Below are 72089 nucleotides of genomic sequence, written 5' to 3' on the forward strand. Positions count from 1 at the left end.
CATTGGTAAGATTAGCAGTTTGAGGAGGGGTCGAGTGGTCAAACCCCAACCCTCCCATTTTGATATATTATGGTTCTTACAAAACCAAAAACATTATTGTTCACGGTCGAGTCCGCATTGGTCGGTCCGCCCCCATAACCTCCGTAATGCTGACGTATTAATATTTCATTTGGTGTGTTTTTTGATATTATATAGTGCATTAAATGGGGTGTTGGATTAATGGTTTGGTTTGTTTGTCATGGGGCCGCTGCACGATGGTGGGCCAACCCACATAGCTAGCACAAGATTGATACCCGTCGGCCTCCATACCCCTCGCATTAAACATGGTGATGGTTGTTGGGTTTTGGGGGTGTTGGCTAGGTCCACCTTCGGTAGCTCGTGCCCTCCCCAATATTAGTTTCAATGTTAACACATAGGAGAAGGGTGTGGCGAGGTCATGGCTGCCAACCCAACATTTGAGATTTGAATGGTGTGTTGTGGTTAGGCGGATAGAGTTCATGGCCTGTTGGCGTTTAAATAATTTATTTTGTTATAGAATTTTGGGGATGGTGGGGGTGGTGGCTCGCCACCCTATTATATATTTTTTTATTTTATTAGAAATAGGGGTGGTTTTCCAAATCTTTAGAAAATAAGGGATATTGGTCAAACTAATGAGGCCACAATTTCGACTGCTTTCGAGAGCTAGGTTTCATGCCCCGGGGTCGGTCAAATTGCAGGACACTTAAACTTGGCCCACACGCCAACTTTGACCAAAACTTTGACTGGCTGGTTCTCCCTCATACGAGCTTGGATTAACAAAAATTTCACACTACCACGATCAGGACGACAAGATCTACGCTCTGGTCCTAGTTTGAAAGCATTCTGATCACTTTGATTTTCGAGCTTCCATAAGCCCTCTTTGTCCTGTGTGTGTCTCTGAAGCCACCTGGATCATAGATAACCTTTTAGGACCTTTTAGTTTATCATTAATAAAATACACTTCAGAAATTCAACCATAAAAGTAGTAGGATAGTAGAATTTCAATGCACTAATATAACACAAGATTTACCCTAAGAAAACCCACTTGTGGGAAAAACCCAACTACTTTTTCCCTAGATAAATTCTTTCGTTCAACAAGAGATACACCTAATTCTTCTAGTCAAATACAAAGGTCAAACTGACCACCAATACAACTCTGATCAAACTTGGTTAAGCTCCCCTCTTGTTAACTCTCCAATCTTCACAACAACCTTGGTCATGCCTGATATGCCTAGGCTGAAATTCAACCTCCCAGAAACTATCAAGAAACTTAGCCCTATTTTCTAGAAACTACTACCAAAAAATTTTGGACCTACTTCCCAGAAAATCACACGTGTGAAGTTGTATAAGGAGGGTTTCACACATGTGATATAGAGAGAAAAGGCTTGATGTAAATTCATCCCTTTTCATCCTTATTGTCTTGTTCTACTTCACTTGGATGCCTAGAAGATATCTTGTTGTTGTGTGACCTGTATTATGCCTTGTGGAGGAGAACGAGTGGAGTATATATAGCGTTTTGGCTAGCCTGAATGGATGACACTTCAATTGGGTCTAATTTGTCTTGAGGGAGAGCCGATTTAAGAACAACTTTGGACCCAAAAATTCAATTCAAAAATCTTAATTTTCTCTTTTTAAATGGACATGAAGAACATGTCTTTTTTTAATCATTACATATATTTCAAGGGCTAAAATATTAATTATGAAGACTGACCATAGCTACAAAATTCAACACTCCCTCTTAGCTAAGGAGGTATTCATAATGACTATCCAAATGTTATCTTGTCCACAAATTTCTATAATAAAAGGTTAACACAACATCATCGGAATTAGCATCGTCTTATTACCATAGTCTTGGTCAACAACTTTGACCCATGGTAAAATCTACAACATCAACTAGGTACCATAATTATGGTTAGCATCTCTAACCCAAGCTACATCATTACCATCAACTAGTCACCATGATTCTGGTCATTGCCTATAAACCATGTTATACATACCAGTCCTGGTTGCCCATCATCTTGGTCAATCTCATTGACCCATGGTGAAACCTTAGGGACACACTCAATCCATTTAAGTAATCTTGGTCCTAATCCAAAGGCTTACTCTACTTGAGTAATTCTAGGACATTATGCTAAATGGGCTCACTGAACCTATCTAGAGTGTAGTCTTAATCCTGATGCTAAAAGGAACCTACTCAACTCTATGGTTGAGTAATTCTAGGCCTCTAGGACCATTCTTACTAATTCTTGTCAACATTTTTGACCTAGTAAGAATGAATGTCCTCTATCGAACCATTCTTCTTAATCGTCGTCAACATATTTGACCCAGGGAGAATGTTTTTCATTAATTTTATCACATCAAAACTCCCTCTCATTGAGGGATGCCATTTCAACAAGTCCAAGCTTATCTCTAGAGTATACAAACTTCTCTTTGGACAAAGGCATTGTGAGGATTTCAACTATTTACTCATCTATAGAGATGTACTAGAGCCTCACTCTCTCTTCTGCATAATGTCATGAATATAGTGGTACTTGATCTCAATAAGATTTGACCTACCATAGAAAATGGATTATATGAGAGCTTCAACAAAAAAATTTGTCATAATATATCACGATCGGTTCCAACACCTGATCAAATAGTCGTACGAGTAGCTTTTGAAGTCACAGGTGTGTTCACAAATCACTAAAATCGATGCAATATACTTTTCCTCAGTAATGTTGAGTGCAATAGATGTCTATTTCCTTCTCATCCATGATTTCATAGTAGATATGAAACTGAAGCAACGATTGGATGTACTCTTTACGTCTTTTTCACTCCTTGCCCAATCAAAATCTATATATCCCTATAGTTATATATCAGTATTTGAAACATATCTGAAACCATAATTAACTTTACAATGTATATATCTTAATATATCCTTTGCTACAATATAATTATCATGTCTTGGTTCCATTTGGAACTCGCTCAGAGTGTTCACTGCAAAGAAAATATCCAGCCTTGTATTAACCAAATACATCAAGGAGCCAATCAACTTCTGGTACATGGATGGATCTACCAAATCTGACTCAAAGTCTTTCAACTCCCTTGGATTGGCCATCATGGGAGTTGTCATAGATTTATAGTCCATCATCCCAAATTTCTAGAGGATCTTGATAATATACTTGACTTGAACAAGGAAGATTTCACTAGGCTACTACCATACTTCTAGTCCCAAATATTAGGCATCAAGCAACCAAGATCCTTCATATAAAATTCAAAGGCCAACATCATCTTACATTGAATAATGAGAGCCTCTACACCTGTCATAAATATGTCATCAAAATACAACAATAAAATCATAGGTTCATTATTCTCAACCTTGATACATATGTTTAGATCAACATCACTTTTGGAGAAACCAAGTCTCGTCATGTAGCTATCAATTCAATAATACCAGGCTCTTGGTGTTTGCTTAAGTCCATGCAAGGATTTCTTCAATCTACAAACATGAGACTTCTTCCCATGAACCTCAAATACTTGAGGTTATTCTATGTACACCTCTTCCTCAATTGCACCATTAATGAAAGAATTATTTACATCCATTTGATGTAAATTCCAATCCATATAAGAAGAAATAGGAATAATATATCCGATAGTAGTGTACCTAGAAACTATAGAAAAAGTATCATCATAATGTTAGAAAAATTATATATTACAGAGCAATGGAACACATCAAATATTTTGCACAAATATAAAAAGATAAAAAAGATAAAACAATAGAGACACATATATACGTGGTTCACCCAATTTGGGCTACATCCATGGAGAAACCGCTAGTTCTTCCTTTTATATTATCCATCAAACTGAAGAGATACAACCTACAGCAGATCCAATGTAATTCCCTCTTCACTCTCACACAATCTCCCCTCTCTTTCTCACTTAGAATATAGATCTACATAGACGCAATACAATTCCCTCATATATAGCGAGGGGTTTCCTTCTAGGGAAAAAAAAAACATAAATTAAACATAACTTCTACCGTCAGATCTCTATCTGATGAACGGCCTAGATTGACTACGAAATTAAAACATTTTACAAGGAAATTTTACATCTATCTTTAGCTTCAAGGGCGCTACCCCTGATCCCCCACCAAGGCGGGGGCTCCGAAAGATCGCAGCGCCTCCCCCAAACCCCCCTTGAAACATACATTTTACAGGCGACGTTGTCGCAACATTACGAACTGGGGTCCAATGTGGCGATACCTCTAAATAAAGAAGATAATCAGGCTCCACACCCAACATGTAATCCTCTCCCTCATTTTGGGAGAATCTTCTAGCCACGAATATCACCTTATACTTGTCAATACCGCCATCCACTACATGTTTAATCTTGTATATCCATTTGGAGGTCACCAATGACTTCCCTTAAGTGCTTGAAATGATCTCCCATACATCATTCATCATAATAGATTAGTATTCTTCCATCATAACATCCTTCCAAACTTGTTGGCTAACTACCTCTTCATATTTGGAAGGTTTAGAATTAATGAGATTAGTCATCAATGTTTGTTATACATAATACTTCTTAGGTCTCTTGCTTTCCCTAAGTTTCCACGTGGAGTTACATGTCATTTTGCTTCCTATAAGGTAGATATAAGCTAGCCTGACCTCTTTTTGATTTCAAGGATAACAATTTGATCCAATGGTTCAATATGCCCTGTTGTATCTTATTGATGATCTACAAGATGTTCTGTAGAATTGGAAGGACCTGAACCCTCTTCCTTGGGAGCTTCATGTTCTTCATCATCATCAGAGTTCATGGCAATTTCTTTGGACTTCAAATAGGCAACATTCTCATGAAAGATAACATCCCTACTAACTTCAACCTTTCATTGTCTTGGAACATAAATTATATAGGCCTTTGATGACTCGCCATATCTGAAAAATATTCCTTTCTTTCCTAAGGCTCTAGTTTTTTCCTCTATTCTTTGGGTACATGTACGAAAAATAAGCAACCAAAGATTCTACAATGTCCAACCTTTGGTTTTTGTCTAGTGAACACTTCTTCAGAAGTTATATCTTCCAATATTTGATGAGGATTTCTATTTTGAATATAAACTTCCATCATGGATGCTTCACTCCATAAGAACATGGGAAAGTATTAATCATGCATCATTTCTTTGACATATTCATCAATGGACCCGTTCTTTCTTTCAGCAACTCCTTTTTATTGTGGATTGTGAGGGAGTATCCCAACTTCTTTATAGAAGGAAATGAGTTCCTTGGAAGTGTATTCTCCTCCATTATTTGATCTTAGAATCTTGATTTTCTTTATTGTCAAGTTCTTTAATTCAGCCCTGAGTTCTTGAAATTTGTTGAAGACTTCATCCTTGGTCTTCATGAAGTAGATTCATGTCTTGTGAGAAAAATCATCAATAAAAGTTACATATTACAAAGAGTCTCCTATTGATTTCACTAGCATTTGACCACACACATCAAAATGAACTAGATCCAATATTTCTTTAGATCTACTATCACTACTTGGAAAATACTTCTTGAGATTCTTCCCAAGTGCACAACCTTTACATACTCCTTCATGCTCCATATGAAATTGTCGAACACCTAAAACCATATGATTTAAAGTATGAAAAGCTTTGTAATTAAGGTGAGCATATCTTCTATGTCATAGTTCACATGGATTGATATCATTATGCACTAATGCTTGAGATGGTTGTTTCAAGAGTCTACACAATCTTCCCTCACAAACTCCAATTATTATAGAAAAATCTATACTTGAGCCCTTGGGCCATACAAGTACTTTACCATCAACAAATGCTACTGTAGATCCTTTATCATTCAAACGTGAAATAGAAACCCACTTCTTTTTTAAACCTAGTAAATTTAGTATGTTTTTAAGATCAATATTTTCACCTGATTCCAACATAATGGATGTTGACCCAGCATTTGACTGCATAATTGTTGTTATCTCCAAGATCTACCTTTTCTGACGATGTTCTTTCCATCAAACTTATGAGATTGTCACAATCTCCTGTCATATGTCTTGAGCTGCCACTATCTACCAAAAAAAAATCATTTTTATATGCAACAAAACCTATAAGAGTAGAGAAATAGAAGAAATATTTGTCACCTGGATTTTCATTCTTAGATTTCTTTGGATGCTCATTAATGTCTGCTATGGTAGCATGTTGCTTTCCATTTCTCTTTCTATCATTCAATCTATCAAGAAATTGGTTTATATAATGACCAATTTTGTTACAATATAGCATTTAATCCTCAACATAACTTTCTTTCCCTAAGGGGAAATTCTTCTACCTAGATTTCTTCTTTGGAATTCAAGCTTCTTTCTTCCCCCAACCTTCTTGGAACGTGTTGCAAATGCTTGAGAGTCACCTTCTTCATATATTTGTATCCTTCCTTTTGATATAGGTCTATATTATTCTTGAGTACACTGAGGCCCTTCTTCAAGCCATGGAATCTTTTCTCTGTAGAAAACACTACATGTAAATCCATCCTATGATTCAAGAAGACCATTAAGTGTTGTAATCACAAGTTCTTTTCACAACTAATTTCATCAATTTCTTGAATTTTATCTCTTAGTTGAGATATGCTCATGAAATACAAGGCCACAATATCATTTCTTGTCATTCTAACATCACGAGGCTCATTCTTCAAAGTGATTGCTTGACCAATGTTGTTGATGATATATAATCCAACCAAGGCATCATGCATATTCTTTGAAGTGTTAAGACTTGCGACATATGGAATCAAATTATCTATGATAGACTCTGAAATAATAATCATGCATGTGATTCCATCCTTCTTATATTTTTCTTTCCCTTCATTATCTAAAGGTTCAGTAACTTTACCCTTCATAATATCCAAAACATTATTCTTTGCAAAAATGAAATCAATCCTTGTTTTCTAGGGCCTAGAATTTGTAATTCCTTCCAACTTGTTCCCTAACTTCATAGAGGAGCCCATGATTATATATGAAAAATCAGATTAAAGATATAGATATCTTCAAGGGTGATCTCAATGCGCTTTACTTCACCAAATCTCTAATACATGTTGATTTTTCAAGTGCAATAGATACAAGAACTAATTTCTAAAAAGTGATAATTACTTCCAATGATGTGGATATTATTTTAGCACTTTTTAGTTTATCATTAAGAAATTACACTTCAAAAATTCAACCACAAAAGCAATAAAATAGTATAGATCACAATGCACAAAAATAACACAAGATTTATGGTCCCTAGGAAAACTCACTCGGGGGACAAAACCAACAACGTTTTCCTTGGAGAAATTCTTAAATTCAACAAAAGATACACCAAATTCTTCTAGTCAAGTACAAAGTTCAAACTAACCACCAATACACTCTAGTCGAACCTAGTCAAACTACTTTCTTGTCAAGTCTCCAATCTTCCTAACAAACTATGCTCTGCCTAATCTGCCTAAGCTGAAATTTGGCCTCCCATAAACTATCTAGAAACTCAGCCTTGTTACCCAGAAACTATTTCCCATAAAACACATGTGTGAATTCATAGAAGGAGGCTTTCACGCATGCAAGATAGAGGGAGAGAAAACTTGATGTAACTTTGTCCTTCTTCATCCTTCTTGTCTTCTTCTCCTTTTCTTGGATGCCTAAAATATATCTTCTTATTGTGTGATTTGAATTTTACCTTGTAAAAGAGGATGAGTGGAATATATATAGTGTTCTAGTTGGCTTGAATGGGTATCACTTCAACTGGGGTCAACTTGACAACTTTAGAGCCAAAAATTGAAAATTGAAGATTTTTTCTTTTGAAACCAACATAAAGAACATCTCTTTTATTAACCATTACATATATTTGAAGGGGAAAAATATTAACTATAAAAACTGACTGTAACAACAAAAATACAACAAAAATACAACACCTACAATTCTTTTTCAAATCATAATGTTATGTCATTTAAATTACATTTTTTAATATAAAAATGAATTTAAAACTAAAAAAAACCTTGAGCATTTGAATTACATAAACTAAACAACTTAAAACAACAATTTTCCTAATCACTAATTGAATTTCTAACAAACTTAATTGAAAGAGCAAAAAAAAATAATTATCAATAAACCTAAAACTTTATACAAATTTACTTGACACTATGAAATCATGATCGGCCCATTTACATAACAAAACTATAAACAATAATTAATTCGAATATTTTAAATGCAGTCACTAATTTGTTTACGATGAGCCTCTATTATTTTCACATTATATTAATGAATTTGTTTAACCTCGTAACTTTCAGGTATTATTCTTTCGTTTCTTACTTTTAAATATAGAAATAAAATTTGAAATGATGATAACTATTAATAAAATGTAGTGAAAATGTTTTGTAATATGATTCATGATATATTAATAATCATTTAAAAGATATTGATTAATTTTATTAATTTTTGTTATTTAATATTTAATTTATAAAATTTATAAAATATATATATTATTAAAAAGTTTAATATTATATTATAATATTGTTATTTTATTTTAACAAAATGGGTTAAGGATTTGTATTAAAATTTAGTCTAGTTACAAGACTATAATCATTACATGTTTATTAGTTACAAGACTATAATCATTACATGTTTATTTGTTTCATATGTTTCATATTTTTAACATATTAAAAAAAAACCTTGTTTCATATGTTTCATATTTTTAATATATTAAAAAAAAAAAACCTTTTTTTATTTGTATTTTTTATTAACTATAAAACTATAATCATATCTTCTAAAAACTTTCCAAAAAACACCTAGATACAAAACATATTTGCAATAGATAAATTTAGGGAGAACATTATGACTAGTTTAAGCTTGACAGATCGACTTTAGATGTATCTTTTGTTGACGTAGTTGTTTCACTCTACTCCAAATGTGATTAATTAGTTGTGGCATTTGTTCCTCCTTTGCCTCATTCTTGTTGAATTCCATCCCTGTAGAGGATTTTGTGGTTCCTTGGTTGACATCTAGTTCCAACCTTTTCAATATTATATCTAGGATTGCTAGTTACGCTTCCATTATTGGCTAGATCTTCTCAATCTTTCTTTGCAACATTTCACAATTTTGGTCTAGGATTAATGGATGTGGCTACTTCTCCTTTGCCTCTATTTCACTTCATCGATTAAGCAAGGTCAATGTAACCATCCCTGCCACATTTACCCGATTTCATCAACCTGCTGGGGCAAACATGAGAGTAAGAGATACTATGACATGACCCAACCTCCTATATCTAATTAAGGAAGTGGGGATGACTACTGAAGAAAAAATGACAACTATCAACATCCCAGAGGGGCTACAGGTCACTCAGAGGATGAAAAACCACCCCAGGTGGCCAAAACCTAAGATGGACCTCCTTTTCTCAGCCCTGGGTCGAAAAACTACACCCACAAGAAGACCTCCATATGGTTCGAAACCTCTAATTGCATGCACAACACTACATCCATGTGGTTGCAGCCTAATTTCTCTAGTTTAGACGGTGCAGTCCCAGATTCTAAGCCACCATTTCAAGCTAGCCTCTAGACCACTGCGTAAAACTTAGTGAGACTTTCCATAATGATAAATAACATCAAGACAAAGCCATTCATATAAAACTTGATCAAGGACTTGACCTATCCAGGCCTAACCATAACATTCTTTTCATCAAACATATGGTGAACATGTAATATATATGTCATGAATGCATATTATCTGAACATAGGGGTCTTTAACTTATTTGAGATTCACCAAGAAGCTCTAATGCCCTCATATAATAGTTGCAATAAAATTTGTTATTTCATGCATTCATTAACTATTCATCAACTAAAAAAAAAATATCAAGAGCCATAGCTAGAACCTGTTACAGAACCATATACTTATAACCAACATTTAACCATAATAATAACCATGATATAAAAACCATCAAAGCCACATAATAACAAGTACAAGTACTTATAGAATAAATATGAAAAAAACTCTTGTTATCATATGTAAAACCCACTAAGTTAGGGACTTCCACGTACCACCCGACCATAGATTGGACTGAACCAAATATTGTTTTTATCCAACCACCCTTGTGTCATATTCCAAGCATGAATGTGGTATCTTTTGGAATAAACCAAACAAAACCAAACCAGGGCTTTCAGAGGTAAAACCACCTCAACCCTCAACAGCGATTCGACCTCATGGTCGGACATCACTAACACCAACCAGATCAGTCTATCCCTGATCGAGGAAATTTTCGTGAGTTCTTTTAAACAAAAATCCACATCATAAAGGACCTTTTACTCATGCTTACATTTTCTTTATGAAATTGTGAGAAATGCATACTCTAACAATAGTTTAGAAAACCATTATCGTGAAACAAAAAACCAATAAAAATTCCTAATCATGAACAACCATAACTCAATGATATGATAATAGAGTTAATCTAATGTGGGCTATGTCTCTGAGCCTGGTGTCAAGAGTGGGGAGGCTGCTTCATTGGTTGTTGTGGGAAGATGACGAGTACATGATGTATTCTTTTGTCAATACAAGGATGAACCCCCTTATCTAGAGTGGCATGTCTCTCCATGAGACATTCTCCTACAAAGAACTATCCCTCACAAGATGTTCTCCTTTAGCATGATAAGGGATAATCTCACATAAAGCAACATATAATCATCCTCTCACAATGAAGTGGCATAAATGGATCTCATAATCAAATCATCATCTCAGCAAAAATCAAATGAACACATGGCAACAATGCATTTTATACCTCCAAGTTTGGGGACAACCTGAAAATTCGCTACTTAGGATGAAGAAATAGCATGCGTCATTGCATTCCTTGCAAAAAATCATTAAATATGACTATAAACTCAACCTCTTTTTTCCTCAGTCAAATATGGGCTCCCCAAGAATCTCAAAGATTCCTTAGAGATTCTCTTTTGCGGGTTGACTAAAATTCGGCTACTCAGATGATACAACTGATCACGTCATTGCATTCCTTGTGAAAAATTGATTCAAATGAGTATAAAGTTGGCCTAATTCTGAAACTATCAATTTTGGGCCTCCATGGAATCTTTCAAATTCCATGCAAATTCTTGTGTTAAGATTCCACTTTCATGGTTCTCTCCTCAACATTCTATTTCTGAAAAATTTGTTTCTTAGATCAGAAAAGAAATCACACCATCAAACTCCTGGCGAAATTATGGTTAATCTGAGTATAAACTTGGCATAATTCTAACTCAGTCAAAAATCAACTACAAAGAATCTAAAAGATTCCTCCAAGATTCCTTAACTCATGGTTCCAGTTTATGGTCAAGGTTCCATAGTTTGTGGTTCCACCTCTACATAGATACACTCACATTGTTTCGTCGTAGCGTTTTGTCACCGACCACGCCGGTCTAGTCCCACTGTCTAATGAAGAGGCTTCTTCATATGTTTGAGCACGGGTGGATAAATCAAGAGCCCACTGGCTGGCAGGTCCGTCAACAAATGGGATTAGAAATTATTTTTTGACGGTTTGGTCGAGCTTCATAACCCATCAAACCCATTTTTAACATGTAATTCCCATCACCTTAACCACAAATATATCATATAGCCAATGTTTGATTCCATTGTTGTTGGAATCATATGCACATGTGGTATATTATAACCAAACGTTTTGACAACCAATGAGGCTTTGCCATGTATAATGGTAGTTGGTCATACATTATAATGACCCAACTAAATTTTTAATTTTTTTGGTATAATATGGTTAATATATGGTATGACCATATGTAAGAAAATCATGTCATTTTAATATGACTTACCAACATTTCATAAAAGTATTTGTTGGTTTTCATTTGACACCCAAATTTTGGTTTAGGTGGTTATTATTATGATTAACATAATAACCATTATGTCTAATATAATAATCCTTTTTGTTTTATTATTTGATTTTTGGTTATTATATTATATATTTGTAATATTTTGTTTCTATTTGGTTTTGTCTTTTATGTAGGGCTAGGAGGCCAATGTTGCCATGCCATGTGTCAAAGGTTCATTGGTCATTTCGTCGCAACATGAGCAAAGCATGTCCCATATTCCCTTATGACTTGCAAACTTCTAGTGGCATAAAATGGTCATACGGACTCCAATTGAGGTGTCATTCACATCATGAGGTTGTCATGCCAAGCATTATAACCTGGTGCCAATATTTTTGGGATATTGACACTTTGAAAATTGAGCCTTTCCAGAGCCATGTGGATCACTACCTAAGTTTTCCAGGGCTTCGGGAACTAGTAACTCAACCCACAACCTTATAGGGCTCAAGAGCGTTTGTCCAACCTAGCTCTAGGGACTAATAACTCAACCCACCAAGGGCTCTAGAACATTTGTCCCAGCCTATGCTCCAAGACTAGTAACTCAACCCAAGTTATTCCAAGGATTCGAGAATGTTTTTTCCAACCCATAACCCTAAGGAATTATGAGCACCAACTAGAAAAAATCGAGTGGAAAAAACCACAACACCATGGTTATCTAGGAAATGGGAAGGCAAGGCTAAAATCACTGTTAATCCAGGCAATCCTCCATGCCAATGACAACACATAACCAAAAAACCACATGCATCCACCATGCATCAAGGAAATCATACATGCAAACTGTTACCTGCAGAGCAATCCAGTTGTAGTTGATGATCCACTTGTTCCCTTGTGTATTCCTACTTTCCTTTTCCTTCTTGCTCCAAATCTAAGGTATGCCAAAGTGCTCCAAAAGCACTCCAGTAAATCTCTAAGAGCACAAGAGTATGATAGAATGAGAGAATAGAGAGAGAGCTCCAAACTGAACTGGCAAACGTTACGAACTGATCCTTAGAAGCCTTTTTATCATTGAGGCCTCTATTTTCTTCATTTTCCTTTATTTTTCCTTCAATTTCCCTCACATGCAAATATGTGACCCTTCATCGCCGTTTTCCCCTATTTTCCTTTATTTCATAGATAAAATTCCAATTATTTCCATTTTGCCTTTTCTAATTTCCATAGTCATTAATTAATCATAAGTCATCCCGATCACTATTTTTTTACCAACATTCAACTTATAGAATACATGTCCCATGACCGTCATTATTATTATTTTTATTTACATATAAAATCAACCAGGGGCTGTTACAAACCCTCCCCCCTTGGAGGAACACCGTCCTTAGTGTTCAATGACACTTATAAACTAGAAAAATAAATTTTTCCTATGGCGCTTTATAACACAACTCGATACAAAATTTACATCATATCATACTACTGAGACCATCACCATCACACCATGAACACCACATCAGGTATTGGAGCTTTATAACATAGCTCAATGCAGTATTTACATACATATGCATATCTAGACATAACCAAAACACAATGTCAAAACATATATCAAAATATATCGACTCAACCAGTGAATAAAGAAGGATACATACCTTGCATTTGATCAGCCATCTCCCATGTAGCTCCATTGGGCCCAAAGTGCTTCCACTGCACTTTAACTTGCTTGATTTCTCAATTCCAAAGTATGAGCATATTTCACTCCAAAATGCACCAAGGTTCCGGTTTGAATTCTCCTTCTGGCTCCACTTGTAATACAAACCAATCAATCACATGATTAACATCTTTCACATACTTCCTAACCAATGACAATGGAAAACATCATGGAATTTCACTATCAGAGGCAATGCAAGTTTATAGGCCACTAGTCCAATCCTCTCAAGGATCTCAAAAGGCCTACAATATTGAGGTGCCAGCTTGGAACATGATCCAATCCTCAAGGTGTTCTTCTTGGGCTTGATGTGTAAGTACACATGTTCCCCAACCTAAAACTCCTTAAATACTTTGTATTGATATGCATAAATATTATTCTTGTCATGTCCTACCTTTATATTCTTCTTGATAACTTTCATTTCTTGTTCCATCTCAGTGAACATATATGGTCCAATCCATACCTTGTTCATAGGATCACTCCAACTGATGAGAGTATTACAACTCCACCCATAAAGTGCATCAAACAGACTCTTCTTTAGATATTCCTAATACCCATTGCTATAAGAAAAATCAACCAATGGAAGATACTCCTCTCGCCTCCTCTGTTGGTGCATAAAACACATCCTCAACATGTCTTGAAGAACCCTGTTGACCCTCTCTATCTGTCCATCTATCTGTGGATGATAAGTTCTACTAAAAGCTAACTTTGTACCCAAACCTGCAAATAAATCCTTTCAAAACCTGGAAATGAACTTGGCATGTATGTCTGACATAATCTTCCTAAGGATACCATGTAACCTCACTATCTCACTGATGAATACCTAAGCTACTTTAATAGTTGAATTCATTGACTTCACTGGAATGAAGTGAGATACCTTAGTAAACTTGTTAACCACAACCATAATAGAATCATGTTATCTAGATGTCCTCGAAAAACCTGTAATGAAAGCCACGACCTCCCATTTCCACTCTGGAATCGGAATTGGCTACAATAAACCACTTGGATTCTTACACTATCCTTTTACCTATTGACAATCCAAACACCTTGCAACAAACTCAACAACTTCTTTCTTCAAGTTCAGCCAATGGTAGAACTTATTCACAGTTGTCAATGCCTTTTGATATCCCAGGTGACATGAATACAAATTAAAATGAAATTCCCTCAAGATAAGCTTCTCGAGTTCATTCTGACACATAGATCATGTCTATAATTATTACCAAACCATTTTCTGTGAGATGATAATCCACATCCTATTCACTTGTACCATGATGTTATAACCTGTGCTTAAGTTGCTGGTACCTGCCATCATGTTTACCTTCCTGCAAGATACAATCTTGTAAATCTGTCCCATATGAACTCATAGCTACTATGTGATTTACCTGCATTCTTCAGCTAAGAGCATCTACAACTGTGTTCTCTTTACCCTTAATGTACTTGATCTTGAAGTCAAACTCACTGAGCATATCCAACAAGCTATCTTGCCTGACATTAAAATTAGGTTGGTCAAACAAATACCTCAACCCACTATGATCACTCATCAAGATGAACCTCCTACCAATAAGATAGTGTCTCCACATCTTTAATGCATGAATGATCATTGAGAACTTAAGCTCATGAGTCACATAGTTCTGCTCATGCTCATTCAGTTTCCTTGACTCGTAGTATACCACCTGTCCTTCCCGCATTAGGACTCCATCAAGTATTCTCTTTCAAGAATCTATACATAACAACAAATTCTTTGTATGTATCTGCAATCTTCAGGACTGAATAATTTGTAAGCAACAACTTCAATTACTCAAAACTAGATACACATTCCTCTGTCCATTCAAATTTCTTCCATTTCTTCTGCAAGGACATAATAAGATAGGAAATCCACGAGAAGTTCCTGATGAAGCACCTATAATAACCTATTAGCCCCATGAAATATCTGACCTTATCCCCATTCCTAGGAATTTCCCACTCCATGATAGCTCTGATATTTTCTGGGTCCACTGTTATACCTTCCTTGGAAACTACATGCCCCAGTAATGAACTTTTGTCTAAAAGAAACTACATTTACTAATTTTGGAATACAACTGATGCTCTCTCAACATTCTTAACAATGTTTCTAGATGCTCCATATTCTCTTACTCATTCTTTGAATATATCACTATCTCATCAATGAATATTATCGTAAACTTGTCCAGATAAAGATGCAATAAACTATTCATCAAATACATGAAAGTAGCTGGAGCATTACTCAAACCAAAAGGAACCACAACAAACTCATAATTCCCATACCTAGTTAGGAAAGAAGTCTTGTAGATGTCCTCTTCTTTGATGCGTTCCTGATGATATCCTGATCTCAAATCAATTTTCAAGAACATTGTTGCTCCCCTCAATTGATCAAACAAGGAATCAATCCGCGGAAAATGGTACCTGTTTTAATCATCACCTTATTCAACTTCCTGTAGTCAATGCATAACCTAAGAGTACCATCATTCTTCTTCACAAAAAATACTAGTGCACTCCAAGGCGACACACTTGGCCTAATGTATCCCTTGTCAAGCATTTCCCTCATCTACAACTTCAGTACCAATAATTCTGGAGTTTTCATCTTTTACTGTGCCTTCGATATTGGTACTTCTCCCAGCATCAACTCAATAGAAAATTCCACTTCCCTACGAGGCGGTATCTCTGAGATCTCTGTTGGAAACACATCCTGAAACTGTTGCAAAATTGGGTACCTCTTCAAGATTTCTACATCCTCAACATCCTTACCTTTATCATAGGAAATATGAACTACAAACAATACACATCCCTTCTTTTTTAATATTTGTGGAAAAAACTTGTTATCAGTTTTATAACCAATGTTTCGAACTAACTTAGTGAATCCATGATCACAGCAATAAGATCTATATTTTGAGAAGAGAGAGCGTGAAAACATGGAGCAATTAATAGTTAAATGAGAGAAATGTTTAATGTCGGCTTTATAAATGATTAATTGCTTATTATTTAGAGAGAAATTTAAACTAAATTTAATTTATGGATTTATTAATGATATTATATATAAATATATAAATGTTAGTTATGATAAATTTAAAAATATATCAATCTCATATTAAGAAATTTTGAAAGATTAATTTCCTATCATTGCTAATAAATTTAAAGTTTAAATTCCTTTTATTATATTTAAATTTAAAATTAATGATGATTGTTTATTTATTCAAACTTTAATTAATTTTATTTAAATGAGAAAAATAAATAGGGAATTATTTATAATTAGGTTTAATATTAATTTATTTATGAATAAATAAATTTTTGTTAATTATTAATTAATTTATATTTTATTTTATTTAATAAGGTTTTCCAGCGTATTTACCTCTTGAAATTCTCACCTTCTCAAAATTTAGAGCGTTGTTCATTGTTTCACTTCCATGGTGGACTTAATGGTGTTAAAGAGTGAATCCATGCAGGTTGGTAGAATTTAAAAATATTTGTGGAAAAAACCTGTTATCAGTTTTATAACCGACGTTTCAGATTAAGTCCATCATCTAAATAAAACTAATTAAAGTCTGAATAAATAAACCATCAACATTAATTTTAAATTTAAATATAATAAAAGGAATTTAAACTTTAAATTTAAATTTAATAGCAATGTTAGGAAATTAATCTACCAAAATTTCTTAATATGAGATCGATATATTTTTAAATTTATCATAACTAACATTTATATATTTGTATATAATATCATTAATAAATCCATAAATTAAATTCAGTTTAAATTTCTCTCTAAATAATAAGCAATTAATCATTTATAAAGCTGACATTAAACATTTATATCATTTAACTATTAACTATTAATTGCTCCATGTTTTTACGCTCTTTCTTCTCAAAATATAGATAACATTGCCCTGATGATGGACTCACCCAGTTAGTCCGAAACGTTGGTTATAAAATTGATAACAAGTTTTTTTCCACAAATATTTTAAAATTCTACCAACTTGTATGAATTCGCACTTTAACACCATTAAGTCCCACCATGGAAGGGACATAATGAACAATGCTCTAAGAGAAGCTGAGAATTTCATGAGCTAAATATACCTGGAAACCCTTATTATTATTATTATTATTATTATTATTATTATTAATTAATAATTAACAAACTTTCATAAATAAATTAATTTTAAACCTAATTATAATTAATTCCCTATTTATTTTTCTCATTTAAATAAAATTAATTAAAGCATGAATAAATAAACCATCAGCATTAATTTTAAATTTAAATATAATAAAAGGAATTTAAACTGTAAATTTAAATAGCAATGATAGGAAATTAATCTTTCAAAATTTCTTAACATGAGATTGATATATTTTTAAATTTATCATAACTAACATTTATATATTTATATATAATATCATTAATAAATCCATAAATTAAATTTAGTTTAAATTTCTCTCTAAATAAAAAGAAATTAATCATTTATAAAGCTGACATTAAACATTTCTCTCATTTAACTATTAACTGTTAATTGCTCCATGTTTTCACGCTCTCTCTTCTCAAAATACAGATCACATTTCCCTGATGATGGACTCACTCAGTTAGTCCAAAATGTTGGTTATAAAACTGATAACAGGTTTTTTCCACAAATATTTTTAAATTATACCAACATGTATGGATTAAATCTTTAACACAATACACATCCTTTCCTGATATTACGCTTTACGGACATAGCTGTAACGATTCTCACTGATGTAGGCTTCTTCTTACCCTATAAGATTCTCTTCTCTCCATCATTATCCAAGCACTCAATAGTCTTATCGTAGTAATCTACCTTAGCCCTGTGAATATACAACCAATCCATACCCAACAACATATTGTATGATCCCAATGGAAGGACAATTAGATGCCCTAATGTAGAGATATCATTCAAATCAAATGCACAATATCTTACCCAATGATGAACTATTCTCTTAGTACCTATAGCCAACCACACCAACCAAGACTTTGTATGCACTTCCCTATTTAAACAAAACTTATCCACTAGGTTAAGACTAATATAACTATAGTTAGATCTAGGGTCAATCAAAATAGAAACAACTTGATCACAAAGCTTACCTTTTGTCTCAATAATAGATGCTTGATGGTCAACTTTCCTATTATCCATTGTTGTATAAATCTGAGGAATACTTTGTCCAACATCCCCAAATGTTTGTGCCTCCTAAGCACTGTAAATTCGTGGTATGCCAACCTAATGTTGTGGACAATATCTCATATAATGATCCTTTCCACAAGTTCAACACTGCAAAGGCATCCTTCAATCACCCTTGTTCTGCTCCTTAGTTTGAAATCCTTGCCCTTTGTCGACTGCATTGAACTACTTGTACAATGTTGCATTCTCCTTGTCATCTATATCCTATGGTTTTCCTCTCTTATTATCCCACTTTCCTTTATTATTATCACTACCTTTCCAATCCTAGTTAGAGTCACTCTTTCTCCTTGATTTCTCATAACAATGCTTTATCTTTCTGATGGATTCCTCCAACGATTTAGGCTCATCAAACTCAATCCTGTCTTTGAATGACACGGGAAACCCATTAATAAATCTATAAATATTGGTTTTCTCCTCCTTAAGATAAGGAACATATCTCAACAAATCTAAGAATCTACTAGTATACTCCTCATTAGTCATAGATCCCATGTTCAACTCATAGAACTCCTTTTCCATGTCATCATAGTATCTTTCAGATAGATATGTCTTCTTGAAAATTCTCTTGAACTCACTCAAAGTCATCTCCTCTTCTTAGAATCCTCTAACACTCTTCACATATTCCCAACAAATGTATGCTTTTCCTTTAAGACTGAATGTAGCTATGTTGGTTTTCATGTTTTCAGAATAATCATGCAATCTAAAGAACTTATTCATCACAAGCAACCAAGCTTCTGCATCTTGTAACTTCTTCATTTCTCCATCAAATGTAGGAGGTTTTTCTTTCTTGAATTCCTTTAGAAATAATTGTTTCTCACTCATCCTATATGAATAATGATAGTGATGATGATAGTGTCTTTTTGAACCAGGACTAGAATAGTACCCACAATCATTACCCCTCGTATTAGGTGTATCCAAGAACCTACCATCTCCGACTGTATCATCCATGTCAAACCAGTATCTTGACTAAGACTTTTGTCATATACCCCATTATTCCTTTCCTCCTGTCCATGACCGATCCTAAGCGGTCACTATCTCTACAAGTATGAAAACCTATAAAGGATGATTGCATTAACCTATGACTACTTCTCTTGTGCCCTGACAAGTCTGTCCTATGACTGAATGATCTTGTCATTATTCACCTTGCAACTTCTTATCTCTGCTTTCAAAACTCTTAATGTATCTGCTATGTCAAGGGAGTACTCATCACCATGTTGTTCATATGATCTGTAGGGAGAATCACGTGAACTATAGTCCACTATTTTTCTTGCCATCTTTGATCCTGTACTTCCTATAAACATACCATGTCAGATAACCAAATATAAAAATGATCAACATACATCATTGAAGTTCAAGGGAGGCTATCTCGCCTGCAAAATCAATCGGGATTAGCACAACACATTTTATATATATATATATCACAATGCATGCACGACAAACACATTCTACCCATCTAGTCCAAGTGTTGAACCTGAGAGCTCCAATACCAATCCATAACCACCCCTCCCACATTTACCCAATTTCATCGAGTTGTCAGGGAAAACATTAGAGGAAGAGATACTATGAAATTACCCGACCTCCAAGATCCAATTAAGGAAGTGGGACCGACTATTAATGAAAAACTGAAAACTCACAACATCCCACAGGGGTTATAGGTCACTCAGAGGTTGAAAAACCACCACAGGTGGCCAAACCCTGAGTTGGACCTATTTTTCTCAATCCTGGGCCAAAACACACACCCAAAACAAGTCTCCAATGTGGTTGGAAGCCTCCAACCACATGCACAACACTGCATCCATGTGGTTGCAGCCCAATTTCCCCAGTTTAGAGGGTGCGGTCCTGGATTCCGAGTGACTACTTCAGGCTAGCCTCCAGACCACTGTCCATAACTCAATGATACTTTTTAGAATGATAAATAACACCAGTACAAAGCCATTCATATAAAACTTGGTCAAGTACTTGACCTGTGCAAGCCTAACCATTATATTCTTTTTATCAAACATATGATGAACATGTAATCTACACATCATGAATGAATATCTAAACATATGGGTTTGAAAGTTATTTGAGATTCACCAAAAAGGTCTAATGCCCTCTTAGAATAGCGGAAATAAAATTTGTTAGCTCATGCATTCATTAACCATTCATCGACTAAGAAAGATGTATCAAGATCCATAACTAGAACCTATTATGGGACCATGCTTATAACCAACATTTAACTAGAATAATAGCCATGATAGAACAACAATCAAAGCCACATAATAATAACTACAAGCACTCATAGAATACAATAGGAAAAATACCTTATTATCATATGCAAAAGCCAACCAAGTTAGGGGCTTCCACGTACCACCTGACCATAAATTGGACTAGACCAAATTTCTCTTTCAGCCAATCACCCCCACAACATATTCCAAGTATGAATGTAAGATATCATGGAATAAACCAAACAAAACCAAACCAGGTCTTCCAGAGGGCAAACCACCTCAACCCCTAACTAGTGATTCCACCTCACTTTCGAACATCGCTAACACCAACCAAATCGATCTCTACCTAACTTGTCAAGGGCTCTAGGAACTATTAAATCAACCATAGCCTTCCAAGGCTCTAGAGAATTTGTCCAACTTAGCTCCAGGGACTAGCAACTCAACCCACCAAGGGCTCCAAAGCCTTTGTCCCAACCTAGGCTCCAGGACTAGTAACTCAACCCAAGTTGTTCCCGGGCTTCTAGAGCGTTTGTTCCAACCCATAACCATAAGGAATTATGAGCACCAATAATAAAAATATCAAGTGGAAAAACCCACAACACCATGGCTATCTAAGAAATGGCAAGGCAAGGCTAAAATCACTGTCAATCTAGGAAATCCTCTATGGAAATGATAACACATAACTAGAAAACCACATGCGTCCACCATGCATCAAGGAAATCATCCATGCAACCTGTTACCTACAAATAAATCCAGTTGTATCTATTGATCCACCCATTCCCTTGTGCTTTCATGCTTTCCTTTTCCTTCTTTCTCCAAATCCAAGGTATGCCAAAGTGCTACAAAAGTGCTCCAAGAAAGCTCTAAGTGTGCAATAGTATGAGAGAATGAGAGAATAGAGAGAGAGCTCGAAAACCGAACTGACAAAAGTTGTGAACAAATCCTTAAAATTTTTTTTATCATTGACGCCTCTATTTTCTTCATTTTCCTCTATTTTTCCTTCAATTTTCCTCACATGCAAATCTGTTGCCCTTCATCTCACTTTTCTCCTATTTTCCTTTTTTCATAAATAAAATGCCAATTATTTCCATTTTAACTTTGCCAATGTCTTTTCCAATTTCCACAACCATTAATTAATCACAAGTGATCCCCATCACTAAGTTTTCCCCAACATTCAGTGTGGAATGCATGTCCCATGACCTTCGCTATTTTTTTTATATATAGAAAATCTACGAGGGGTTACTATAGTCAAGATATACTCCATTGTCTTAATTAGACTGTCTAGTTAGTGATTCATTTTCTCCTTCTCTTTGACAAGGGGAGTCTGAGGATCAAGCTCCATTTTTCTACCTATTCTATGGATTGAAATTAAACCTATTGTTCTGTGCTTCCCTCCAAAGTCCTCTGCCAAGTTATTCAATTGTAAAATAGTTGTGAAACTTTTATATATCAATCTGCGTTGAGTTCCCACTCCCCTCATTCATATATTCCCCATAAATTAGTTCCCTGATATCACATATAACTATCACCATTCAATCACCACAATATGAGTGTGCTATCCATGTTTGGCATTGAATTTAATATCCTTCAATCTTCATTCACAATCACAATAGGCATCACATGTCCACCAGATGTATGGTTTGTTGGAGATGTGTAGACACCACGACCAAGTGTTATTGTGATGTGAGTGATCCATTCTAAAATTGTCATTAACAAAGGGTCATTGGTCTAGTAGCTATTTGATAGAGTATTTCAATGCCACAAAAAAAATGAGATCATAAGAATTCATATTGCAACCAACTTTCCAACAAAATATCATGATGTCATTTTCTCCATTGAGTTTTTTAGAGCTTGCCTAAAATTTGTTTCCCTTTTTCATGGTAGAGATTTGAAATTTTTGTTACTTTGGTCTTGAACCATCATTCCTTGATCCATGTTAGATCCTTTATTAGCCAACACATCCACTGCTAAGTTCAATTTCCATTTTACATGGTGGAACTCAATTATCTCAAAATTTCTCAATTGAATTGTTATCCTTTGCAATATTGTGGGGATTTGAGGGCTACAATTTTCTTTGAGTTTAATCACCTATTGAATAACTATCATGGAATCCCCAAAGACCATCAATTGATGAATTCTTCTTTCAATAGCTAGTTCAGGCGCCTACCATAGGGCCAAGTATTTTGCTTGGTCATATGTAGCGATACCCAAACCCCATGCATATCGAGACTCTATTTGCTCATCAGGGTGATATATAACCCCTCTCGCTCCTAATTCAGGCCCCAAGTTAACTTTCCAATGAATTATTAAAAAAACAGAGAGAAGTGTTCCTTGCTTATCTTCCATTCTAGAAATTCATTAACATTCATTCTTATATAGAAGTACATGTTGATGAGTGGGTTAGGATTGAAGTTGCTAGCATGATAGGATACATTCCCATATTTGATCTAATCTCTTTCAACTAAAGATAAGTCCTCCATATTAGAGGATTTGTATCCTCGAGCCGTGATGGATTCAAAGAGTAGATTTAGAGCTTTGATAACAATCATGGATGAGTTAGAACTTTCAACTTTGAATACGACATTATTGTTAGCTAACCACACTAACCAACAAATGTATTTAGGGAGAGACATCTAACATTTTATTCAAAATGAAAAGGATTTCCTCTACCATGGGATTTTATTTTTCCATAATTGAAACATCTCTATCTAGCTATCCACGATGCTTACAATGTTGCTAACTTTTTTCTAGGGATATTTTCCAAACTTCCAAAGTGAATGTGCACTTCCTAAATACATGGGGGATATCCTCTTCCTCCATTTGGTAATGGGCACACCTTGACAACCATTGTATATTTCATTTCCTTAGATTCTCTATCGTAAAAATTATATGATGAACCATTACCCAACATAATATGTTTATTTTAGGTAGGCCATCCTTATGCCAATTCTACATCTTACATGAAGCTATATACAGAAACATTTTTACTATAAATTCATAACATGCTTTGACTGACTAATTTTTCCTTGGGTTTCCCATCCAGGTTTGCTGGTTATTTTTTGAAACTTCAATTAGAGCTAAACCTTTCAACGAGTTTATTAAAGTATCTCATTTAGGTTGGAGATTGGGAGGTATTCCTAAACATATATAGCCTGACCATTTTACTTTCTCATTCCATTGTGATATATCTGTAAAGCCTAATATATCCTACTCTCCTCATCTATTTCACTATTTCCCTTATTTTGTGGTTTTTTCCATTAACATAGCCGATGGAGTGTGATATTTCCATACATTTATGAGAGCATCATTTCCAATTTCCATCCTAAATTATTTAATAGTATGGTGTATGCAACCTTACACAACTTCCATATTTTTGAACCTTACCCTATCCAATTCACATTCTCCACTATGAGAAGACTACCTTTATGGAAATATTTCTACAAAAAATCTTATTTCAACTATCCCTTTGAATCAGAGAGGATATGCCATACTATTTTTGCTCCTAATGCAAGATTTATAATTTGGGGATCCTTTAATACTAGACAACTCCAACTTTTAGGAAGACAAACTATATCCTAATTAACCAAATGAAACACTTTTTCATTATTTTTACCATCCTGCCAAAGAAAATTTTTTATGAGACTATTGATCTGGTTAATCATCCTTTTGGACAAAGGAAACCAAAACCCATGTATACAGGAAGAGATGAAAATATTGATTTTATCAATACAACCTTCTTGACAACATTTATCCATTGCATTCCCCATAACTATATTTTTTCCTTGAGTTTTTACAGCCTAGTCTTATGTGTTTAATTATCCCATATAAATTTCACTCCTAAATATTTAAATTATTTCCATCCAATTGCCACTGGAAATTCTAGTGTTGTGGAAATCTCTCTTAAAATGATTTCTAAACAATTCCATCCATATAGCTAACTTTTTCTTTGATTCACCAACCCACTCGAGAGATATATATAGACATTAAGCAGACGACTATAAGGATTCACAATAATTTTGAATGCCCTGCCCAATAGAAGGCTTCCATTTGTAGATTGAGAGTGATTTACCCCCTTTACATTCCGAGCAATACTTAGACCTAATAACTTGCCTTCTAGCCTTTCCATCTTTAACTTATTGCTCAATATTTTGACAACAATGATATATAGAAGGGGGGAGAGTGGGAAACCCTATCTCAATCCCTTTGAAGCCACAAAGAAGGGATTAGGATGACTTTTATTAAGGGCGCGATCCAAGGGAATCCAATGTAGGCTTTAATCCAATGAGTGAATTCACAACTGAAACCCAATTTTTCAAGTATTAAATATAAGAAAGAGTGTCTTACCTGGTTGAAAGCGTTAGACATATCCAACTTCATGACCAATCCAAGTTCCCCCACTTCCTTGCTTGAGTGTATAGCTTCCCGAATAAAAATTATATAATTTATTCAATATTTTTCTATGCTACATAAAGGCCCCTTGATTTTCATATATAATCTCAAGCAAAAGTTTCTTTATCCTAGTGGCTATGAATTTTGTGAGGATTCTATACACAACATTACAGAGGGAAATAGTTTTGATTTGAGATAATTTCATAGGATTTGTTTCTGTAGGAATTAATGCAAGAAAATAAGAGTTTGTATTTCCCCCAATCTTGTCTTTCCTTCTCATCCTATGTAGCATTCTCAGCAAATCCTTTTTATCATAGGCCATAAAGTATGATAAAAAATAATAGTAAAACCATCTAGTCCAGGGGGATTGTCTATTTCCAAAGTCCAAATCTCTTCCACAACCTCCAATTCCTCTATCTCTTTGACTAATTGATGATTGGAAGATTTTGTGACAATTGATGTTATACATGCTAGAAACTCTTGAGCTTGCTCCAAATCTACATCTTTGTCTTCGGTGTAGGTAGCCTGAAAATGAAGAAATTCCTCTTGCTTTATATCAACAAAGGTAGTCAGTCTTGGCTTACCTTTACGCATGATTTCTCTTATTATGTTTGACATTTCCCTAGCCTTGGCCTTCTTATGGAAGAAGGAAGTGTTTTGGTCGCTTGTTTGGAGCCAAAAACTTCTTTATTTCAATCTCATGTACTCTTCTTCTTGTCAACTTGTTGAGAAGATTTTCCTAGTAAGCTCCTTTTCTTTTTCTATATGCCAATTTTTCACCTGACAATTTTCAATCAAATTTTGACGTTTTTGAAGTTGTTTTACCAACGAAAACCTCTTTTGTCTTAGAGGTTTATAATGTTCCTTCACCATATTCTTCGTTCTTGCTTCACCACTTTTAGTTTTGACTTCTACACAAAAGAGGGAGATTCGATGGCATGAGTCATCTAGGCTTGTTTTGTTATATTTGTGACCTTATCCTCCTTAAACAAGTCTGGATTATATCTAAATGGGATTGTGCCTAAATTTTCCAAATGATCAATCGATAGAGAAATTGGCTGATGATCAGACCTTACACCAAAATTGAAGTAGTACAATCCATCCCTTAAAGGAGCTAGTTTCTATGCATTGGAAAGCAGTCCAATCACATTGTTATATGACTTTCCCCACTTATTTTGTTTGTCCAGGTTTATTTATCTTTCTTTGGAGGTATATATAACAAGTCCCAATCACTCATTAGATCCACTTTTCTTTCTCTAAAGGGGTCACAAATGAGGCTACCCCCATGCTTCTAATAGGAGTAGTGAATGGTATTAAAATCCCTCCTACAATTATGCTATTAATATGCCACCATCCTTCTTTTAAGGAGTTAAGTGAGTCTGAGGACTCCAAATTTTCTCCATATATTATTGGAACATAAACATTGATGACATAACTATGCTCCCTCATATCCTTTCTTTCAAATAACGATGCTATTTAGAATTTATATTTCATACTATCAATCAAAGTGAAAAAGGAGCCTAGCAAAAAAGTACCTAGTCCGCAAGATGCTCCATGTGATCTTTGCGCCATTTTGGTACCATCTCATTGGAAATATTTTGCTATATTAACTGCTTCTGTTTCTTTGAGCTTAGTTTCATGAAGAATAAGAATCGAAGGTCGTTCCTTCTTTACTAAGTCTTTAATCGACATGAATTTTCAGGGGCTTCACAAACCCCTTATGTTCCATGATATAATTTCCATCATATTTTGGGGGTGTTTTGTGTTTTACCTCCTCGCTCTTCTATTTCTTTCTAATCTTTTCTCATTAATTGCTTGAGAATATTAGTGATTACAGGTTGATTTCTCATTTTCTTGTTTTGTTTTGCTTCTAGTTCTTGCATCATCTTCTTCTAGGGCCTTCCTTTCTTTTCTTATTACTCTCTATTTATTGACTACTGATCTCATCAACCCAATTAAGTGTTTGGGCCTTGTTTCTAGACATTATTCTTGACGTGTTACCTTTTGTCTCCTTTAGCTTCTTTGGTGTTCCACCAACTTCATTTCCTCATCTTACTAACAATATTTTAGCATTATCCGCTGGGGTCGAGTTTTTAACTTATTTTTGAGTTAAGCCTAGGGTTTCATTTCTTCATCATTCTCTCGTTCTTTGATTTCCCCTTCATCATTTTTCAACATTCCTAGCTTCCTCTTTGGGAGCCACTTTGGTTTGTTATGATTTGTTTCCTCCTTGTCGTTTTCTTATTGATACTGCAAGGTCTCAAAAGGATTTGTTGAATATGAGGCCACATTTCTACCTTGTGTAGATTGGGATTTTTTTTACTATCATCTTTCCCTTATTTCCTCCCTTTCTATGAGTTTTCCATTGCTCCTCTTGCACTACTATTGTATCCTCTAATTTTCTTGCTTGAGCCTTCTTACCGTCTCTTGCAAAGTGACCATAATCATGGTAGTTTCTGCATTTTAAAGGGAAATTGCTCATAGTAAATACTTTGGTGGTGGATCCATTCCCCCTACGTAAGATTTATTTATGAGGGAAACCCTTTCTTAAGGTCTACTTCAATGCATATCTGTGTGCATGCAAACTGGAAGCCTTTGCGTTTAACATTATCCAAATATTTCCCCAACCCATTGCCTATCACACACAAATAGTCATCACTCCAACATGAGAGTTATACCCTTGGAAGCTTGACCCACTAGGAGTGCATTTGGTATGTCTTCATTTGGATCAAAACCTAGTGATCATTTGTTCAAATACATGCCTCTGGCTGCAAATAAACATGCTCAATTTATGAAGATTACATCTTTGTCTTCCTTGTATTTGAACAAAAAAAAAAAAAGCTCATTCCCACATGTGTACATTCCAATATTTCTTTTCATCTGTGGCTTCCATGTCTTATCCAACCATAATTCCACGGATATTGAGGACGACTACATTCTTGTGAACTTCCCTACTAGAGCACAATTTGAAAATGCCAAGGAAGTTCACCTGAAAGCAGTGGGAAGAGCCATCGAGGGTATCATCTCCACCGTCTTCACAAATTTTGCATGTGCTTCCTTGGTTAGAGGCTTCTTGGGGAGAGAAGCAACAAGGTTTTGAAAGGTTGAAACGTTGTTTGATGGAGGGGGATAAGCCCCCTCCAATAAAGACATCCTATGATCGTAGCTAAGGTTTCACTTAGGGTTTAGCAAGAGTTGCAAAATGTTGTGTGAAGATCATCCTCCAATATATTTTATAAAATTGTTATTAATAATAATTTAAATTTTTTAATAACTATTAAGAAAAAGAAAATTGTAAATCTTGAAATTTTTTACTTTTAATGGAATGCTTATTTGGGATAAAAAAAAATTAATACAATGAAATTATTAATTAAAAAAGATCATATCTTAATTTATTAGAAAATTAAAATTTTAATATATGACATATGTTAATGTGCATAGTAAATATTTATAAGGATTGGAGGTCTAATTCACCAATTCTATCTTTAGTTTGACTAATTTTGGCTAATGTTGACTTAATAGCTCCTTTATCATATAAATTTGAATGAATCGTAAATTTACCTTTAATAAACTTTTTTACCACAATAAAATTCTAAATTAGATACAAATTTAAAAAATATACTAAAGTCGATGCCATTTCCTAAATCAAAGGAAAAAATTAATTCAACGCAAAAATGGAAAATCCTACTCCAAAATTTTTTAATATTTCTTTTAATTAAATATTTGTGAAAATAACATTTAACATATCCTATGGATATATTAAAATCTTTAAAGACAATATTTCCACATAAATATTGTAATATTTGAAAATATTAATTTGATCTTTCATGATGAATCAAATAGATCTAAAGTGGTATGATAAAATGTTAAAAAAATAATATTAGATCTTATTTTTAATTAAAATTACTCATTAATATATGATTAAGGTTAAAGTGGTATGATAAAATGTTAAAAAAATAATATTAGATCTTATTTTTAATTACTATTAATCATTAATATATGATTAAGGTTAATGGAAGAGATTTTGCGGTAAGATTTAGAAGATGAAGGATTTCATGATGACATGTGAAGGCGAAGGTAAGCGGTAGGAGGTCAAAGCAAATCGTTGTGTCATCAACGCGATGAATTGAACATACCAAGAAGTCGTCATGTTCTCAAGTTGGACTCGTAAAAGTAATCACGCAAGATTTGTCCGTATTGACTTGACTTGAGTTGAGTGGGCATTCATATGAATGGGATGGAAATTTCTTCAGCGGAGAGAAAATCGCAGCATTATCAAAATTGTAATGAATATTTTGATAAAGTGAAATGAAATGTTGGTAGTGACTCCAATTGAGTAATAAAAAATTCTCAGTATTATCAGATTGTGCGGCACGTCCCTCAAATCTTGCGAGTTGTCGCTGATGAAGGGTGTATTGATTTGAATTGAGTGCGCAAATGTCTCTGATGAAAATTTATAGAAAATCTCGGTGGGCGAATAACTCGAATAAATTCAGCACAATAAGGATCCCTTGGCGGTAGCTACACTGCGCACGGGCTGCTCTCTGTGCTATTCTCCTCACATGTCTGCTACAAAATCACTTGTTTTGTTGTCTACAGGCTGCCGCTCATCCTCAAAGAAAATTTTGGAACATTTCTCAAATGATGTTTATATGCTATACTTCTTCAATATTGCTGACAGATGCCTCAGGTGCTGCTGTTCTTTATTTTTCGATCATATTCCTGAACGCTGTTTTATGTCTGCCTGACGCTGTTTGGTGCATCTCCGAATGATGTTTATATGCTGTACATTTTGATTGTTGCTGACACATGTCTCAGATACTGCTGTTTTTTCCATATAATCTTTCGAACATTTCCCTGATGCTGTTATTGTATGACTGATGCTGTTTGATGCATCTCCGAATGCGTCCTTCCGGCGCCTTATATCCTCATTCTCCGAGATATTTCGATCTCAATGTATCTCAATGTAACATGATTCATATATTCCACAATATATTAATATGATGATTTTTTCCTACTGAAAAAAAGAATAACTCGAATAAATTGGTGATCGGAGGATGAGGAGGGAGCTCGCGCGCGCGCCGGATGGGAAGCTCGCATTAGCCATGGCGTCCACTGGCCAACGACCGCCTACCAGCTGCCATTAACCTCGACCACTGGCCAGCGCTCACCGCCCTCCATCCAATAATCTTCGTCTGCTGGCCAGCTTTCCTTTTTCTCCACGCTACAACTGCTAGCCCATGCATTGGCTCCCCCAGCCGTCCCATGCATGGCAGGACACTCGGCCTTTTAACACTTACCTCGCCTGAACTGGGACACGTTCCTCCCACCTCCGGCGAGACGTGGCTCAAGCACACTTCTATCCGCCCACTATTTAACATCGACTCGGCTCTCTCATTTCGGTTTTCTCTCCTCCGGTCCTGCGGGCCGGAGGCTCTCGCCACCTCTCTCGTTTATCGGACGTTCATGGCTCGGCTTCCTGCATCCGGTGCTCTCTGCGCGGCTCCAGGTATGTCTCTAACTGTTTTGCTCTCTTCACTCTTGACTTAGCTCTGGTTTTTACAGTGCAGCTGTTTATTTGCTTTAATCATAGGATTATTTCTATCTGGGTCCTGGTTTTATTCATGATATTAGTCTTTTCTGCTATAGTTTACTCTTCAGAGGGGTCATAACCTCTCCTGGGTCTTATTTTGGTTTTGAGGGCCTTTCAATCCTTGCACTGCTCTGGGGGGTTTTTCTTTCGGTTTATCAATTCCCTGCTCTTCAACAGCTAGGCCAATTGACAATATGCTCTGCGCTCTAGTCAAGAGAATTAGAGCCTCCTTCTACATTTACCGCCCCTGTCAGGACTTCAGATTCCGAATTGGGAAATGGTGGTTTGTCTTTCAGTGCTGTTGCTGCTGCATCGACTGTAACAATCGCTCGGAAGCTTAAGGCTCTCTCCGGGAAGGCCGGGATCTTTCCGGCTGCTATTCCGGCCTTTTTTTCAAAATTCCGATTTTCCGGCTCTCCGTCATAACTCTTCACCATCCTCTCTGCAGCTTCTGCCTCCTCTGCTCACCACCTTGCATGGGAATTGCGGTTTTGGCGGTCTCTCAACGTCACCCGCGCCTCCATATCCTTCATCTAGATCATTCTTTGTCAGCAACCTGTCCTTCTCCTTTGTTGGGATTTGGTCACAGCCGGGTCATCGTACCTCCACCAGCTCCTTCCTGCTTCCTTCGACCTTCCATCCAGGCATCTCTCTCCGTCGGTATCCTTTTCGACGGTTCCTAATTAAGTTTAGGATCGTACGGGGACCCTCTCTTGGATCTCTCTTCGGTCTTTTTTGGGATCTCACTCCGATCTCGGGATGGCTGTGGACAGTGACTCCCCGGGTACAAAGGCTCTCCTGGCGGCGGCCATTGAAACCGAAGAGGCCATCTTTGCTGCCAGCGGGAATCCTAGCTGGCATGATACATTATCGGGTTCCCTTCCTTCTCGGCTTAGGGACCCTCCCCTTTTCGTATCTCATTGTCAGTTGTCCCGCCGGAATAAAAACAAAGCTCCAGCCAAGACGGTTCCCCCCCCCTAAGGCAGTCACGATCACTGGGATTTCTCTGGCCGAGCGCATTGACAGTTTACAGAAGTATGCTCTTGTTGGGAAATGGTACTTCCCTGAATTGGCCGAAGCGGACATGAGAGCATGGATTTCTAAATCTTGGAATCCTATCATCGGCTACACCCCCATCATCTCCCGCATGATGAAAGAATGGTATTCTTTCCACTTCCAAAAACAGGACTTGGAAAAGGTCTTAGATAAGCCTTGGGTAACAGGACGGAGCTTCCTCTCGCTTTCGCGGTGGTATATGGGCTTTGACCCTCTCAAGAATACTCCTTCCCACAGTTTGATTTGGTTAAAGCTCCCCAATCTCCCGCTAGAGCTATGGACGCAGGACTCTCTTGAAACAATTGGCAATGCGATTGGAAAATTTATCTACGTTGACCCATGGATTCGCGGGGAAAAGGACAAGCGCATTGCTTGGATCCTTATTGAGAGGCCTTACAAAGGTGGCTATCCCGAGCAGCTGGAGATCATATGGGAAGGCTCCCGTATTTATCAAAGAATCGACTTTTGGGGCATCCCCTTCAGATGCTCATCATGCCACCGCACAGGACATCTTCTCAATGATTGCAAATACAGGCGACCGAGGCCCCTTCGCTCTACAAAGGCTAAGGAACCACACTCTATCTCTGATAGCGACAGTCTCTCAGGGAGGCATTTCTCCTTCAAATCCTCTGATCATGCAAACAAGGGAGATTCGCCAAACCTCGCCGAGTTTAAAAGTCCCCCGCTGTCCCCCCCTCTCATGAATATGGCGGACTTTTCATGCCCCCCCATTCCGGAACAGCCAGAAGAGAACACGGTTCCTTCCCCGCCTCCCATGAATGTTGCAGATTTCGTTGTCGGCTCACATCCCATTCAAATCTCCTCGTCCTCTCCATCTCCCAAAAGCAAAGATTTGCAACCTTCTCCGACCCCTTTCAATTCCCCTGCCTCCTCCCCTCTCAATGAACCTGACAGCGACATCGACCTTCTTCTGAACCGTCAACCACCCATTCTTGAACCGCTCACCATCCATAAGCCAGCCTTCCCCTCCATCAGCCCCGACTCTGCCAAGAACATCACCGTCCGGAAAAAAACTAGAGGTGGTAGCAGGCACTTTAGAGGTCGCTCGATTGCCACAGACTTGGGTGTCATAAACCTCCCTCTCATCGACGTCCCGATCCTCGAATCTCCTCTCCCTCAGCCTCTTAGAGCAAGTCTGGCTGGTCAACCTTCCAAATGACCTTCCTTGTCTCTTATAACATTCGGGGTTTAGGAACGGCCCCCAAATTCTTGGCTTTGAAAGCCACATTCCTATCGGAAAGTCCATATATCATTTTTGTTCAGGAAACCATGCACTCCAGTTCGACTGCAATAGCCTTCTTCAGAAGAATGTTCCCCTCCTGGCACATGTCGGCGATCAGTGCTGATGGACTGTCGGGGGGCCTTGTATCCCTATGGAACCCTCTTATGGTTAAAGCCAAAGCATATAAGTGTCAAGCTGGCATTCTTCTCTCTGCGTCCATTCGAGGAAGGCCCCGACCAATCAACCTGCTCAATGTTTATGCGCCTTACAAGAACAGACTCCCCTTCTGGGACTCTTTTCTCCTCACAGGCATCCTTGATATTCACTCTCTGATCATTGCAGGAGACTTGAACTTCACGCTCAGCTCACAAGAATGCTGGGGACAATGCTCGTCTATGGACAGTCTAGCGGTTAAAATGCGTGGAGAGCTCCTCAATAGAGATCTGGTTGACATCACTCCGGTTCCCATGGCCCCCACGTGGGACAATGGCAGATTGGGTCGCACTTTCATTGCTAAGCGAATTGATCGTTTTCTCCTGTCGTCTTCCATCATTGAAGAATGGGGGATGCCCATTGCCAAAACTGGAGACGCCTCCACATCTGACCACAAGCCCATCTCTCTGGCTTGGGTCACTGTTCAACGAAGAATGGGCTACTCTTTCAAGTTTAACACTGTTCATCTTCAGGATCAATCCTTCGAGGCCTTTGTCAAATCCACCTGGGGACACATCACTCTCTCTGAAGACGCTCCTTTCCTCACTTTTCGCGAAAAAATCAACAAGCTCAGGGAGGGAGTCAGGTCTTGGCAAATCGAGAAGAAGCAAACAGACTCTCGGGATCTAAGCAGCATCACTCGTGATATAAACTTGATCTCGTCTACCATTCATCTGCATGGCCTCACCATTGACAAAAAGGTTCTCTTATGGTCCCTCGAAAAAAGGAAACAAGCTTTGCTCCTAAAAGAGGAGGCAACATGGAGGTTGAAAAGTCGAGCTCTCTGGCTCAAACAGGGCGACAGGAACACAAAGTTTTTTCACAACCATGCCAGCGCTCGCAGAGCAAGGAACTCGATATGGAGTATGGATGACTCCAATGGAAACTCCCTCATCACTCAGCATGATATCTCTGCCGCGGCCACTTCTTTCTTCAAGGCCCAATACAAACGTCAACACAACGACATCTATGATATGATGTGGGCGGTTAACCACCTTCCGACAATGTTTGACGACGCCGCAAATGAAGTCTTCCTCAGGCCTATAACGGAGGGGGAACTATCAAGCCTCATAAAAGGCTTTAAGAAGGACAAGAGTCCGGGGCCTGATGGTATTCCGGTCGAGTTCTACTCTCACTTTTTTGATCTCCTTAAAAATGATCTCCTCAATATGGTTAATGCCACCTGCCAAGCTGGGAACATCAACAGCGCCCTATCGGCCACCTTCATTGCTTTAATTCCTAAAAAAGAGAATCCCTCATCCTTCGGGGATTACAGGCCCATTTCCCTGTGCAATGCTCTTTACAAAATCATTTCCAAGATTATTGTTGAGCGCATGAAAAAATCTCTCAGCTCCTACATTTCTCCTCAGCAACATGCTTTTTTAAAAGATAGGCTTATCCTAGATGTTGTCGCCCTTGCTCAAGAAGGCCTATTCGCCATCTCCTCCAAGAACATCGATGCGGCCGCCCTCAAGATTGATCTTACAAAGGCTTTTGACTGTGTCAGTTGGAGCTTCATTAGAGTTCTACTTGCTAAAATTGGCCTCTCGCCGCATGCATGCAGCTGGATTATGGCATGTGTTGAATCCGTTCATTACTCTGTCATTATCAATGGAATCCCATCAACTTTCTTCCAGGCTGAAAGGGGGCTCCGTCAGGGATGCCCACTGTCCCCTCTCCTCTTTATTTTGGTTATGAACTCTCTTAGTTCGAATATCAATCTTGCTGTCTCTCAAGGAAGGTGTAAGCCTGTTAGGATCCGTAAGGATATCTCTCTCTCTCACAACTTTTTTGTTGATGACATTCTTATTTTTGCTATGCTTTGTAAGTCTTCTTGGGCATGCTTATATATCATCTTTCAGAAGTTCCGCGCCGCTTCTGGCCTTTTGATCAACAATGAGAAAACAAAGCTCTACCATAATAATTCCAACCTTGCTACTGCACTTTGGGTAGCGGCTCGTTTCGGCATCAACCTCGCTCTCCTTTCAGACGGCCTCTCTTATCTTGGTTTCCGCCTCAAAGTCAAAAATAACAAATTTGCAGATTGGCTGTGGCTCATTGATAGATTCTACAACAAAATCTCCAAATGGGAACTGAGGCTCTTATCACTTGCTGGTAGATTTGTTCTCGTTCAAGCGGTTCTCTCCCAATTAGCAGTTTATTGGGGTCATCTTTTCGTCCTCCCTGCCAAAGTTTTCAAAATCATTCAGTCAATTGCCGCCAATTTCCTCTGGGGAGGCCATTCCTATCAATCGAAAATTCATCTGGCAAGAATGGATTTCATCACCATCTCCAAAAAGAATGGAGGTTGGGGTCTCATTAATATGAGGCGTTTTGGCAATGCGCTCATCTGCAAATCCATGCACAGGGCATTCTTCGGGAACAGCCCATGGTCTGCTCTAATCAAACAGAAGTATTTAAAAGGTCGGAACTTAGAATACTGGCTCAGAAGATCTACTCTTGGGATATGCCATGGATCTCCCATCTGGTGCTGCTTTCGCAAGAATCAACGGTTTTTCTTAAGTAATCTTAAATGGACTTTTTTTTCTGGTTCATCTGTTTTTATTGCACGCGACCCTACCTTACATAACCTTGAATCCCAGATCTCCCCGGCTCTCCTCACCTTCTTTCACTCCAGGGGCATTTTCACCTGGTCCAAGCTCATTGATTCATGGTCCTCTCTGAAGCCCAACTGGAAATCGGACCAGCAACTTCATATTCCTCCCCCCCTCCGTCCCCATTGGTCCTCCGCCACCCTCCTTTTTTCCCGCCTGAACATCCTTCAACTAGGAACCCAAGACGCCCTCATCTGGTCCCCAGACTCCTCCATCCACCCCATCACTGTCCGACGACTATACTCTGCCCTTTCAACCCACATCCCACCATCCCCCTCTCCTTTTCCTCTCAAATTTTGGAAAGCCATTTGCCCTCTTAAATCCATCCTCTTCGGCTGGCTTCTTTTCTATAACAGGAACCTTGCCTGGGACGTTCTTCAAGCAAAAGGGTGGCAGGGTCCGAGTCGTTGCAGCTTCTGCCGTTCTGATCTGGAAATGAACATCCACATGTTCTTCCAATGCACTGTCTCCTCTGCTATCTGGATCGAGCTGTCCTCCATCTATGGTTTTCCCATCCATCATTTCTCCTCGGTTCAGGATGCCTTCAACTGGTGGTCCTCTCAACGACCATTGTGGCACGCCATCTTCCTCCTCACCGTCTGGCATGTCTGGAAGTGGTGGTGCTGCTGTGTTTTTCGGGACTCCCATCTTCCTCTCGAGGCTATCATCTCTCTGATCACTGGCTCCATGCCACCTGACTAGTTTTCTCTTCATCCTCACGTGCATCTCTCTTCTTTATCTTATTTCAGGCAGCTCCTCATCTGCTCGTTTCTCTTTGTTCATTCTGGCTATATGTTCATTCTCATACATCCTGCTGATCCATTGTTTCTATGTTGAGCAATCATACTTCCATTTCTGGCACCTTTGGATGGTTGATACTATTTTGATGCGTCTATATGACCGACGGTTTCTATCGATCCATGTAACTATCATCAGTTTATATGATCTCAATATAACATATACAGATTTTTTCCTCGGAAAAAAAGAATAACTCGAATAAATTGATTGGGCGAATAAATCGGATGGAAATTTATAGAAAATCTCGGTGGGCGAATAACTCGAATTAATTGATTGGGCGAATAACTCGGATTAAAATTTATAGAAAATCTCAGTGGGCAAATAAATCGGATGAAAAATTATAGAAAATGTCGGTGGGCGAATAAGTGGGATGAAAACTTGTAGAAAATCTCAGTGGGCGAAGAACCGTTGGATGAAATTTTGTAGAAAATCTTAGACTCCCGTCCTCCAAATCTTGTTAAGTTGTCAGTATTGACTTGAATTGACAGATAATTGAGTTGTCGGTATTTCAATTGAGTGGCCGAATAACTTAAAGGAAATTCCAATAAAATCTCGACATCATCTCAGTTAAGCGGGAATAAATTGAAATTTGGCAGAATTTTGTGGATAAAGTTAGAACCGCCATCTATTAGTAAAATTGGAATTTCAGGGGAAATTGTCCGTCACGAGGCAATTTAATTGCTGAATACGGTTAACACGCGTAGCGTTGAAATCTGTCAAACGTTTAATAAGCTGTTGGGGGAGAGAGCGAATGCAACTTTGCTTTCAAATGTCTTCCGAAATAAGATTTTTTTCAGACAGAAAATGAGGATATATTATATTAAGGAAATATAATGAGCAGGTACATATAAAGCCAAAAACATTCGGCCAGCTGATACACAGGCCCTGTAAAATCGATGAGCTGTTACCTGTTCCATATGAGGAATCCAGAGAAAACAAAACATAACCTTGATAAACATCCAAAAAGGATAAAAAGATCCGGAGAAAGAAGTTCCGCATGATGCGCATAAAACTTATATGAGAAGAGAAGATAGACCCTGATAAATAAAAACATGAAGAGAGGATCCGAAATTATTCAAGCCTGTTGAAGCAGAGCAGATATATCAACCAGTGTAGAGGCGATAGGGGTCTTGGAATCCTGGAAGATGCAGGCATTCCTCCACTTCCAGAGACACCAACACGAGATGATGAACAGAGATCTCCATTCTGGACGCTGGGCACTCCACCACATGAATCTCTCTTGTACAGAAGTGAAAACCCGGTAAGGAAAACCATGAGAAGCGGAAAGATCATACCATATTTGCGTTGATGCTGGACAGAGAAAGAACATATGAATATTAGTTTCAGAAGCCTGGCGACACATGGCACATTTTCCTGGACCAGACCACCCTTTTCATTGAAGAACCTCCCATGTGAGGTTCCGGTTGGAAAACATCAACCACGAAAATAATATTGCCTTTAACGGGCCGGTGGCTTTCCAAAATTTCGTTGGAAAGATAGGAGAGGGACATGGTTGAAGGTTTTCCAAAGCGGCTTCATATAATTCCTTTACCCGTACTGGCTGAGATGAGTTCAGCGCAAACCATACCAATTCGTCTCTGGACCCTGTCTAATTTATGCCCCTATCAGTGTAATGCTTGACCGCTGCTTCCCAAATCTATCGCAGAGGGAGAGGCAGTCGGAGTTCCTCTGCATCCTTCCATATTGGAGTGGATGAGGACCATGACAGAATCAACAAATTCCATGTGAAATGACCCCTTGTTTGCAGAAAAGAGATGAGATCGGGAGTGAGCTTTGTTTCCAAACCACAAACCGTGGCATCGAGGCCAATAAGGATGCTGGAGCCAGTAGCGAAGCGCCATCGAAGAAAGTCGAAAAAGAGGTCCTGGACCTTTCTAAATCCGAGCCAGATAGATGACCCTCTTTCCAAACCGAGAGATTTCTTCCTGTACCAATATACTATAGGCTTGCCTTTTAAGTATTTTTGATTAATAATTGAGCTCCATTTGCCTTCTCCGCCGATGCCTCTATGGAGAGAATCACAAAGGAGGGCCTTACCAAAAGAGCGCATGTGTAAGAGACCCCACCCACCAGTTTTCTTCGGCCGAGAGATAGATTCCATTTTAACTAAGTGGATCTTGGAACTGTGAGAACGACCACCCCATAGAAACTTTGCAGATATTGAGGTCATTTTTCTAACAGTAGAAGCAGGCAAAAAATATAGATGAGCCCAATACACCGCAAGCTGAGAAAGAACAGATTGAACCAGTATAAGTCTGCCTCCCAAGGATAAGAATCGCATCTCCCATCTGGAAATTTTTTTATAGTACCGATCCAGCAGCCAAGACCAGTCTTGTCTACGATTCCCTTTAGGCTTGAGGAAAAAGCCCAAGTATTTAAAACCGTCTTTAATTGAAGCCAAATTAATACCGAATAATGCTGCTATCCATAGCGCTAAATCCATATTTGATTCGTTGTGATACAAAAAAGATTTGGCCTTATTGATGACCAGGCCCGTTGCAGATTGGAACTTTTGAAAGATACCATGGAGGCATGACCAGCTTGATTTAGAGAGCATGGCAAATGTTAGAATGTCATCAACAAACAGATTGTGAGAGAGAGAGATATTTTTGCATATCTTGATCGGAGCACATCGATGGTCAGCAACTGCTTTGTTGATCTGTGTGCTGAGGGAATTCATGACCAGGATGAATAGAAGTGGGGAGAGAGGACAGCCTTGGCGCAGTCCTCTCTCAGCCTGAAAAAAAGATGAAGGGGATCCATTTATAATGACTGAGTATTGAACGTTCTCGACGCAGGCCATCACCCAATTTATTGCTTGAGACCTCAGACCTATCTTTGCCAGGAGGATACGAAGGAACCCCCAATCCACACAATCATACGCCTTCTCCAAATCGACCTTTAAAATAGCAGCATCAATGTTTTTTGTTAAGACAGAGTATAAACACTCCTGAGTCGAGGCAACTGCATCTAGAATGTTCCTGTGTTTTAAAAAGGCATGTTGATCCCTGGAAATGAAGGAGTTGAGGATCGGTTTCATTCTTTCTGCTATAATCTTTGAAATGATTTTAAAGAGAATATTACATAGTGCTATTGGCCTGTAATCAGCAAACGACTCAGACCGCTCCTTTTTAGGGATAAGCGCAATGAAAGTATAGTAACAACAACATATTCAATGAGATATACATATTGCTTTGAAATTGCACAATGGAGGTCTCATACCAGTACTAAATGTTGTGAGTAATTTAATTAATTTAAATGGTATACCACATTTCTACCAAATTATAATAAAAGATGAGTGTGTAGTGAAACAAATTTAATGTAAATGATTATGGATATGAGTTGGTTAAAATTTTAAGGTGTTATAATTTGGTTATTTAATATGTATTAAAAGATAATGTTGTTTTAATTTATTTTTTTCTTTCTTGATTTAATTAACATATATGAAAATAAAATATTATTTTAATTTATGATGCAAGAACATCTTTTCAAGTCAACAAGACCTAGGAGGTATCTCTACATTTATTAAAGGGAGTGGGTTCCCTTAATTTAATTTAATTCAAAATTAATGTAATTAAAATATAGGGATTTGATTTTCTAATCTAAATAGAGATCTATTTAGGAAATAAGAAAATTTTCCCTCATTGACATGTAATATATTATTTAAGGAGAGTTGTTGAAGAGTTAGAGGTTTAAGTCTTAGATTTGATATTTTCCTTGTATGAAAATATTACATCCACCTTTGATGGATCTCAACAAAACCATTCTATTGTATATAGACAAATCCATAATGATTAGAAGATAGAAGAGAATAGAAGAGATAATAGGAGATGGCCAAGAGAGGGTAAGGGATCAAGAGAGGTTCAAGAGGAAGAGTGGAAAGGGCCAATTATTGTGTAAACTGGGCCATATTGTACATATCTTATGTTAATAGAAATTGTGTGAGATTGTCCTCCATTATTGTGTATGCCTGATCTCTATGTTCAACTGATGTGTTTATACTCCATGAAGGATTGAATCGGTTAAGTCATGGTAGAAGACTATAAGCATAAACAATCAATCCTCACAAGCAATCAAAGGTATTCATGAATGCTTTGTTAATAAGCAGTTTTGAGTCCATGTATGCTAGGTCTTGATAGAAAGACATGTAAATGATCAGATCTGGCACAACTGAAGTGAATTATGAACAAATAATTGGCATATCCATGTGTGAATAGTTGTAAAAAATTAGAGTTTTCCCATTAATTTTAATTGAAGCTACCATTAAGGTCATGGTCTCTCCTCACATGGTTCAAGCATTTTGTAGTCAAATCCTTTGTAATTCATATCTCAGATTTCTAATAAAAAGTGAATGTAGTCTTATAGCATCCAAATGGAGTAAGGATATATGGATCCAAAGAAACATATCTAGGTGGATTCCATTCAAGGAGATTGAATTTCGAGATGTGTTCCATCTAGTTATATCCAAATCAAGGAACATCTGATTGTTCAATAAGTAAAGCGAAGGGCAGGTCACCCAGATCCTTAGATTGTTCAAATCAAAACCTTTATCTAGCAAGGACCCCACAATAAGGCGTAACATTATATCCAGTCATGATTATATTTGGTTTAGTTTAAATGTTATTACTCCAGCAACCTTCTAGATGGGCATATCCTTAGACCCTCCATAATACATATGGTCCAATAGATATATATGAGTCCTCAGAGGGAGTTGATTATCATTTCATCCCTAGACCCTGGATGGGCAGATCATTTCAGGTGTGGACCTCATGATTTGGGAATCATAATAAAATTCATTTGGATGATGAGTAGTTATAGATTCAGGTGAATAGATCTAGGGTAAGGTGAACATATCTAGATCAAGATGGATAAATTTGGATCGGGGATTTATGTTGATTCAAAACCGCATCTAGGAATATGAGGTTGTAAGGACTATTAAGGACCTCATATGATTGTATCAAAGGTTGGATGCATAGAAATTTTTAGATTGATAGAGTTTCAATTATAACGTGAATATGTTGATTGGCATGGCAAAAAGGCCTTAGCACCTTTGGGTTAAGCCTTTGGTTCCAAGCCCTCAATCACATGGTGAAATAGATTAAGCCTGGGTGTTAGAAGCACATAAAATTTGAGTTAGGTGCATGATTGCATATTTTTGTGTTGTGTGGGGAGTTACAGTAAGAACCCACAAAGTTGGGCACCATCAAACCAAAGAGAAGGGAAAGCATAGATGGTGTAGAGTGTGAGGAGAAGGTGATCGACAATCATCATTCCATTGTATTTGAAAAGATTGGATGCTTGTGAATATGTAGGTTTGAGATAGATATGGTGAATTGGTTGTCATGTTTATGAGGTAGGAGGGATCCCCTTCAACATCAATCTTTGGTATCACATCTAAAATGCTCATTTAATTATTAAAGAGAATTTTTGAAGCCAATTAAAACACTAGAAGAAGACAACCATAGGAGATCATAGTTGAAAAGGACATCAGTAGAATGTTTGAAGCATTGAAGGGAAATATGCATGCATGGAACTTTGAAGGAGATACAATGTAATATAATTATTCTAATAATGAATTTGAGTATATATGGTAGGTGAAAGAAAGAAGTTATGGAGGTTTAATAAGGAGACATAACACAGAGAATTTGGTAAAAAGGAGAAGACAATTCCAACCAATGAGCGGAGATATAGAGAATTGTTAATAGAAATTTGGAGAAAGATTTGAGAAGACCAATAACAAAATATTCTTGTAGTGGTGTGAAGAAAAAAACTCATAAATTTCACGGAGGAACTAATCTAATGATATTTTACATGTAAAAATGTTCTTTATGATTTATATTTGGTAGTTATACAAAGTATTTGTTGATTTCAAGTAGCAAGAGAGAGAGAGGAAATTTGCGGAAACTCTTGCAGCAAAGATTACATAATAGAGAGAAGAAAAACTTCCATTTGATGTTGGGTAGAAGTTGTTGAGATAGATCCATAGTTACAAATGTGGGTAGATTTTTCTAGAGAAAATAGTAGGTGAAGCTCTTGAGAGTGAGTAGAGTGCAAAATCTTAGAGGGGAAAAGGAAGCTCAAAAGGTTCTAGAGAAGGATAATTAGTGTTACCAAAAGGCCAAGTTCAGAGGAGAGAAGCTTGGTCAAGTATGTGTAGTAGGATAAAACAAGCTTACTATTGCAAAGTCTTAGTGCAACTCACAAGTGGACAAGGAAATTTCATAGAGGAAGAGTAAATATGACTACTAGTGGTCATAAAAAGGGTTCAAGTGTAAGCCATAACATAATGGAGGAGAATTCCAAAGAAAATGACATAATGATGAAAAGGATGAGTCAAGAGGAATTTGGAAAAGAAATTATTGACTCGATGGAGGGATAACTCAGTATAATGATGATTCTCCTATAGGAAAGTGGAAAAGACTAGAGATGTGGATGGGGAATGAAGAAGCAGGTTACATGGCCTATTAAGAAATTTGAGGAATAAACCGAGGCATATGATGAGTTCTTGGTTGAAGGAAGAGGAACTTAGAGTAGGTAAAGTATGAGGAAGGGGAAGTTCACTATTGTGAACCAAAGTAAGGATCATTCCTTTGGGAGGATGATGATGCAATACCTCATGTGGGTGTTATGGGTTGCTTGAAATTTTAATATCAACATGAAGATTTGATAATAGAGACATCAAAGAAGGCTAGAGAGACTCATGGTTTTAAAACTAATGATTTGTGTGTGATTGCAGGTTTTGAAAGTCTTAGAGATGGAGAGTTTCTAGATATTTTCATATGAATAGAAAAAAGCGATAATCAGAATTTTATTACAAGAGAAGGAAAGACAAATTTTTCTTATAACGACAATCATAGTGGAAATAATAAACAATGGAAAAATGCAGCTATGGGAAAATAGTTACAAGAACCTGTTACTATAGTAAAAGTCAAGATGGCATATGATGAGTGCTTGGTTGAAGGAAGAGGAACTCAGAGTATTAAAGTATGAGGAAGAGGAAGTTCACTATTGTGAACCAAAGCAAGGATCATTCCTTTGGGAGGATCATGGTGCAATACCTCACGTGAGTGTTATGGGTTGCTTGAAAAGTTTATATCAACATGAAGATTTGATAATAGAGACATCAAAGAAGGCTAGAGAGCCTTATGGTTTTAAAACTAATGATTTGTGTGTGATTGCAGGTTTTGAAAGTATTAGAGAGGGAGAGTTTATATATATTTTCATATGTATAGAAACAAAACATAATGAAAATTTTATTACGAGAGAAGGAAAGACAAATTTTTCTTGTAACGAAAATCATAGTGGAAATCATACACAATGGAAAAATGCAACTATGGGAAAATAGTTACAAGAACCTATTACTATAGTAAAAGTCAAGATGGCTTATGAAGACATCCATAAATAGGATGAAGATAATAAAATTTGATGAAGAAATCAAAATGTTGGAGAGGTTGCTAAGAGAACCGAGAAAGAAATTTTCCTTTATAATTATTTTATCATATTGATAAATAATGAAAATATACTGATATGGTGTATTTATCACAAATCAGAATCCCAAACCCTTTTGATACCTCTCATTGGACTGCATCGCTGCCTTCAGCCAAATCTGCCCTAAGAACCTTGATAGCCACAATGGTATGATTCAAACTACCCTTGTAGACTGGGTCATATCCTCTCCACGAGGGCTTCACTGGGGGAGCAATATCATACCACGTGGATTCATATTGGGGGATATATATTGAGGAAAAAATGACATAATATATTGGGGGATATATAGGGGGTAAAGGGTTTTTATATTATTATTGGTTGAAACCTTAGGAGAGTTTTGAGGAACAAAAACGTAGGCTGGAGTCCATGGAACCCTAGCTGCGTTTCGGCACCTGCGCCTTCTGCTCTGCGGCCCGTGGCTTTGGGCCCTCTGCCCTCCTCCTCTGTGTTCCCCTTAGTATTTCTGTGGATTCAGAGCGCTCAGCCTCTGCTGGGTAGGACGTTTAAGCCGGGCCCGCCCTCATGGAGGCCCCAAGCTCACCCTAGGCAAGCCCGCCTTCAGGTGCCGAAGCTTTCTCTTGGCTCTTGGATGGCTTGCAGCAGAAGAAGAAGAGCGAAGCAGCGAAGTTTGTCAAGAGGCTAGATGACATTCCTGAAATCTCCCTGCCGCCAGAGACCTCGATTCAACTTGCCCTCTCCTTAGCTGAGCAGGCTCTCGTGGGCCAGTTCATAGGTCTTTGGCCTTCTCCTAAGACCACGGAGTCCTGGGTAAACAGGAATTGGGCTCCTTTGATCAAGGCAGCGTCACTTCATACTTCTTAGGGCGAGGGTTTTTCCTCTTTGAATTCTCCTCAAAGGAAGAAAAGTATCTGATTTTTCAGAATGGCCCTTATTTCATGGGCCCCCAGGGTTTGTACCTCAACAGATGGACGACGGATTTTGACCCTGCAGTGGATGTCCCCTTGGCTGTTCCTATCTAGGTCAGACTCCCTAATCTCCCAGTCCATTGCTGGAACTGGGATTCGTTGAAACACATCGGAAACACCCTTGGGAAATTCATAGATAGGGAAAACAACAAAGATCAATATGATTGTGCTCGTATCTGCGTAGAAGTAGATCTAGAGGTGGGTCTCTCGGAAGCCATCAAAATCAAGGTAGGAAACTGGACCCATTTGTAAAATCTGGATTACGAGCATCTGCCTTTCAAATGCCGAAAATTTCATGTCTACGACCACTTCGCCAGAGGATGCCCAACCAATGTGGAACCAGATAAGGGAAAAGAAGAAGGTTGGAATTAGGCCAAGCAAACCAGGAAAATGCAAAAGCAGGTCGGTCCAAACGGAAAAGGTACTCAGTGCCACCCTCAACAACCCCTACCCACAATGGTTCAAGAAAACAAATTCGCCCCTCTAAGCTCGCAAGTAGAGGAAACTCAAGAACCAGAAAATCAAAAATCAACCTCACTCTCTAAAGGCACCCCCAAAGGTTCTAGAAATGGAGTTGAGCAAGCTCGAACTTGTGTTCCAGTAATAGAGGTAATGGCTAAAAGTGGTGTTCTAGCAATGGAAATGGCTAGGAGCTCCAAAGGAAACATTTTTGAAGAAGAATAAGATGAGCATGAATCGGAGTGCTCGGAGGAAGAGGGGGAAATAGGAGAATTTCAAGCAACGATAAGGAGATCCACAAGAGGCCGCAAATCAAATCGAGAAAAAATAGAGCAGGAAACTTTCAAGGATAAGCTTCAAGGTGGCTAGCCAACCCTTGAGAAGTTACTAGCATCAAAAGCAAAGATGACGAGAAACCAACCCTAAGGCTCCAAAGGAGCCAATCAGAAATACAAATGATGAAGATAGTCTCCTGGAACTGTAGAGGTATGGGGAGTAGAATCAAAGAAGAAGCCATCAGAAGTTTAATAAGAACAGAAACTCCTGACATACTACTCATCCAGGAGACCAAACTAGAAGACTCCGTCTTCCTTCAGGCAAGTAAGAAACTCTAGAAAAAATGTGAGGTGAAAGCAATCTCAGCCCGAGGGGCTTCCAGAGGGTTGGGCTCTCTTTAGAACGCTAGCAAATTCACATTCATCTCTGAAACCCTCAATACTCATTGGCTGCTCTTAAAATTACAGCACATAGATTCAAAAGAGATAATTAGCCTTTTCAATGTGTACACCCATGTGAACGCTGTGGATAAAAAGGACTATTGGGACTCCATAAGAACCCAAGCAGATCTAGTTAATCTTGAGAATATCATCATAGCAGGAGATCTCAATCTCACTCTCTTATTAGCAGACAAGAGAGGAGACAACATTGTTCGAGATCCGGCAAGGGAATGGGCAGAGGATCTTATACAGGATTGGGACCTGCTAGACATCAAGCCAATTTCTGGTAAGTACACTTGGACTAATAAAAGAATTGGCCCTGGCCACATTGCTGCTAGATTGGATACATTCTTAATTCAAAGCTCTTTTCTTCTGCTTGGATTAGAGGCTAGCGTGCATATTCTCCCTTGCAGCACTTCGGATCATAAACCCATCAAGCTGGAACTCATGTCTCAGCTTGACCTTGGACCTATACCTTTCAAATTTAGCCCACACTGGGCTAAGGAATCAGACTTCATTCAAGTAGTTAAGGACACTTGGGTGCAACCGGTCAAAGGCTCTCCCTTTTTCGTCTGGGAAGAAAAGCTCAAAAGAGTGAAAGGGCTTTGAAAATTTGGGCCAAATCTCTGCCAAACCTAGCCAACGAAAGGAAAAAAATCCAACATATGCTGGAAGTCCATCAGCTCTAAGCCGAAACAGCAGACATAACAAAAGAGATCCTAGATAAAGAAGCTCTATTTCAGCAAAACTATCATAAGGCATGTCTATCTGAGGAAGAATACTGGAGACTTAAGTCTCACAGTCTTTGGATCAAAGCAAGGGAGAGGAATTCTTCCTTCTTTCACAAACAAGCTCAGGCCAGGAAATGTACCAATTCCATTTTTGAAATCAAAGATGGTACCATCATTCACAAGGATAATGCAAACATAAAAAAAGCAGCTTCTCTTCATTTTGAAAATCTGTATAGCGAAGAGATAATTTTGGATCAAAACTCAGAGATGTTGGACGGGATCCCTTCCCTAATTTCTACTGATATGAACCACCTCCTTGAAGCTAAAGTCACCAAGAATGAAGGCAAGGCTGCCTTATTTTCCATGAATCCAGATAAAGCCCCTGGGCCAGATGGATTCTCAGCCAGGTTCCTCCAAATTTGTTGGTCCATCGTGGAAAAAGATCTTTACAAAATGGTTCTAAAATCCCAATTTTGTAAGAAAATCGGAGGAAGCACGAACTCTACTTTTCTTGCTCTCATCCCCAAAGAGAAGGGAGCCAACTCCTTCAACAGGTTTCATCTGATTTCGCTTTGTAATATAGGTTACAAATTGATCACCAAAGTCATCGCTAACAGGCTGAAGCCCATCCTCCCCAAAATCATTCCAGAAAGTCAAGGAGGTTTCATTCAAGGTAGACATATTCTGGTCCAGGAGGTAATCCATTCAAGCTTGAGTCGCAATGAAAAAGGTATGGTTGTCAAACTTGATGTAGCAAATGCTTTTGACAGAGTTAGACAATTTTTTCTGCTGAAAGTCTTACATAAACTTGGATTTGGTGAGAATTTTATAAATTGGATTCGATATTGCATCTCGGAGCCTTGGATTGCCCCTTTAATTAATGGCAGAGCTGCTGACTTTTTCAAAGCCACGAGAGGGCTCAGGCAGGGGTGCCCTCTCTCACCTGTTTTATTTGTTCTTCAAGCCTCTGTTCTCAGTTTTTACCTAGACAAAAAAAGAGCAGATCAGGATATTGCTAGACTCTGTATAGCGAGGGGTGTGAAAACCATTAATCACGCTCTTTTCGCAGATGACATGCTACTATTGGGAGTAGCTTCTGGTATTATTGCCTCCATATTTAAAAAAGCTTTGGATGAGTTTTGTTTGGTATCGGGAAGCAGTCTAAACAAAGGAAAATGCCATATCTATTGCTGGAACATCACTTCCAGCTTGCTCATCTCCATATCCATAACCTTTGGTTTTGCAGCATCCTCAAATTGGACTTCCTTCAAGTATTTGGGCCTCCCGCTTTTTCTCAAAAAATCTTATAGTAGAGATTGGCTCCCCCAATTGAAGAAATTCAAGAACAAGCTGCTTGCCTGGGGTTATTCCTAGCTTAACATAGCTGGTAAGTCGGTCCTCATCAAATCTGTTCTTTCCAGTCTTCCCCTGTTTTAGTTTTTTTTCCTTCTCGCTCCAACTGCCATTCTCAGAAAAATGGAGGAGACCATTCGAAAATTCTTTTAGAAGGGGGGAAAACAGAACGAGAAAAAGATTCTACTAGTCAACTGGGAATGTGTCTCCAAACCGCTATTGGAAGGAGGCTTGAACTTCAAGAATCTTTGCTACCATAATGTAGCAATGGGAGCTAAATTAATCTAGAGAATTATCGCCCCTAAACCTGGCTGGGCGCAATTAGCTCTCTGGAAAAAATACTTCAAAGGCCAGCGTTCTCGCTACCTAGATCACCCTAAGAAGCATACAAATACACCCTTCCTGAAGTTTTGCAGCAAACCTTGCTCTCTCATCAAAGATCATGCCTTCTGGGTTCCTGGTAATGGAAAAAGGATCAACCTCTGGAATGATAAAATTTTGAATAACGAGCCTCTGGGAGACTGTCGTTCACTCCAAACGTTGCACAGATGGATGAATGAGGCTAGTTTGCGAACTCTATGGGACATTTCAGCTTGGTATAACTCTCGTTGGGCTGGTTGGAATCTTCAAACACCCCCAGAACTTTCTATGGAGTGCAAGACCCTGATTTCCAAGGCCTGTCTCCTTTGCTAGATAGAAAAAGGGACACAAGAGGATGGGGTAAGCAAACTGGCGGATACTCTATTGCTCAAGATTACACCAAGCTATGTGAGCATCCCCATGTGGCCAAAAACCCTAAGCCTTGGAAAGGGATATGGCATTACCCCACCTTGCCTAAAATCGACTTCTTCAGCTGGCTGCTTTGTCATTCCAAAATTTTGACAGATGATAACCTCCAAAAACGTGGTTTTCACGGTCCTTCAAGGTGCAGTCTTTGTAAGGTAAACCAGGAAAGCGTAGTTCATCTGATGATTGAATGCACCTTTTCTTTGCAGATTTGGATAGAATTGTTGGGACCTCTGAGTTTCAGAATTGTGTTGCCTTCCTCCATCCCTAATATTTTTACTAAATGGCTGCAAAGGTATCCCAGTACTCCCCCAAAAAACAAAATCATCAGAGCTGATTGGACTACTCTCCCTAAAATAATCTGTTGTAGGTCTGGCTAGAGAGAAATAAAAGGATCTTTAGAAGCTATGAACAGGAGGCCAAGCTGGTGGCAGTCAAGATTAAAAGCCAGCTTAAAGAGAATTTGAGAGATATTAAAGATGACTTAAATCTCAGTCAGCAAGATATAAAATGGGGCTCCTTTCTTGGACTCCTGTTCCAAAATAGTGCAAACAGTATTTCCCTCCTCAAAGATTGGAAAATAAGACTTTCAACAAATGAATTCAAAGACTGGGCCACAAATCAGCAAAGATTCTCCCACTTTTTTGACGGGGCTGCAAAGGCCAATCCTAGAAGAGCTAGAGCTGGAGGCGTCATTTTAAATCCCGATGGCACAAGGATACATAGTTTCGCCTGGGGTCTGGGCATAGCTTCTAGCATACAAGCTGAGGCTTTGGCTCTTTTCCAAGGTCTCAAGATTATGAAAATGTTGAACATCAGGGAGACAAATGTAATAGGGGACTCCCATGTAATAATTAATATTATGGTGACTCATTCTAAGCCAACGGATCTAAGGCTTGCAAGGCTGATTTTCAGAGTAACAGATCTTAGAGACTCTTTCCAGAAGTTGAATTTTTATCATGTGTTGAGAGCTAACAATAAGGAGGCGGACATCGAAGCCAACAAAGCTGCCCTCCTTACGGCTAGAGCCTTACTCAGAGGAGGACAAGAATCATGGGAACCAATTCCTTAATTTAGATAGCTGTCATGTTTTACTGCATTTTGTTAAAGCAGTTTGTATGTACCCATAAAGTTGGGAAAATCTTAGAAATAGACTACATAGTAGCAGGCAAAAAGAGATGTGAGCTAAGCATAAACGTCATGGCCTTGCATGGTTGTGCGGTTCTTCTAGAATCAGAATCACCTTTTGTAATCCAATTTTTTCCATTAAGGCCAAGTATTTAATAGATCCTCTATCCGTTTCTGTAAAAAAAAAAAAAAGGTTTTTATATTGGAAAATATAAAAAATGGAGCTTAAAGTTAATGAAAAAATATAAAGGGGTGTAAAAAATGTTAATGAAAATATGGATACCTACAATATCTAGTGAAAGTAGGGGTTTTCTAAATTGGGAAATTGTATTGGGTTCATATTGGTAGGGGGTTAAATAATGTGATTTTTAGAGGGATTTTCCAACATGCAGTCAAATTAAGAATATTGTTTAATATGCCATGAACGCACATGATATGTCAGAGGTTCACTGAGTGAATCCCCCTTGATCTTCTCTCACCTATTTTAAGTGATTCAAAAAATAAATCCATAGAAAATTGAACTGGTTATATTTAATGTCGTCTACATATTTGATGGGCTAGTTAGAAAACATCATTTCTCTCCTCCAATTTCCACAACTCTTCAATTAGTTGCATATTTAGTCCTTCTGCCCATCGGAAGTAGTCCAACTTCTTCTAAGTTTGAAATCAAGATGTATATCAGACAGAAGAGGATTCTCACCTTGTACTTTACATCAATTACCTCTTCAAATGCAATTGATCTACTGTGCATCTCCCTAGTTTGTTGAAATTCAATCTTAAGCCTTTCTAGCTTGGTCTCATTATCAAGATGCATACGGGAAACAAGTTGCATTCAGTTGTAGAACATAATTTCCTTTCTACATTTCATCCTATGATTGCAAGGTAAATTGAATCAGGTGAAAAAATATATAAACATTATTAGTCTTTATTGTGTGACTACCAGATTCATTTCTCACCATGCTTTCCGAAAAGAAGCTAGTTTTCCCAATTTTGATACCAATGCCCCTTTAAAATTCCTTATGTTTCTCTCAATGATCTAATTTCCATTCTCATCAATAGTAGTGAGATCATTAGGTTCTAAAACTCTCTACCCTAACATTTCTAAAACAATAAAAGAAAAATAGTTTAGAATAAAGACAACTGACAGACTGAAATTTTACTTGGTTTCTATTGCAAAATGCAGAGTGAAATCAAAAGTATACATAGAGATCATTTCAAACTATTCAAAATGTAAAGGTAACCAATATTTCCAAAAATGAGTAGATAAAACAATCCATGGCATAGTAGAAAAACCTTCTTTGACAAAGAATATTGTAGTACCTCTTAGTTGTAAAGTCTCTTTTGAATTAAAAATGTTGTTATATTGTAGCTAAGTATTGTTGGCATGCATTGAAGTACTATTTCCTTTTGATATAGCATATAGAGAACACAAATTTGGGGTTTTCATTTCAGTATATGCTAGTATACCACAACCTTTAATGTTTCTACAAAAGATTTCAGAGCCTGGACATCAATACTTCTATGGCATGAGTATACCATTTAATATAGAAAAATATTCTCTTTGTAAGTAATATCCTTGTCCGAGTACTCAACGTACTCTGTAAAATCAAAATTTTGTTGGGATAAATAGACAATAAATCAAATTAGATAATAATTGTAATGAACAGTAGAAGTGCTACCCAATTATAGGTTTGTTCACCAGTGAAAGGTTATTAAGCTTAATTAATACATTCATTTTTTTTTCGACTTTGGCACTAATTTACCTTGTTATTAGATGACGAGAAGACCCCATAACGAGCTTATTGATTCTGGAATTTGAGATATATTTTAAAATTTCCTTGGTTATATTATGATCTTATAGTACAATGATTTATTCTTTCACCTGATTTCTATGGACAATGAGTAAACATTATAGCTTTAACTTGACATGAAAAATTGTTGACTCATAATCAAAAGCTTTGAAGAAGACATAAATTTTTAAGATAGCCTTTTTGTTGTTACACATCAATTGAAAAGGTAGTCATAGGCTAAGAGTTAATGATGCAGATGTTTGCACATGAGCAACTACAACATCACTCCATACCTGGGAAACTGGCATGTAGTTTCCCATTACAAACAACAAGCTACACATTAAAGACATATCAAGTCGAATCAAATCATACGAAAATCCAAAGCTTTGAATCTTGCCTTTGACAAAAATCTAGCCTTTTATTTTTGTCAAGGCAAAAACTTGGCATTGATAGAAGACATGCAAAATTAGAAGCTTATATTCACTAAATGAGTATAATTCCATCTTAATTTGGGATTTATTGCAGATGGAGAGAAAACATTTTTGGAAGTAAAAAAATTTCCATATCTAGAAATTTTATCTTTTCTATATTATAATTATAATAAAGCATACATTAAAATTTGAAATTCTCCTATTATTATTATTAATATATTATTTTTATATAAAAGATAAAAATTTGTACTGAGAAATCCGTCTTATTTGTTCTATTTTTAAATTTAAATTCCTTTATATATACATAATTTTCATTTTTTTTAAGAGACATGTAGGGTTTTATATTAGCAAAATCTGGTTTGGAGCCAAAACCCTTACATAATATTTCTTATTTGCAACAATGCAAGTACTCACTAGGCCATACAAAATTTATGCTAGCATTGTGGTTGTATTTCTTCCATGGATTAAAGATGTATATACTTATAACTCTACAAAAAAACCCATAAAACCAGTATACGTTTACATTTCAACGTAAATAAATAGGATGACGTGAACAAAAACAAACTAAACCCATCAACAATGACCATTTCCATGAGTGTTGTTCCTTGATTGGTGACAATATGTCTTCCTAACGGGTGCAACACTAGAATCAATGCCACTATTATCTACCTACAAAATGTCACCCACTGAATTATAAAGAGAATTAATATGAGTAGCAAAAGAAGTAACTTGTTTGTGGAGTTCATTCATTGAAATTTCTAGACTACCCAGGAGCCTAAGGAATTTGGCTTCCACAAGAAGCTAGAGGACTGACATTGCCATTCATCCATATCATCTTGTTGTTGTATTGCCAACCTTAATGCCTTGACCACATCTAAAAGTTTGTGAATCAATTGACCAACAAAACTACACTCCATAGAAGGTTGAAGGTTCACCATACTACAAAAATTCCAGTGATTGTGTCTCCCAGTTGTTGAGAAATCAAAATGATTGTTGATTAGGGTTGATTTATTTACTTGATAATTACTTGTGAATGTTTATTGGACTCTTATTATTTTTTGTATTTTCCTCTTCATCAAGAAATTACCAAAAATATAAAAACATGAAGATCACAAAAGACAAAGAACAAAAGGCTCCAAACCAAGGAAAAACCCCACAAGGGGGAAAATCGAAGAAAATCATCTTCTTATAGAATCAGATCAAAGTGAGATATCATTGACTCAAGACCAATACAAGACTCCAACCTTCAAGATGCCAAGTCAAGCCCCCCTTCAAGATATTCTTCCATCAACAAGTCCAACAACAAATACAACAATAAGAATATACTTCAACATACCAACAAGAGAATTATCCAGGTAGAATTTCCACAAACTTTAGCCTTTTTTTTATTCATGTAAGCTTTAATCATTTTCACAGATTTCAACCTCTTCCTTCTTCATGCAAGCTTCAAGAATTTCCATATATTTCAGCCTCTTGTTTCTTCCCTTGACTTGACTCTTTTTATCGCTTTATTATAGAAGAATAGATGATGAGATGATACAAATTGATCTCCAAATGAGCTCAACTTGATCTTTATGTATACTTGTCCAGATGGGTCTAAATAGATGTCTCTTCCTAGGCAGGGCCGACTTGGCTTCCTGAGGTGAATTTAACCTAAATCACATCTTTTGGAAATTATCTTTTTGGGCTATGAATAAACCTTTGACTTTGACTAATACAAATAATAATGAGCATGAAAAACATGCTTGTTGATGGTGCTGGACTCGCCAACATGTAAGGGGATCTCCCTGGTAAGAAGTCCCAATTAGACCTCAGACCGTTTGGTGTAGGAGTCCCAGCAGTGGTTCGTACAGTAATGCCTTGACCACGATTTCGCACAGAGGCAAGTAAGATAACTTTGTTTCTAGTAAGGGTGTCATAGCTAGAGTAAGACAAGGAAGGTGCATGAGAGGTTCTAACGCACTGAGGGTGAGGTGAGTGCGCCCCTTGGAAACCTGTGATAACACTCGGCTTGGAAGGGAACACACGAGAAAAGATACATCACAACATGGAAGGCAAGTTAGCAAGCAATCCAAAGTGATGGTTAAACCAAAAACACATTTCAGAAAGATTCATACATACTTATACAGAATAGTCTATACATGCATGCATAAGAAAGAAAATACATATATCATTTAGAGTAAACCAGATAGCATAGAATACAATACAACATATGCATGAAATATGTTGGCTCTTGTTATATTAAGAAGTGTAAGTTCCAGCCATACAATACATCCATGTCCAACCACTAGTCCCAATAGTGGAACGTTACAGCCACAATGACATGCTCCTCTAAAGAGATGTACTATCTCTGTGCAATGGAGAAGCCAAGGCTCGTTACAATACTGTCCAAGCTCTCTCCAAGATAGTCTTATCAGAAGCTTGGCTGACCAAAAGCCTTTACAATGAGTTATGAGGTTCTATTTATAGCAAAGGATGGTGTGAACCTTGGCATTCCCCTTTGTGATAGTTCATCTACCCTCATGACTCTTCATCTACTCTATGACTGTTACATCCAACTATCGACACTTGAACTTCCACTTGACAAGACGTTACATTACAATGCACATGTGCTCATGTGAGACAAAATGGCTTGAGCAAGCCATGCAAGACATCAATGACACTCAGTCCGTTGTGGCGAGACAAACTCTTTTACATGCTTGTGATGGTGAAGGTGGTGAGCTGATGCCAAGCTTGGTCATCCGTGATGGTGGGCATGCACCCCATGGTGACATCTTGCTAAAGCGAGCTCTTGCCTCCGTTGCATCTGAGTGCATTGGTGTGGCTCCTTCATCCAACTTGTTTGCTAGCATGCGCATGGTCTTCTTGGTGCAACCGAATCGGCAACACACTGATGCATAGTGTCCGTGTTGATCTTCCAGTGTGTGTTGGTGGTCACGTGCATCAACTGTCAACTACATGCTCAGCTCTAGTCGAACTTGCTTCTTGCCTTCGCCTTGGTGATTGTGCTGAATGGGTTGGATCACATGCGTGAGCACAATGACATGCATGCTGCTGAATCTCTCACATGTGATCAACAACATTGCTCGCCATGTTTGCTCCGTGCCAGCTGCTGGGATGGATCTACAACTTGTACGGGCACAGTTTCATCTCTGAGTGCATGTTGCGTGCCCTGTTGTTCCTGTTCCTATTGCAACTCATTTGCTTGTTTGTGCAGCTCATATTCTTCCTTGACTTGCCTCTTCATCACATGCAATTCCTTCTTTGTTCCATTATTTGTCTTCACGTGATCACACCGTCAGCTCATAGCCTGAGAAACCAAAGTTGCTTTCATCATCAGTGGATCTTCTTGAGCTTGCAACTTTGTTCCATCTCCGTGTTGTCAACAACCTTCCTCTCACATTCGTTGCATCTGGTATGCTGCCTTCAGCTACTGTTCATGATGCTACTCGTTGTGATGATGTTGCCGTCATATCTTGATTTCCTTGTCTATGAACAACTTGATGTATGTTAAGTTATGGTATGTTCTATGCTTATAACAGTTTACTTCTTTTTCTTATTATATTCCACCGATTAGCAATCACATGTACATAAAGTAAAGTGCAGATAGAACATTAAACGATCGACAGAAAACAAGTCAAGACAAGAGACACAAGATGTGGCGGCTAGCTAGGGACAAACCCCACAATGTGTGGGGAAACCCTTTGATCAAATATTCTTTTATCTTCAATAATTCAGCAGAGAGAAATAGTACAATAAATCTGATTCATATCAGCAGTAGCAAACCCTAGATCAGTAGCATCAGCATTAGCGGCTTCATTATCAAACTAGGGTAGACCATATCTCACAAATCGACAGTCGGATTGACTTCATTCCACCATCAAAAGTTTCGGCTTCTAGAGGAGGTTTAGATGAACCTACAGCGCAGTTCAGATGAGGAGATCTTCTAGGCCACGCAAGTCAATCTTTACTTCTGCAGTTGCAGCTTCAATTTCAGCAATTTCCGGCTTCAAACTAGGGCAGTCGATATCTTGCAAACCATTCGTCGGATTGACTTCATTCCACCACCAAAAGTTGCGGCTTTCAAAGGAGGTTCAGATGAACCTACAGCGCAGTTCCAAAGAGGAGATCTTCTAGGCCACGCAAGTCAATATTTACTTCTGCAGTTGCAGCTTCAATTTCAGCAATTTCCGGCTTCAAACTAGGGCAGTCGATATCTTGCAAACCGTTCATCGGATTGACTTCATTCCACCACCAAAAGTTGCAGCTTTCAAAGGAGGTTCAGATGAGCCTACAACACAGTTCTAAAGAGGATATCTTCTAGTCCACGCAAGTCAATCTTTACTTCTGCAGTTGCAGCTTCAAATTCAACAGCGTCCGGCTTCACATGTGTGTGAGAGAGAGACCCATTTCAGCGCAGTAGAGAAGAGACTCATATCTGCGCAGTAGAGAGAGAGAGATGTGATGAGATGAGTGAATCCAAATGAGGAAAAGTCCTCTTATATTTATACACAACGTTGGTGGGTGAATAGATGTGACTGTTGGGCTTCTGAGCCTACATGAGTTGTAGGTCGACTTGATAATAATTCCATAATCAAAATAAATTCATATCTCCATGAATACTTATCGGAATTGGATGATCTTTATATCAATCCTACACCTCTCGACGAGAGGAATCTAATAAAAATATTATTAGCCATGAATAAGATGACCCACATGAAGTTTTGCCCTGGTTGCCAATTTTAACACTCCCTCCCAACCATGGAGAACTTCATCTGCAATATGTCTATCAGTCGTTACTATTCATCCATCAAATGCATTGCCTTGTACAGCCTGACCCTTGCCCTGCTCTGCTCTATTTTTCCTGTTCTTCTTTGTCTTGATCTGCCCTGCACTGATCTGTACTGTTTTGTTCTGTTCTGCTCTGCTCTTGCATTGTTCTGTTCTACTCTGCTTTTGTCTGAATTATGAAGAAGAAGAAGAAATGATCGAGGATGTATCATACTGACTCAAAGTCAGTCTCAGAGTATGTACCACTGGTCCCAGACCAGTCTCAACCAACCCAAAGTCAGCGTCATAGTGAGTACAACTCCAATGGTCCCAGACCAATATCATCCTCCACTGACTCAAAGTCAGTCTCAGAGTATGTACCACTGATCCTAGACCAGTCTCAACCGACCCGAAGTCAGCGTCATAATATGGTACAACTCCTATCACTGGTCCCAGACCAGTATCATTGATCCCAGATCAATGGAGGTCATCTTAGCGTAGGGAGTACGGTAGTTACAACGATGCGTCCATCGGTACTAATATGGTCCCTAACTTCATTTCCCTGCTCATTGATCAGATGAGAGGTACTTCCCATGAGTCCCAGACTGCATGGGTAGGATGCCTCGACAGGGGAACTAATCAATCCTGTCCTCACAGGAGAACACATCAATCCTGCTACAATTGCCATGGAGAACACATCAATCCAGGCCTTACATGAGAACACATCAATCCTGCTACAATTGCCATGGAGAACACATCAATCCAGGCCTCACAGGAGAACACATCAATCCTGCTACAATGTCGCCACGAGGTGTACATGTATACCACCAGGGGATAGTGAATAATCCTGTGGTCATATGCTGCTCCAAGAAGCACCCCGCACCCCCCTGGAGCTATCAGAGCTCAATGCATCATACATGACCCTCATTGGAGGGTCTTTGAACAACTCCAAGTTGTTCATGAAAAGTCAGAAATTTTACTTTCCCAAGGGGTTTTGTCAGAATGTCAGCGACCTGTTCATCTGTACCGATATGATGGAGCCTTATAGCTCCCCGTTGCACCATATATCGAATATAATGGTATTTGATATCAATATGCTTGGAGCGATCATGGAATACGGGATTCTCTGACAAACGAATCCCACTTTGGTTGTCACAAAGGATCACAGTGGTATCCAATGTGAATCCAAACAACTCACTGAAGAGCTTTCGCAACCAAACTGCCTCACAAGAAGCGATGCTAGCAGCAATATACTCTGCTTCGGCGGTGCTCAAAGCCACCGACTTTTGTTTCCTGCTCATCCAGGATATCGAAGCATATCCCAAGGCGAAACAACACCCGGAAGTGCTCTTACGGTCCTCCACATTGCCTGCCTAGTCAGCATCTGTGTATCCAAATAGTCTCACATCTCTGGCAATGTATCTTAACCCATAAGTGATAGTGCCACGAAGATATCTCAGCAGATTCTTGGCACCAATCCAGTGTATGTGGTGGGTTTCAACCATATGCTGGCTCAATGTGTTGACTGCAAAGCATATATCTGGACGGGAGTTCACTAAGAGCATTAATGCTCCGACGAGTTGCCGATACTCGGTAGCATTTAGTAAAACAGGTCCAGTAGCACTACCGCTTAACTTCTTGAAGTCAAGCTCCAACGGAGTAGTTACAGGCTTGCAGTCCACCATTCCGAATCTTTCCAATATCTTCACCACATATTTTCCTTGAGATAGGAAAATTTCTCTTGGCTTTTGCCACACTTCAAGTCCTAGGAAGTAGTGCATCAGTCCTAGGTCTTTCATTTCAAATTCAGAGGCCAGCTCCCTCTTACATTTTTGAATGAGAGGGTCTGCACCTGTTAGAAAGAGGTCATCCACATACAACACCAGTATGAGAGGCTTGTCATCTTCAACCTTAAAGTAAAGGTTAGGATCAGCTTCACTCCTAGTGAATCCCAGCTTCATCAAGTAGCTATTGATCCTCTCATACCATGCTCGGGGTGCTTGCTTCAGCCCATAGAGAGCCTTCTTCAACATGCATACATGAGATTTTCAATCATAAATCTCAAATCCTTCAGGTTGCTCCACATAGACCTCTTCTTTGATAGAACCATGCAAGAACGCGGTCTTAACATCCATCTAATGTAGGTTCCATCCTTGTGAAGCCACAAGGGCTATGATCAAGCGGATGGTCATATATCTGGCAACAGGTGCAAATATCTCATCATAGTCTATACCTTCCTTTTGGGAGAAACCTCGAGCAACAAAACGAGCCTTATACTTTTCCGTGCTTCCATCTACTGCATGCTTTATCTTGTAAAGCCCTTTGGAAGTAACAACAGTCTTGTCTTGGGGTCTGGGAACTACTTCCCAAACATCATTCTTCATGATAGACTCATATTCTTCGGTCATAGCATCCTTCCATACTTGATGCTTGATGGCATCCGAGAATGACGAAGGCTCATTTTGTATGATCATGCTCATGATGGTCAGGTACCCTTGATACCTATTAGGTTTCTTACTTTCACGAAAGGTTCCTCAGGGTGCAGCATGTCCTTCAGCATCATCGAGTAACCCCTTAAGCCATGAAGGCTTCTTCCTAGAAGAGGAAGGTTCATATGGAGGAGGATCAATCAGATCCATGGGTTCTTCTACATCAAGCATTGATTCATCATCCTTTTCTTTCGGTTCCCTGGTGTCAGCTTCCTGAGAGCTCCTCAAAGTCGGAATATTGATCACCTTGCTGAGAGCCATATCTTAGTCAAAGGTGACATCATGACTAATTATGACTTCCCTTTGACCGGCTACATAGATTCTATAGCCTTTAGTATTTTCACCATAGCCCACGAAAATTCCCTTCTTTCCTGATGCTCCCAATTTATTTCTTTTCTCTTTCGGCACATGAAAGTATACAGGGCTTCCAAAAATTTTAAAATGAGAAACATCAGGTTTCTTACCGGTGAATTTTTCTTCAGGAGTCTTTGAACCCAATGCTTGATGAGGGCATTGATTTTGTACATATACGGCAGTGTTTGCAGTTTTAGACCATAGAAACTTTGGAAGTATTTGATCATGTAGCATGGCCCGGACAACTTCCATAATCGTGCGGTTCTTCCTTCCCGCCACTCCTTTCTGCTCAGGAGTATGTGGTGTAGTAGTCTCCCTCTTAATGCCAACCTCAGGTATGCCTGAGTGAACCAACTGTAACATATCGGAGGTCTTTCTTTGGCTGGAGGCGAATGGTCCCCTTTTGAGCTTTCCTTTGGTACATCTTGGACATACACCTTCTTTCTCTACTCAGAATTTGAGCATCCCTGTAACCATTTGTCTTACATCGAGTATAGCTTTATAATGAAGGGGGACAAACCTCCGATGTCGAAGTTAGGACTAAAGAGTTGTGTCACAAGACATGACACCTAGCGGACTTCCATCGACCTGATATAATGAATCAACACTAAACCCAAGAGTAAAGGCATATTTAACATTATTTTTCCATATACATACCTTGCCATCGCTGAAGGTTACCTTGTAGCCTTTGTCTTCCATTGCCGAGATGGACACTAGGTTCTTTTTGAGGTTAGGTGCATTTAATACATCCTGGAATTTCTAGCCTTCTTGAATGGTTGTCCTCTTCCTTGATTCCCAGCTCTCCTCTTACCTTTGTTGAATTTGTCATTCCTTTGATTTGCCATCAGAGGGATTTTGATCATCGTCCCGGTGTGAGTCCTTTCTATTAGGGCACTCCCTTGCATAGTGACCTGCTTTATCACAGATGTAACATCGTCCTTTTCTTCCACCCTTAAATCCAGCCTTTCTTTTCGATTTAGACCCAGAATTATTTCTTTTCTTAGCATGAGAAGAAAAAGCAGCAGGAGGACCTTTAGGCAAGGGCTGCTCGAAACTAGGAATTACATTATTGTTCAGAAGAGTAGTCCTGAACACATACCATTCAGATGGTAATCCTCCGAGAGTTGTGAGTGCCATTTCTCTGTCAGTAATGGTTTCCCCAGTAGATAGGAGATCGTTCTTGATCTCAGTGATTCTTAAGAAGTATGGTTGCATACTTTCATCTTTACCCTTCTTGATTTCCCTCAACTTATTTCTAAGAAACAAAACTTGATTTGCATCATTAACTTTAAATAAACTCACTAGTCTGTCGTAGATTTCCTTGGAGGTGTCTAGATCAGAGATGTAGGCCACCAAGCGCTTGTCGATAGAGTCCCTGATGATCTTCTTTGTTTTGACTTATCCATTTTTCCATTTGTTCCAGGCAGCAGCAGATGCATTTGATGAAGGCTCAACAATATTGCCTCTTACATGGTCCAGCACTCCTTGATCTTCAAGGGTTAGATCAATAGACATCTTCCATCCGTGATAGTCAGCTTTCTCATGGAGCTTGTCTTCGGCAGGAAAGAGTGTTGAGGACCCCATAGTTCTTTTAGGATAGCCTTGCCAATCTTCTCTTCAATGATTGCTCTTGCTCTTGCTCGAGCTTTGTCTTCACCTCAACTCTGATACCATGTTAAGTTATGGTATGTTCTATGCTTATAACATTTTACTTCTTTTTCTTATTATATTCCACCAATTAGCAATCACATGTACATAAAGTAAAGTGCATATAGAACATTAAACGATCGACAGAAAACAAGCCAAGACAAGAGACACAAGATGTGGCGGCTAGCCAGGGACAAACCCCACAATGTGTGGGGAAACCCTTTGATCAAATCTTATTTTATCTTCAATAATTCAGCAGAGAGAAATAGTACAATAAATCTGATTCATATCAGCAGTAGCAAACCCTAGATCAGTAGCATCAGCATTAGCGGCTTCATTATCAAACTAGGGCAGACCATATCTCACAAACCGACAGTCGGATTGACTTCATTCCACCATCAAAAGTTTCGGCATCTAGATGAGGTTCAGATGAACCTACAGCATAGTTCAGATGAGGAGATCTTCTAGGCCACGCAAGTCAATCTTTACTTCTGCAGTTGCAGCTTCAGTTTCAGCAGTTTTCGGCTTCAAACTAGGGCAGTCGATATCTTGCAAACCGTTCGTCGGATTGACTTCATTCCACCACCAAAAGTTGCGGCTTTCAAAGGAGGTTCAGATGAATCTACAACGTAGTTCCAAAGAGGAGATCTTCTAGGCCATGCAAGTCAATATTTACTTCTGCAGTTGCAGCTTCAATTTCATCAGTTTCCGGCTTCAAACTAGGGCATTCGATATCTTACAAACCGTTCGTCGGATTGACTTCATTCCACCACCAAAAGTTGTGGCTTTCAAAGGAGGTTCAGATGAACCTACAGCGCAATTCCAAAGAGGAGATCTTCTAGGCCACGCAAGTCAATCTTTACTTCTGCAGTTGCAGCTTCAAATTCAACAGCTTCCGGCTTCACATGTGTGAGAGAGAGAGACCCGTTTCAGCGCAGTAGAGAAGAGACTCATATCTGCGCAGTAGAGAGAGAGAGATGTGATGAGATGAGTGAGTCCAAATGAGGAAAAGTCCTCTTATATTTATACACAACGTTGGTGGGTGAATATATGCGACTGTTGGGCTTCTGAGCCTACATGAGTTGTAGGTCGGCTTGATAATAATTCCATAATCAAAATAAATTCATATCTCCATGAATACTTATCGGAATTGGATGATCTTTATATCAATCCTACACCTCTCGACGAGAGGAATCTAATAAAAATATTATTAGCCATGAATAAGATGACCCACATGAAGTTTTGCCCTGGTTTCCAATTTTAACAATGTATTCGTGAGTAGGCAAGCTCATAGACACTTGATCAACTGCATCCCCAAGTGTGTTCTAAATGGTGTCTTCAACTTTGCTCTCCTGGAAACCATTATATTTGTGCTGCTAAGAGGCATATGAACACCTGCGATACCTAGATACATGGAAACACTCATGGAAAGAAATCTGTCAATCGAAAACCAAAATGAACTTGAGAACTGACTTGCAACATACCTGTGTGACTGATCATGAAGGTCGCACAATTTTCGCCGAGAGGTCAGGAGACTGACTGCCAAGACTACGCAAGGCATAGTCTGGGCTGCTAGGAGGCTAACTGGTTGCTGGAACTGTGCAATGCACAATCCAGTTTGGCTGCTAACTGCTGGAATTGTGCAATGCACAATCTCAGCTGGCAATGGTTGCAGGCTCAACGACTGCATTGCACAATTTTCTGGGCCAGAAGTCACTGTCCCTCATAATTGCACAATGCAAGACTAGAGGACAATCACTAGGCAGAAATGCACATTTCCTAAGAGGAATATGGAGCCTTCCCTCGCAGGATTGCGCAATGTTGTCTTAGTGAGGCAGAGTCCAGGCTAAGGCTGCCCAGACTCACCGACGGCAATTAAAAGTGAAAGTGAATGTAGATGCATGGCGATGTTGAGTGTAAGCATCAGTGAATGATTGTGCATGAAAATGGTGAATGGCAGATTCAGAAAACGGAACATGCATGTGAGTGAGGCAAGTCACTGAATCAACGATCGTTCGTGAAAAATAGTTTCATGGATGCGACAACAGTGATATGTTAATGAAAACTGAAACGGAGCTTGTACAAGCTAGTATGTATCAAAACGACAGCAAGCGCTCATAGGAATCAAGCAGACAATGTTCATATGAAGAGAAACACAAAAAGCGCCATAAATGCAACACAAGATATGGAAATCGGGCTTACCCCAAAACAATTGAGCTCACCGTGCCGACAACCCCTAGATGCGATGTGGGATGTCAAAGCTGCAAGGTTGATATGAGGAATGAGCTCTGCAATGTCCGGTTGATGAGGTTTGATAAAATTGAGGTTGTGATGTGCATGCCACAAATCTAGGGAAAGTGATACTTGGTGGGAGGTTTCTGAAATGATCCTTCCATGTAACCTCCAGCTGCCAAAAATAGACCCCTGAAACAAGGGATGCCTTTGCATGCTGCCTTGGGAGAAGCAGTCCATGCATGCAAATCTGTTTTCCTCGGTCCCAAAGGGAATCGGTTAACTTAGTTGCACATGCAAGAGGTTGCTCAACTGCTGGGAGAACATGCACATTTATGGCTGGGAACTGGGCTGGTTGCTCAGAATTTTTGCACAATTTCTGGGTAGAGTAACTAACTGCTGCCCAGATTTGCGCAAATTCTGGGCTGAGCAACCTAGCAGGGAAGGATTGCGCAATTTTCCGGGTGAAGCTTGCTTCGCAGAATTGTGTAATTCTGGGGCCCAGCAGGCTGCCGGTCAGGATTGCGCAATTTATGGATGGAATGTTGGTTTCCCTCTAGATTTGTGCAAATTCTTGAAGGAGATGCTCAGCCTGTTGTTGGACCAAGTCTGGATGATCAGCCTATGAGGGGAATGCATCAAGGTTTGATCGATAGGCTGTCTTTCTACAAGAAAATCACTAAAGCTTGTGTACTTGATGAAGTAAGACATGCTGCTATGAAGGTTGGTAGGGAGGCTCTAAAATGAAGCTGAGGAAAAATTTTGGATGGTGGTTGTAACTGCTACAACAACGCCTTAATAAAATAATAATTTGACTTGCATGAAACCCATGCTTGAAAAATAAATAAATCTTAGAATGAAAAAGAGAATACTAGTAAAACTATTTAATTTATTAATCATGACAATTTTCATTATGAGACCAACACTAGTTACATTTTCAACAATAATTAGCTCAAAAGGATTCTCCCACTCCGTAATACCAACCAAATAGAATTCTCCATGGAAAAATTTGGAGGCCACACAATCCCCTATATAATCAGAATTTAGACACTTCCATGAGCTCATTTGAGGAAATAATTTCAAATCCCACCCAAACAGTACAATAAGATGCTGAAAGGAGTAGAAAATGAACACATTGGGCAATGCAATTAATTCAATTTCATAGCTCGTAGAAGGGAACATTAGAGTCATATTGACTTCCAACCAAACCCACATAAGGTGAAATAAATGTGAATACCTCAATAAACATGGGAAGGGATAGGATTTAAGACACTTATGAGTTGGAGAGAGACACTTGGTGTTAATATTTAAAACACAACGTCGAAGACTACTGACAAAATAGATCTCGACGCTACTTAACATTATGAAAAGAGCTTGGTACCAGATACTTCGAAAGATATATGTCTCATCCTTCTGACATTCGGAATTCCCAACTAAATCGAATTTGAATTATTAAAATGACGGTTAGGAGTTATCATCGTAAATAAGGAATGTGAGCTATGTTACAATTTCCTTGATCTAGTTCAATTTGACCTTGGGACATCACCAAGTCTCTTTTGGCGAGTGCATCGACCATTGAATTAAGATGCCTCTATACATGGAAAAGTTCTAGATGCTCAAACTAAGAGGAATATAGGAGATTTTTGTGAAGAATAGGTGGGAGATTAGACCACATCCCATGCCTAGCATTGACCACATGATGAATTATTACCATTAAGTCACCAGAGTCCATAATACTGGAAACACTTCATTCCAATGCAATTTCCAAGCCTCTCCAAAGGGCTAAAAACTATGCTTGATTGTTTGTTGTGTGCCCCAGATCCCAAGAAAATTGAGCTTCAATTTTTTCATGAGGGCCAAGTAAGCTCCTCCCTTTCCAGCCTCCCCTAGATTCTCTCTTAAAACCCCATTAAAGAAAAGTAATGACTTATGTTTGTCTCTTCTCCATTGATTGAAATCAGAATGCTTTAGATAAAAGTTGGGAACCATTTCTCTAACTGGGATCCTCAAAGGAATAAAAATAGATGTGAAGGGCATCCAAAGATGGATCCATTCATGCTCCTCAGTGAAAATATCCTCCTAATAATTTATCGTAAACCCCCTAGAAGAGATCAATTAAAATAATGAAATAATCCCTCTTTAAGCCACAAATATGGGAGTCTGCATTTTGTTTTAACATCGACATATTTCGTGTGCTACAGATGGATCAGCACATATATTTGGGAAAGGCTTCCCAACATCTCATTAGAAGAGAGGATACTTGTGTAGGCCACGGTTACTTTGTTCTCTCATATTCAAACATTTCTTCCCATGACCCAAGGATAAAATCCACGTAATAGACCGAAGAAAAAAAATGTGCCAAACCTCAATGGCAAAAGATCATGTTCTGAATAGGTGAGGAATGTCTTCCTCTGAGTTGGAGCATAACCCACACTGAGATAGGCCTTGAATATTATTTTTCTTGGGATTTTTAGTCATGAGTATTTTATAATCAACAAAGGTCCAACAAAACATATTATCTTTTGGAATGCAATTTGAGTTCCATATTTTTTACTAAAGTATGCATGCAATCAGATGTGGGAGTTACTTTATTAAATACATATAACCCATTTGTTTGAATAACTTTTCTAAACATATAGATTCCAGGATCATCGATCCTGATGCTAAACTAATATGGGAGCCAAGCATTTTAATATAACTAATAGATTATCCTAATTTTGATTTAGATGAATATGTAGCCTAATTCATCCAATCCTTCCACACCCCTTTTTCATCCCATTTTAAATGTCCTTCAGATTGATGAAACCATTATGTTGCATCCACTCGGCAAGATCCCTAAATTCTTCTGATTCACCAGAGGAGAGTTATATATAATGTGGTATTTCCAAATATCAACACAAGCCCAGTTTCTAGGTTTTCAATTGAGATTATCTATAATAAGAGGGGTTTCTTCCTTACACAGTTTCCAAATAACATATGGAGGACATCACTAGTTCGCAGATTCTGCCCTAAGTAGATGGTTATCATTAAAATATTTCTTCAAAAAGGTTGTTCTCCACCATTCCGTGTGTCTGAAACAATCCTCTATACAATTTTTTCTCTAAGAGAATGTTCATGTATAGGGGGTATTTTATAGCCAATCTGGCATTTTCCTTTGGAATCCATATCACATTCCAGTTAGCTAAGTGAAACGTTTTTCACTATTCCTCCCTCTTTTCCAAAGAAACATGTGAATTAATAGGCTCATATGAATAAGAACAACGTTTGGGGCCAAGAGACCAAAGAAAAGATAGATAGGAATGGATGAAAAAATATATTTAACCAAAACAACTCGTCCAGTTGATGAAAGCCATTGAGAACCCCATTCCTATATTTTATTTTTGAATTTATCTAAAGTTTCAATCCAAATATCCATATTAGAATCACCATGTGAGATAGGAATTCCTAGTTTTTTAAATAATTGCCATTTTGGACCTAAATGGATCCCATAACCTATGATATTTCATTGAGATATGATAGAGGGAAGTTCAACCTAAGATCAGTCTTTTATTTTTGTTAACTAGACCCCCTGATAGATCTAGGTATTGATTTAGAAACATTTTAAAGCATTGAGCAACTAGTTTTGAGACACACCCCATAAGTAATGTATCGTTGGCAAATTGAGAGTGGTTAACATCATTTTAATTTCTAGTTATACCTAGACCTCAGATTATCCCATCCCTTATAGCTATCTCCAAAATCTTACTTAAGCTTTTTCCCACTGGAATATGCTAGGAGTTGGGATAGAGGACACTCCTGCCTCAAACCCCTAGAGGTAGAAAATAAATTGCAGGGGTGGCCATTTACCAAAGGAGTGATCTAGGGATTACCAATAGAAGCTTTGAGCCAATTGATAAACTCATTACAGAAACCTGATTTTTCCATTGCAAAGAATAAAAAATAATGACAGACTCTATTGAAAGCATTTGCCATGTCAAGCTTATTTACCACACCTGGCTCACTAGTTTTCTTGCTAGAGTGAATCACCTCTTGAAAAAGAATGATATTGTCAATGATTTGTCATTGCTTCATAAAACCATCCTATTTTTTTGAGATGATTTTTGGAAGAGCATTTTTGCGCATGTTGGAAATTGCTTTTTTTAGAATCTAGGATGTATAGTTACATAGAGAAATTGTCCTGAAACAAGAGGATAAAGACTTTGTCTCTGTTATAATTAGAGCTAGGAAGGATGAATAGGTATTTCCCCAAAAATTTCCTTGGAGTTAAGCATTCACATGAAATCCTTTTTATCAGGCACCAAAAATGTTTGTAGTAGATTGAGAAGCCATGCAGTCCAAGGGCTTTATCTAGCTCGAGGGATTAAATGGCTTCTATTACTTCATATTCCTTAATAATCTTAACAAGATGAGTGTCTTATAGGTTTGAAATGATGGAGGGAAGATAAGAGATGAACGAATTCTCCAATTTCTTATCATTAACTGAGTCCTTCGAGTATAAAATTCTGAAACACTGATAGTCCTCAAGCTTAATTTCTATAAAAGAACATATTTTAGGGCGACCATTAAGAGAGATTTCTCTATCTTGATTACTTAAGAATATTTCATGGATTTATCAAGAATACAGACCTAATTGCGCATATAGTTTTATCAAGAATCACTCTTAAAGAATATGGCCCTAAGTAAGAATGACTCAAGCTTAGAGAGAGGGAGCTTTAGAAGACTCAGACTCAACTCTATGACTTTGAATGCCTGAAATGATAGAAATCCTCCTTATTTATAGAGTTTGGAGGGAGAAAGAAGAATATTTTTGAGGATATGACTTGATTTTTTAGGTACGCAAAGATCGTTCTTAAGTATCATATATGTAGATTCCTTGAACCATGGGTCAATACACACTAGAATCTGGAGAATTCCTTTGAATTTCAAGGATTCTTTTAAACAATTTCTTAGAAGGACTATGTCCTTAAAGCTAAATTATTATTATAGCCAACAAACTAAAGGACTTACAAAATGAATTAAATAGAATATGAAATATTCTCATGGCTGATAGGCCAAAGTACTTATTTAGTACACAATGGAGTGATACGCGACGCCATCCACAAAGTGATTGAAGTAAAAGATAAAATGTTCTCATGGCCAATAGCTTAGAGTACTTACACAGTGGAGTGGTAAGCCACCCATGAAGTGACTAAGTAAAAGCTCAAATATTCTCATGGCCAACAAGATAGAGTATTTACACAGTGGAGTGGTACACCACCCACCTGAATGAGTAAAATGAAAGTTGAAATGACTAAAGTAAAAGCTGAAATATTCTCATGCCTAAGAAGCCAGAGTACTTACACAGTGGATTGGTATGCCACCACAAAGCGACTAAAGTAAAAGATGAAATATTCTCATGATGGAATAAGGATCCACCATGCTTGCTTCTGATTGATTTTACGAATCCATTCAGTTTCCATATTGTGTCATTCCTCCCAAGTCATATTGTCATATGACAAATATGGATCTTCAATATTCATTTAATCCAGAATAGAGAAGAGATAATCATCAAGACATCTTCCTGTGATTGTCCCAATCATGAGTGGATGATATTTTATCAGAAAGTACTCCCCTTGGTGATGTTTTGTCTTTGAATTTGTAGGTCCATTCTTATCGTGCAATGCCAATCACTTAATTATGTTGATTTTTCAGTTCCTTGTCAATTACTACTGTTTCTGAAAGGTTTTGCAGAGATAATTCATAGCCCATGAAATTTGTTTTATATTGGAGCCATAAGTCATCCTATGCAGCTCTTAAAAATTCATCTTAGATGTTCAGAATGAATTGTTCCCCTTTGCAGTCCTAGTTAACCCTTGGCATGAATTTCCAAAACAAGACTTTTTTCCATCCTAACCATGGCCTTTCAACCAAATTTTTGGTATCTCTGCATATGATTATTTCTCTCTTCTACCTTACTAATGTTAACAATAGAGTCTAATGTTCCCATGATATTGATCCTAAACCAATGTCACAATAACATAACCCATAAATATCATATTCAATATGCATATATTTTATATCCTTGTTGATCTTTGATTTTTCTTTTGTTGAGTTAAGTCTTACTTCTATTTGTTGTTCCCATTTCTCCAGTATCTAAATTTGGAGAGATGATGTCTTAATCTCATTAATTAAGCTCGTAAAAAGTTTGCTATATTGTTTCTCTATTGTACACCTCTAGTACTTCTCTTCTAATGCTTTATAACACAACTCGATACAAAATTTACATCATATCATACTGCTGAGACCATCACCATCATATCATGAACACCATATCACTTATTGGAGCTTTATAACATAGCTCGATGCAGTATTTACATACATATGCATATATAGACATAACCAAAACACAACGTCAAAAGATATATCAAAATATATCAACTCAACTAACAAATAAAGAAGGGCACCTACCACACATTTGTTCAGCCATCTCCCATGTAGCTCCATCAGGCCCAAAGTGCTTCCATTGAACTTTAACTTACTTGATTTCTAAATTCCAGAGCATGAGAATCTTTAACTGTAAAATGCGCTAAGGTTCTAGTAGAAATTCTTCCTCTGGCTCCACTTGCAATACAGACCAATCAATCACATGATCAACATCTTTCACATACTTCTTCAGGAATGACACATGGAAAACATTATGGAATTTCGCTATCATAGGAAATGAAACTCTACAGGCCATTGGCCAATCCTCTCAAGGATCTCGAAAGGCCTACAATACCGAGGTGCAAGCTTGGGACATGATCCAATCCTCAAGGTGCTCTTCTTAGGCTTGATGTGTAAGTACACATGTTCCCTAACCTGAAACTCCTTAAATACCTTTTGTTGATATGCATAAATCTTCTTCTTGTCATGTGCTACCTTTAGATTATTCTTGGTAAGCTTCAATTCTTATTCCATCTCAGTCAACATGTCTGGTCTAATATGTACCTTGTTCACATGATCACTCCAACTGATGGGAGTGTTACAACTTCGCCCATAAAGTGCCTCAAACAGACTCATCTTCAAATATTCCTAATACCCATTTTTATAAGAAAAATTAGCCAGTGGAAGATAGTCCTCTCACATCCTCTACTGGTGCATAACATACATCCTCAACATGTCCTGAAGAACCCTATTGACCCTCTCTATCTATCCATCTATCTGCAGATGATAAGTTGTACTAAAAGCTAACTTTGTACCCAAACCTACAAATAAATCCTTCAAAAACTTTGAAATGAACTTGGCACCTATGTTTGACATAATATTCCTAAGGATACCATGTAACCTCACTATCTCCCTGATGAAGACCTGAGGAACCTCAATAGTTGAATTCATTGACTTCATTAGAATTAAGTGAGCTACCTTAGTAAACTTGTCAACCATAACCATAATAGAATCATGTTGTCTAGATGTCCTTGGAAAACCTGTAATGAAATCCATGACCTCCAATTTCCACTCTAGAATCGGAATTGGCTGCAATAAACCACCTGGATTCTTACATTATGCTTTTACCTATTGATAATCCAAACATCTTGCAACAAACTCAGCTACTTATTTCTTCAAGTTCGGTTAATGGTAGAACTCCTTCACCACTGTCAATGTCTTCTGATATCCTGGGTGACCTGAATGCAACTTAAAATGAAATTCCCTCAATTTAAGCTTCTTGAGTTCATTCTGACACATAGATTATGTCTATAATCCACTTCCTGTAATCAATGCATAACCTAAGAGTACCATCCTTCTTCTTCAGAAAAAATACTAGTGCACTCCAAGGCGACACACTTGGCCTAATATATCACTTTTCAAGCATTTCCTTCATCTGTAACTTCAGTTCCACTAATTCTTGAGTGTTCATCTTGTACAGTGTCTTCGATGATGGTACTTCTCTCGAAATAAACTCAATCGAAAAGTCCACTTCCTTATGAGGTGGTA

This window comes from Pinus tabuliformis, chromosome 2_2 (assembly GCF_031772625.1).
Source record: "Pinus tabuliformis cultivar Carrire ecotype Pingquan chromosome 2_2, CPIR1, whole genome shotgun sequence".
Classification (NCBI taxonomy): Eukaryota; Viridiplantae; Streptophyta; class Pinopsida; order Pinales; family Pinaceae; genus Pinus; species Pinus tabuliformis.